Here is a 72,089-nt window from a genome sequence, read left to right on the forward strand (position 1 = left end):
CTTGATACTTAGATTCGTGCAAAGGGTATGGAAAGTATTTGTGAACTCTGGCACATCTTGGTCCCTTCGTTGTTCCACTTTTTGTATTTGTCTTCATAGCTCCTGTTAACACCCAGGTTGTTCCCTTTGACTCCCAAGGGAATACGGTCGGGGTAACCACTAACCAATCTTTGGATTACAACTTCTAGCCAAACTGTAATCAGAGAGGGCTCTCTCTTTATGATTTGTCTCTGTTTTGTTAATGTTTCAGGCTAGCTATTATGCTCAGGTTTTGATTTATGATTTGGGTTGGAGGACTTCTCTCATTGCTTTAAGATGTAATGTTTAAACAGTTATATTTCATTGGGCAATGGAGTCTAGAGGTTTGAAGTGCTTGAAATGCTTGAAAGAGAATGCTTAGCCTGCAGGGCCTATTGGGTATCCAACAAAACAATTTAAACTTAAGTGATGAAGTATGATTAGCCCATGGAAAGCAGTTAAGAATTCTCCATTAAGCTGGTGATGTGAAAGTGAAATATGTTACCCAGGAGCAAAGTTGAATTCCTGAAAACTATGATCACTGTGAAAGATATATCCTGAAAGTGCAGCAATTAAGAATTACACTTATACAGATTATAGCTGAAGAAAAACATTCATTAACAACATAGATTGAGCCCAGGGTATTCAATGAATAAATCCTGAAGGCTATTCTTTTTCTTTGCAGTTAAACATTTAGAAACTCAGAAACATATATGGATTGCTAAAGATTTAAACACATAACAAAGAGAGTTACAGAAAAACTTATTGTATTGTGAGATGCACAGGGATCCTGCAGTATTCAGCAAACACCAGAACGCATTCAAACAACTTCAGAACTCCAGAAATTCCATCACTTTCCTTTATTAAACTGTGAAAAGATTACAACAGAAGAAATTCTTCAAGAGAAATTAACATTGATCAACCAACCCCCCAAGCTTCTGCGAGGGGCAAATATATACAAACAGTATTACAAAATATCTAAGGCGTTGAGTCATCTGAGAAATAAATGTTTTACCAACTTTGTACAGAATGGTAGATAAGAAGTTATTGCAGCCTTTAATAGAACATAAATGATCTTTTAATCTGTCAGAAGATATTTTGGCTTTTGGAGGCCAACAAGTCGGTTGAAATGATCTGCGTTAATGCTGAAGAACGCGCTTTTGGGGCTGCTCGGCTGTAGCTTCTCGGTCGGGACATCTGTAGCTTTTCATCTTGCTTTGTTGGTTGTAGGTTCTGCTGAGTTGGCTCAGCTTTCATCTTTAATGCATGTTGATTTTATTAAACTGTGCTTTGCATGGCAATTCATATTTTTATAAACAAAATTTGGTGAATGGCTCACTGTTTACAAAATCTTTTGTATTGCTTTGGTCCACCAGTCCTGTGTAGGTAATTGATGCCTGAGGATTGCATCCATAGTCTCCTCCGCCTCTGTATACTTATAAAAATTTGAAGCTACTGCAAACAAGTGTTTGATTTCATTCATTATAAAAAATAAACTTTCCACTTTGTTGTAGAGAGTCTGTCCTGTAGCTGGCCCTGTTTCTTCTGAGGTGCTGGGCTTCTCATTGATCTGACTTGTGGCAAATGTATTCACCCTTTTGGCATACTGTTCATGTGTGAATAGTCTCCCTGAGCTGTTCAGTAAGCTAGGAAGCCCTCTGCTTTGTAGCACCTGAAACTTCTCCATGAACCTGTTCACCTCAGTCTGCATGTCTTGGGTTCTTCTCTCTAATGTCTGCACTAGATTTCTCAGAGTAAGAACCCTCTTGAATAATTGAATGGTCTCAGTCCTGTTGGGAATTCCCATGGTAGCTAACTGAGTACTTGTCTTATGATTAAGCACATTAATCATTCTGGTGGCAACTTCAGGCATATTGCTCAGGGCATTCCTTGATCTGTGAATCTCAGCCTGTGCCTTTGGAATGAGCTCTAGCTGCTCATGGATGGTTTCAATATACGGCCATTGGTCAGTAATAGACTGGCCAATATTAGCCCACAGCACTGTTCTAAGCTCAGCCACAATTTTATCTAACTTGAGCTCATTTTCCAGCTCTTTGATCTTATCTTTGAGGGCTTTTACTTCCCTGCCCTTTTCTGCCACAGCCTGCTTTGATTTGTCATATCTATCATTGACTTTGGCCAATTTCTCCCTGGTCTCATTTAATTCTGTCATTTGAGCTTCCAGGGCTTGAATCTCAGTCCTTAGCTTCTACATATCCAAGCTTTGGGCCTGTTCTGTTGTTGGTGGTGCTGAAGTAGAAGGTGTTGCTTGATCAGTCTGCTGAGGAGGAGGAGTAGTGATGGGAGCAGTTTCCTCAAGATTAATGATTTGAGGAGGAGGCTGAGAGGTCTGGCCTTCTTCTCTTTGTTTCAAGGTTGCCTGTAATGATGCCTGTGCAGCCTCTGATTCTCCCAGCTTTTCTTGTGTCTGGATAAGCTGCTTATAGAGAGTCACCAGCAGAGCTGTGGCATCTTTATCATGCCTTTGTTGAGCTACTTCATCTGTTTGAGGGTGAATTGTGGCTGGGAGTTTGATCTTTCTCCTTAGAGCTGCCATATCAGCATCCCTCAATTTCAATATTTCCTGTATTCCCTTGATATCTTTGGGATCATGCCCAATCTCAATAATTATATCCTCTAAGGACCTTATTCTGTTGTCCTTTGCCTGGGATGATGCCCTCTCCAAATCTAGTTGAGAGGCTGTATTATTAAGGCTACTTTGTAGCCTGTAGTTGTCCAATGTTTGGTTTGCCAGGGAAGCATACACCATCTCACCTGTCTGCTTATGCAATTCAATTTTGTCCATTGGGTGAATGTCCTTGGCAAGGACCTCAAGATTGGTCCTTAAGTAATCAGAATGGGACTGTGGCTGCAATGTAGTTGGCATGAAGTGGCTCATAATCATCTTGCCCTCACTAACATCAAATGCAGACATTAGGCGCTGCTGGTTGGTGGGAGCCATTTTCAACAGATGGTTATATAGCTGTATTTTTATTGGCTCACTCCTCTTCTTTATTTCAATGAACTGTTGCTTGATGCTCAGTTCACCCTCTCTCTGCTGGCTAGAGGAATTGACTTCTCCTCCCAATGTTCTATCTTGTTCCTGCTGAAAGGAACTGGCGGATGCTTCTCTGCTTGGTGGGCCCATGCCTAATGACTGCCTTATTGTCATATCCTCTTCAGAAAAATCATTCAATCTTTGCCTTTTTTCTCCCTGATTTATAGAAGATGTTAGGGGAGTCTCTCTGTCTCTCTTTCTGCTTACATCCTCCTTTTGTGGAGTTTGGAGGATTGATGCATCAACTGATGTTTCTTGCCTTGGAGGCACAGTTTGCTGTGGCTGTTGCTCAGTGGATTTTGGGGCTTCCACTGTTTGTTCTGGCTGCACAGGCTGTTCCTGCCTTTGTTCTTCCTGTTGTTGCTGCTGTTGTTGTTCTTCTTGCTGCTGCACTTCTCCCTGCTGCTCCATCTCTTTATCTGTTTGTTCTTGAGTCATAGGAGGTAGATGTTCCTCCTCCACGTGCTTTTCTTTGTCTTTGCTGGATGCTTGCTGAGTTTTCATGGCCGCTTGCTGATGTGTTGTTGAAGATGAGGCAGCTTCTCCAAGTTGCCTTTGGTATGAGAAAGAGACCTATCCACAAGTTTCCAAGTCAGCCTCCTTTTGTAGATTTCTAGCTTGATTCTCTAGCATCTGCTCTCTAGTAATTGGCTCTTCTAGAGTGCCTTATTCCCAGCTCAAGGCATTAGCATACTTCTCAATATGAGGCAACTTCACATGTGCATATGTGCCTAATTTGTGTTTTATTCTCCTGAGGGAAATAAAGTGATTACGGTCATAAGGTGACCATCTGAAGCTGGTTTGAAATCTGAGGCCCTCTAGGATTCTATCTGCCTCCTCCATCCCTCTTCTCTTTTGTTATATAAGAAAGGACCTAGCTGGCTCCTTACCTTCAATTGCACCTTCTTGTTTTTACTTTGGAAATGGATGTAGTCAGCATTTCCAAACTGTCTGAAGTATTCTAGGGCAAAGAGCCTCATGGGGACATACCTTGGAAGCCTAAAAGGGTCCAACTCACAGCCATAAATTCTGATCACTGTGTGGTGTTGGTAGAAGTACCAATCACCAATGTTGTAGGCTTTAGAGAGGTGGAGGACTCTTTGCATCTCATCAGTTAGCCTTGGAGGAGGTGCGCCATATAGCAAGGTCATTGCTGGGTAAATGAACAAGTCTATGAACTCACAGTATGTGTATAGTGAGAGAGAAGCACAATGAAAAACTGAAGACCAAAAGACAACTGATCTTGGAATTCCCTGGGCATTTAGTTTCTTGAGGGGAACAGGGAAGCTGTCTGGTTGATAGAACAAGAACATATGGTAGATGTATGAGGTGAATCTGAACACTCTTTCCCTTGGTAGATTCATTAGCTGCTCATGAATCTTTTCTGCAATATAGGTAGCATAGTCATAGTGTACAGCAGGAGGCATTCCCGGGGAAAATATGGACAGCATTGCCATTATGGTGTCATCAACATCTTCAATTCCTCTATACCCCAGGACATAACTGATCAAGTCCACTAGCATTCTGCCCAAGTCATTCAGGTACACATATCCAATAGGAGGAGTTCTTACAGTTTCAGAGCTTGGATCTACAAACAACTGGTTAATTTTGACAATCTGGGCATTTGACAAACTAGTTCCCTTCTTTACTAAATCCAGCATGGACAGGGGTGTCAATGGTCTTGCAGTGTGGAAGTGGAGCATCTCATTAATGGTTTCTGGAGTGATGTAGAACAACACTGAGCCTGTAGGAGTAAGAACAGCTCTTTGGCAAGGATCATAGCATTCCTGGCACTTGTGGATCAAGTCTGGAAGGGGATTGACTTGAGGGAGGTTGTAAATGGGCAAATTTGAATCCCAAATCCCTAAAATATCAGCCCCACTAAGGTGCTGGGCTTTCATTTGATTGATCATATGAATATTATACTTGGAGCCCATTGGAAACCAATCTAACATTTGATAATCCATGTCCCCCAGGGGTTTCCAATCTATCTCTTTTTGAGGGGCATTCAGAGGCTGGATGTTTAGAGCTATTGGTGTCTCCATGGCTTCTGAGGCTCTTGATTTGTATGTAAACCGGTTCCAATTGAACAGAACGACACAGAGGAGTGTTTCTTGGTAAGGGAGGTGAAATATAAGAAACAGAAGGCAAATTGAGTAAAACAGCAATTGAAATACTGTTTAAAGGACTGATAAAACAGTAACAGGACTGAGCAAAGTGTTTTCTGTGGTGAATTTGGTCAGTTAAGGTTCTTAGTTCGCGACTGCGCGAACTAGCTGTAAATTTCAACTCAATTTGTCAAATGCGGCCCTGCAGGAGTTTAATGGCTTCACTGGCTGGATATAAGTGCAGGTCACTGTGTGTTTGACGGTGAAAACAGAGTTTTACAGTCTTTTAACAGTTTACTTGAGGAATTATGGATAAAACCAGGCTTATGGGATGATTTTGAAGAATACCTGATGAATTCGTCGGCAATAGTTGCGAATGCAGGTGCAATGGAGGCTCTGGTGGTCTCGGAATCGACTTTAACAGGCTGGTGCTGGTTTGGACATGAGCAGCATGCAAAAATAGCAGTAGTGTCTTTTGCCAAAAGTGGAAAAAACACGAGATTTTGGCCTAAAAATGGATTTTTGGCAATATTGGCGCGTTTTTGGGATGACGTCAGCATGACGTCATCGGGTGGGGTCGGAGTCGGATGACGTCAGCATGACGTCACCGGGTGATGTGGCAGGTCATGGTTGGTCCACGGATATGCTGAAGTGGCAGACATGTCAGCGAAGGGACGGACGAATGAGGTGATGCGACGGCGGGGTGGCAGCGACGTGGCTCTGACGTGGGCATGACATGGGACCAGCAAAACCAGGTGGTAAGTGAAACAGCGGTAACGGTTTTCTCGGACCGCTTACAATACGGCCCCGGTTTTGTCAGAGGCCGACCCGAGAAGCTGTGAGGGCGACGCGTGGCGGAGGCCTGACGTCACCCTCTGATAGTTTCTCGGGTGCTAAACGTCGGACCTCGGGCCCAACCCGATATGGATAATAGCCGTCCGATCAATGTTGCCCGATCGGACGGTTGACGGGTTGACGATGTGATCGATCAATACGGACGCGGGCGGGGGATTAAATATTATTTGTTTTGGATTTTGCGCCCGGCGGAAAATATTAGGATATGGTGTTTTGTAAAGCTTTTCAATGTATTTTGAAAAATCAAACATATGCGCCGAAACTTTGGATAAGTGCCAAAAGGTGGGTTTTTGGGTTATTTCACAATTTCAAAGGGGGTTATGGGTAGGAGGGGTTTTTTGCAAGGTTTTTTGGGGATTTTTTGGGTTTTTCTGAGCAGAGGGAAGGTGAGAGCTTAGGGGAAAGGTTGTTGCTCATAACCAGAGGTTAGAGCAGCCCCAGGACAGGGTTGACCACAGTCCCAGGTGGACTAAAGTCTCCCTTTAGACAGACATATTTAGCTATAATGCTAAAAGGAGGATATTTATAGAATGCTTGGGGGTTTATACACCATGGTGTTAATAATACTAGGGAAAGGGGTAACATAAGGGAATTACATATTAGAGTTAGGGGTTAATATGGATGAAAAAGTGAATGAGGGGGAAACCACTAAGTTTATTTGAAACTTACTTAGTTTAGGGAGTAGATCAAAATGAAAAGAATTTTAGACAAGAAATGTGGCTTCTAAAAAGATTAAGAACCACCATGAAACCATAATTTCTTTCATGAATCTCAACTGATGAGGGAGTGTTAGTAATGGAATGGAGAGGGGAAAATTGGGAAGTTAGACATGCTTCTTTGCTTGCTGCAACCTGATGGAGAAGAAAGACTTCCCAATCCATTGACTTTGCTTTGTGAAATAGGTTAGCATACCTTCAATTGTAAGGAATGATACTTCTGCAACCCCAACTGCCTACCCATCTACTTGCCTAGCATTTTTTGTTTCTTCTTGGAGGGTGCACTTAGGCTTGCAGACCCTTATTTGCCTTTTCTTTTCTTTGGCTTTTTCTTTTGTTTCTCTATCTACTTCTACCCTTATTTCTTCCAAGGTCCCAGATTAAGCTGTTGGGAGCCCTTCTTCTCTACCTAAACTACTTGTCTGCCAAGATTAAACAGTTTGGACAGACTTCTTTCTCTATTCTAGAACTAAAATTTCAAAACATGGCATGATCCAGATTAGGCTGTTGGACCATCCATCAAAATTTGAGTCCACATCAAGCTATAAGCACAGATTATATTCTCTTGGAAATATGTGATCTTTGCATCATCAAAGCAGAGCATATTTGGTCCTTTTCCATGCCAATCATGAAATATGAAACCTATTGGTATAGGTAGCTAACAGCTCCCGACAGGTAATATTGTTCCTTGATGGCGTCTTGGAAATAATTCCAAGTGGGTGAGGTTGAAAATGAGGGTTCACTCTCTTCCTTTTGTTCAGAGTAGGTTTCCCACCAATCCTTGACATGTGGGGCGCTTTAAGAAGTGAAAAAGTAATATTTTCTCGATTGGAAAAGTCATGAAATGATAAATACCCTTCAAATAGATTTAACCATGTATATACATCATCTGCATCTATTAGGTCTTCAAGTATGGGAATATCGAAGTTCACTTGTACCTTAAAAGGAGTGGTACTTCCAAAGTGGATGCTAGATGAAGATGCATCGCCTGTGGGTAGCCGTCGAAGGATCTGGGCAAAGTTATCCATCATCGCGTCCCTCTGCCACTCGAGGGCTTCCTCAAGAAACATTATGAAAGGATCTCCTGCCCCCTCATCTTTCTTTTCTTTCGCCATAGGAGGTCGTCGAGTTTTGCGAGGCTGATCTTGCAATGGTTCAACAAGATCAAGCCCTAATTCCTTATACCGTGACCTTTTTGGGGACATGCAAAGAAAAACAGAGAAAGAGAAGACCACTCGGATACCACTGATTCGAACTTAAACAGGAATGCAACAACTTACAGATATCACAAACACAGATATGCAACAAAAAAACACTTCATTTCATTAATAGAAAAATACTGAACTATGCTTACAAACAGAATGGAAATAAGATAGCTCAGGTGATGGTAGCTTATCTATGAGAAGAGATGTGGTGGCTACATGCCTCTGAACTATGTTACAATGAGGCTCAAGGGCCTATTTATTATTGGAAAACATGATAAAACCCTAAACAACCAAAACCCTAACCCTAGGAGATGTAACACCAAGAGTTTGTGGGCCCTGTTGGGGTTAGTTGGGTAGCCAACTTCTCGAGGTCGTAACTTGGTCACATTATCTCCGTTTGGTGCACACGACACCTTGTTGAAAAGGTCTCTCTAAGTACTACAACTTTCACCCCAGGCCCCTACTAATGGTAACATGCCTACTGCGGACCCCAAAAAACATCGTTTAGCGGGTCAAGACTGCTCCGGAAGTTTAGGACCCAAAAAACTGCTAAAAATAGTAAATGCTGAAATGAACAAGGAAACAGATGAAACTAACTGGGGGTCTAGGTAGAATAGGCGGGTGGCCACCAATATCCACCTGGATCATTCCTCCCCCCTTGGGAAGCAATGGTCCCCATTGCATGTAGAGCCTCCATGAGGTGAGGAAATTTCTGTTTAACCGAGTCCCTGGTGAACCACTTGCCCTGGTGAAGGAGTTGGCCTGCTTTGACAACTCGATATAGTTTTATCCTCTATTGGGGAGTGTTCTTGATCTGCGTGTCCATGATATGATCAGTTGTGTCTTGTTCCATGCAGTCTGGGTTGATCTCTGTTGGTGTGAGATGTTCTGCAATGTTAGATGTGTCCAGCAATGGTGGAAAGTTTGGCTGAAGGCGATCTACATTGAACACTAGGTGTAGATCAAGTAACGGTGGGATGCTGAGCTTGAAGGCATTGTCACCGAAGGCCTTGGTGATGGTGTATGGACCATATCGGAGTGGGTGAACCTTGCAGTGGGGTCTAGCAAGCCGCTTCTACTACAAATGTAGCCAAACTTTGTAGCCCACCTAGAACTTGTGCGACACTCGATGTTGATCATGGCATTGCTTGTACTTAACATTGGTTCTGTGCAATATATCATGGACCTATTGGCGGATGTGTTGAATGCGCTCAATGAAGTTATTAGCCCTTTCAAATTCAGACTGCATGTGAGACGAATCTACCTGAGTGACTGCAAATGGTATGGCACATCAAAGGGGCATAATGGTTGAAATCCCAACCCTACCTGAAAGGGGATGTGTCTTGTTGAGTTTTGGAGAGATCTTTTGTAGTTGTGTTGGACATAGGGGATACTTTCATCCCATGTGCATGGATGCTTTGAGTTGTACATCTGCAGAATGTGTACGATCATCCTATTGAAAATCTTTGTTTGGCCATCAGTTTGGGGATGGAAAGCCATGGACTTAGTAAGTTTTGTATCCAACATTGACCAGAGACTTGACCAAAATGCACTAAGGAATTTGCTATCCCAATCTGAGATAATGGACTGTGGGATCCAAAAGTGTACCCACACTCGCTCAAAGAAGAGATTAGTAGTGGCCTCTACTGTGATACTCTTCTTGTAGGCTGCCATGATAGCCATATTAGAGAATCTGTCAACGCCCACAAAAATGCAATCATTGTCGTGCTTAGTAGAAGGAAGGCCCGACATGTAATCCATGGAGACAAATTCCCAAGTCCGACTAAGAGTAGGTAGAGGAGTATAGAGGTCTTGCTTCTTGATGGTTGGTTTTGCAATGGCGTAGGTGGTGCAGGATCTAATGTACTTCCCAACATCCTAATGAAGTTTCGACCAATAAAAATACTTTTGCAATACCGCCACTATTTTCTCTACTCTGAAATGTCCAGCGACCCGACTGTAGTGCACCTCCCAAATCATCTTGGCACACTCACTTGAAGGAACACATATGTGTCCCAGGTGGCATAACAGTGCATCCTGAAGGTGAAAATTTGGAACTTGCTTCCCTTCAGGAGTGTCTGGTAAATGCTGTCGAATTTTGGATCGCTCTTGTAAAGATGCAGTCACCCCGATGTCTCGTTCCCATAGGAGTCGAGCACAGTGATCAGCGCCATGACTAGTGGTCAACTGAGGCAAACAACAACATTATTGGTGTTGCCCTTCTTGTAATTAATGTTCAAATGGAACTATTGCAAATAGGTGGACCATTTCTGATGGTGATCGTTCTGCAACTTCCCTTGTGTCTGTATGAACTGTAGAGGTCGGTGATCTGTGTGGATGGTCCTTTCCTTCCCTAGAATGTAATGCTTCCATTGATGAAAGACCTACACAATGGAATACATTTCTTTGTCATAAGTGGGGTACTTTCGGACTATGTATGAAGGTGTCTCACTGTGGTAAGCCACTAGATGCCCATGCAAAGTAAAAACCACACCAATAGTATAGTCGGAGGCATTTGTCTCAATCTCAAATGGTTGTTGCAGGTCTGGTAATGTGAGCATTGGTGCAGAACAAAGGCGATTCTTCAACTCGAAGAATGCTTGTTGTTGGGTTTCCAACCAAAAAAACTTTGCTTTCACTTTGCCCTTGGTGACTTGACTTAAAGGCCAAGTGATATGAGAGAACCCCAACATGAACCTATGGTAGAAATTGGCAAGACCCAAAAAGCTGTGGAGCTCTGTTAGAGTGGTTGGGGTTGGCCAATCTCGAATGACTTGTATCTTGGATGGGTCCACATGTACACCCTGCTCATCAATTATGTACCCCAGATATTAAACTTGGGTCAGGCCAAAGGTGCATTTCTCCAAGTTAGCACACAAATTTTGTTGGAGCAAGGTTTGAAGGACCTGTTGAATATGGTGAAGGTGTTCTTCCCAACTCTGGTTGAAAATCAAGATGTCATCTAAATACACCACCACAAATGCATTGGTGAAGGGTCGCAAGATGTCGTCCATCAGTCTCATGAAGGTTGCAGGGGCGTTCGACAATCCACACGGCATGACCAACCATTCGAAAAGGACCTCCTTGGATTTGAAGGCAGTCTTCCACACATTAGAGGTTCGATAGGCACCTGGTGATAACCTAACTTCAAGTCAATATTGCTGAAATATTTGGCCCCCTTGATCTGGTCCAGAAGGTCATTAATCCACAAGATTGGGTACCTATTCTGGACAATGATCTTGTTTCGCGCCTGATAGTCAATACAAAGCCTCTAGGTCCCATCCTTCTTCTGTACCAATACAATTGGGCTCCCATAAGGTGATGAGCTTGGCCTGATGTGCTCTTTCTACAATAGCTCCTGAATATACCTCTTGATCTCATCGTTCTGCAGAACAGAGCGTCGGTAGATCGGTCCATTGGGCAACGACGTGCCCAAGGTTAGGTTGATGGAGTGCTTGACCTGACAGTGTAGAGGTACCCCTGTGGGTGAGGCGAAAATTTTCATGTACTCCCCCACAACCTTGTCCATCTAATGTTGTTGTGAAAAGGAGACCTGCCTGGAAGTCGTGACCACAACCTTCTTCTTTCCATGGGGAAAAATTATAAGGAAAACAAATTTCCTGGTCTAGGAAATGATCTTATTGCATTGCTTTGCAGTGGTCAAAGAGATGGTGGTAGGCGGGGTTACCTCCAGTATTCGGCACAACTTATTAGCCAAAGTAATAATCACAAAGCGAGGTCTAGACTCATATAGAACATGTCGCTTCCACAAGTATGGTTGTCCTAACAATACATCACAAACTTCAAGAGGAGCAACATCACACAGTACCTCATCTGTGAATGGCTTGATGTTGTAGGGAAGGCGACATTGCTGGCTAACACGAAGATCTTGTCCTTGGTGAAGCCAACCGATTGTGTACGGGTGTGGATGTGCTATAATTTTAGGCCCAGCTGCTTCACGACCTCTACTTAAATGAGGTTATTTTGGCTCCCGCTATCGACAATGAACTGCAGCAGAGAACCCTTCACCCACATCTGTGAGTGGAAGAGGCGTTCCCCCTCCTTTGGATCTTTAGGCTCAATCTTCTCGATCTTGGTGGTGGCTGTTAACACCCAGGTTGTTCCCTTTGACTCTTGAGGGAATACGGCCGGGGTAACCACTAACCAAGCTTTGGATTGCAGGTTCTAGCCCACCTGCAATCAGAGAGGGCTCTCTCTTTTAGTTTTAGCTTTATTTTTTTGTGATCTTAGGCTAGTTATGAGGTGAGGATTTTGTTTACAATTTTGGTTGAATGATGTCTTCCAGTAGCTGAGATGAGGTCTTCAGAAGGTTCAGTCCATTGGGCAATGGAGTCTGTGATTATGGGCTGTTTGAGATATTGGGTGAGATTTGCTAAAACTGCAGGGCCTTATAGATATATCATGAAACAAACTTAAAATTGTGAAGATGAAACATGTCCAGCCAGTGAAAGGCAACTAAGAGTTTTTCACTAAGCTGGTGATGTGAGAAAGAGATATATCACTCAGGAGCAGATTTGAATTCCTGAATAATACTCACTGTGAAGTTTTAGTCTGAAGGTGAAGCAATTAAGAATTACACTTTCATAACTAATACTAGAGGAAAACATTCATAACAGCATAGATTGAGTTCAGGGTATTCAATGAACAAATCCTGAAACTATTCTTTTTCTGTGCTATTAAACTGTGAAATATAGAGCATGAACGGATTATGAAAGAACGAAATACATAACAAGAAGGTTCAAGAAACTTATTGTGCCATGAAATATGCAGGAATCCTGTAGCAGTAAGCAATCACACCACAACACATCAAAACGACTCAGAACTTTGGAAATTCCATCAGCTCCCTGTATTAAAAGTCTGAAATTTACAGCATGGGTTCTCTGGAAGAGAAAATCAACAACCCCAGCAAGCTTATGCGAGGGGATATATATACAATCGGTTTTTACAAAATATCTGAACGCTGAGTCATTTGCTCAATAAATGCGTTCACCAACTTTCAGAATAGCAGATAAGAGAGTTATTGCTATTCTAAATATACAATGAATACCCTTCAGTTCTGTCAGAAGCCTTTTTGACTTTTGGAGGCCACTGAGTCGGTTGAGTGCTCTGCATTTATTCTGAATGATATGCCTTTAATGTTCTGTCGTGCTGTAGCTTTCTCGGCCCTGTCATATGTACCTGTCGAGGTTGCTTTAGTGGCCGAATTGGTTTGCTGAGTTGGCTCAGTCCACTCTTTTACAATCATAGTGGATGTATCACCTGTCTGAACATGATGATTTGTATTTTGATGTAAAAATTTGATGAAAACCTGTTTGTTCACAGCAATGTCTGTATCATGCTGGTCCACCATTCCTGTGTAGGCAACTGATGTCTCAAAATTGTGCCTAGTGTTTCATCTGCCTCAGTATATTTGTAGTAATTAGGAGGCACTTCAAACAGATGTCTGATTTCATTCATGATAAAAAATAAATTTTCTATTTTCTCATAGAGGCTCTGCCCAGATGCAGGCCCTGTTTCCTCTGGGATACTTGATCCTGCAGTGATCTGATTTGTGGCAAATGTATTTACCCTTTTGGCATAATTTTCATGGGACAACAACCTACCTGCACTGTTTAGTAGGCTGGGAAGGCCTCTGTTATGCAATGCTGTGAACTTCTCTGTGAACTTGTTTACCTCTGTTTGCATTTCCTGGCACCTTCTATCCAATGTTTGCACCAAATTTCTCAAAGTGAGCACCCTCTTTCTCAGTAAGATGGTGTCAGTTCTATTGGGGATTCCTATTGCTGCCAGCTGAGGGCCTGTGCAGTTGTTCAGGACATTGATCATCCTATTAGCTATCTCAGGCATAGTGCCTAGAGATGCCCTTGCTCTTTGACTCTCCTTGTGTGCCCTGCCTATGAGGTCCATGTGCTCATGAATGGTTTCTATGTATTGCCATTGGTCTGTTATAGATTGACCAATATTGGTCCATAGGACTTTCTTGATTTCTGCCACTATTTTGTCAAGAGAGAGCTCTTTCTCCAGCTCTTTTATCTTTTTCTCAAGAGCTCTTACTTCCCTTGTTCTTTCAGCTACAGTTTGCTTTGATTTGTCATATTTTTCATTAATTGTGGCCAATTTCTCCTTGGCTTCATTTAGCTCTGCCATCTGGGCCTCTAGAACTTGAATCTCCTTCATCATCTTCTGCATATCAAGGCTTGGAGCCTGTTCTGATGTTGTTGCTGGTGCTGATATTGATGGACCTATTTCAGCTGTCTGTCCTGTGGGAAGAGTGATAATTTGAGGTGGCTCCTCAAGGTTGATCACTGGCTGAGGGGGCTGAGATGTCTGGCCTCCTTCTTTCTGCTGCAGGGCTGCCTGTAATGGAGCCTCTGTTTCTACCAATTTCCCTTCTATTTGTACCAGCTGTTTGTGTAGTGTTAGCAGCATGGCTACTACATCCTGGTCCTTCCTCTGCTGAGCAACCTCTTTTGTTTGAGGGTGAAGGGTTTCTGGAATTTTTACCATTTTCCTCAAAGCCGCTATATCTGCATCTCTTTCCTTTAGTAGTGCTTGTACAGCTTTGGGATCCTTTGGGTCATGCCCAAGCTGTATAATAATATCTTCCAAAGACCTGATCCTGTTGTCTTTGGCCTGAGAGGATGTCTTCTCCAACTCAAGTTGGGCAGTTGTATTATGAAGACTGTTTTGCAATTTGTGTGCCAGGAAGGTCTTGTCTGCAAGAGTTGAATAGACCATCTCACCCGTTTGCTTGTGAAGCTCTATCTGGTCCATTGGGTGGATGTCTTTTGCAAGTACCTCAAGGTTGGTCCTTATGTAATCTGCAGCTGACTGTGGCTGCAGCATAGTAGGCATGAAATGACTCATAGTCATCTTTCCCTCTGTTATGTCATATGCTGACATAAGCCTCTGCTGGTTTGTGGGAGCCATTTTGAGCAAGTGATTGTACAGCTGGAGTCTAACTGGCTCATTCCTCTTCTTGATATCAATGAATTGCTGCTTTATGCCAGATTCTGCCCTCCTTTGCTGGCTTGAGGAGCTGACCTCTCCTCCAAGGGTTCTTTCTTGTTCCTGCTGAAAGGAACTGGCAGATGCTTCCATGCTAGGGGGGCCCATACCCAAGGATTGCCCAATAGGCATCTCTTCTTCAGAAAGAGGATTTAGTCTTTGCCTTTTCTCCCCTTGTTGATTTGTTGATGTGGTGAGGGGAGTTTCCTGCTCTCTATCCTTCTTCCTGGTTCTCTCTTCATTTAGTGGAGTTTGGAGCACCGAGGCCTCCATTGTTGTTTCTTGCCTTGGAGGCACACTTTCTTGAGCCTGCTGCTCTGTAGATATGGGAGCTTCAGCCATTTCTTCTTGCTGTTTGGGCTGCTCCTTCTGTTGTTCTGCTATAGGGGGTGGCAGTTCCTGTTCCATCTATTTTTCTTTACCTTTGCTGGCTGCCTGAGGAGTAGTTTTAGCTGCCTGCTGGGGGGCTGTAGAAGATGATGCAGCTGCTCCAAGCTGATTTTGATAAGGAGAGGAAACCTGCCCACAATTTTCTAAGTCAGCTTCCTTTTCAAGATTCTTTGCTTCTTTTTGTAGAATTTCCTCTTTAGTACTTGCTTCCTCTAATGTGCCCTATTTCCATCTTAACAAATTGGCATATTTTTCAATGTGGGGCAGCCTGACATGATCATAGCTAGCCAATTTATACTTAACCCTTCTAAGGCTAATGAAGTGATTTGGGTCATAGGGTATCGAGAGGAAACTAGTTTGCAATCCAAGGCGTTGCAGGATCTTGTCTGCTTCTTGCCATGCCTCTTCTCTTTAATTATAAATGAATGGGCCTAGCTGATTTCTTACTTTCAGTTGCACCTTCTTGTTTTTGCTGTGGAAATGGACCATGTCTGCATTTCCAAACTGCCTGAAATAATCTAAGGCAAAGAGTCTCATAGGGACATATCTTGGTAGCCTATATGGGGCTAACTCACAGCCATATATTCTGATCACTGTATGGTGTTGGTAGAAATACCAATCCCCAATGTTGTAGGCCTTTGAGAGCTGGAGGATCCTTTGCATCTCATCTGTTAATCTTGGAGGAGGGGCACTCAGTAGCAAGGACATGGCTGGATGGATAAACAGGTCTATGAATTCACAATAATTGTATGGTGAAAAAGATATATGATGGAAAACTGAAGACCAAAACACTACAGACCTTGGGTTCCCTTGGGCATCAAGCTTTTTGAGAGTAATAGGGAAGCTATCAGGCTGATAGAATAGAAACAGGTGATAGATATAAGAAGTATACCTAAATATCCTTTCCCTCTCTAGATTCATCAATTGCTCATGAATCTTATTGGCAATGTAGGCAGCATAATCATAGTGAACAGCAGGAGGCTTCCCAGGGGAGAAGATGGACAACATGGCCATAATAGTTTCATCAGCATCCTCAGATGTCCTATAACCCAGGACATAACTGATCATATCCACAAGCATCCTGCCCAACTCATTGAAATATACATTTCCTATGGGAGGAGTCCTCACAGTTTCAGAGCCTGGTTGAACGAATAACTGATTGATCTTTAAAATTTGGGCACTAGACAGCTTGCCTCCTTTCTTTAGCAAGTCCATCATGGAGAGAGGAGTCAATGGCTTTGCAGTATGAAAGTGTAGCATCTCATTTATGGCCTCAGGGGTAACATGGAACAAAACTGAGCCTGAGGAATTGAGGACAGCTCTCTGACATGGGTCATAGTTGGCACTGCATCTATGTATCAAGTCTGGGAGGATATTGACTTGAGGGAGATTGAAAATAGGCAAGTTGGAGTCCCAAATCCCCAGGATATCATTCCCACTGAGATGTTTGGCTTTAAGGTCATTGAGTACATGAATGTGGTACTTACTATATTCTGGGATTCCCTCTGCCATTTGGTAGTCTCTGTCAGCCAAGGGCAGCCACTCTAGCTCTCTTTGTGGGGCATTTAGAGGTGTCACATTCAATGCAACTGGTGTCTCCATGGTTTTGGTACTTTGAATTGTATTAGAACCTGTTTTTCTGGGCACAATGATACAAAGCAACGAATTCTGCAGAAGCAAGGCAATTTGCAGGGGAAACAGGGTGAATTATAGTGAAAACAAGTTGGAATACTCCTGAGAAGGTATAATGATCAAATACTGAGACTGGAGAGTTGTTTTCCCGGTGAACTTGTGCAGCAGAGGTTTCAGTTTGCAAATGCGCAAACAGAATGTAAATTGGTGGAAATTAGGCTAAATGCGGACAGTCTGTAGGTAAATTCGGCCTTGTAGTTAGAGATAAAGGTGGTCACCGAGAATTTGCTGGAAATTACAATGTTTTTCTCTCTTTTTTCGCTTGTTTTGGTGAATTATGCACAAAACCAGGTGCGGAGGGGAGATTTTGGTAAATACCTGGTAAACTCTGGCAATGGCGGCAATGCAGGCGAATTGAGGGCGCCCACAGTCCTTAAGTCAATTGTTGCAGGTTGGCTGCGAGGACGTCGTAAAATACATGCAGAGAGCACAGTAGACTTTTGGTGAAAAATGAGAAAAAACGCAAATTTTGGCGAAAATATGGACATTTTGGGCCTTTGGCGCATTTTTTGGATGACGTCATCGGGTGGGGTCGGGTACGGAAGGGTGACGTGGCGGCCTGTGAGTGGTCCGCATGGATGGGGGACGTGGCGGACAGCTCAGGGCGATGGCGGGTCGGGCGCTGATGTGGCGGTGACGTGGGCATGACATGGACGTGACGTGGGCAGGCGGTATACGGAGGGCGGTAAGCGGTTCCATCGGACCGCTTACAGTACGGGAGTGGTTTTGGCAGGCGGCCTCCTGATACGATTTGGGAGCGACGCGTGGCACTGCCCTGACGTCATGGTCTGACATTTTTCGGGAGGTAAAGTACCGCCATCGGGGGCGGTCCGATATCAATGTGGGCCGTCGGATGGGAAAGCCCAGATCCGACGGTTGACGGGTTGCAAACATGGTAGGACAATACGGCGGCATTATTTTAATAATTTCTCTTGTTTTTTGTGAAATGCGCATTGTAACCCAAAACTTTAGATAGGCGGCAAAAGTGGGTTTTAACATTGTTTTTGCTGGCGGAAATGGGTTTTTGATATTTTTGCAAAAGTGGGGTTAGGGTTATAAACCAAGCGGATCTTGATTTAATCCCAAGACACTATATTAGCGCAGTCTTGCCTTAGCGCTTTGGTTTCTTTGTATTTCAACCCTTTAGGACTATTAGGCTATATTGCCTAGGGGAAGCGAATATACTTATTTTTTGGGGTTTTTATACACAATGATGCTATAGTAATAGGGAAGGGGGAACATACGGAATTAAGTATAGATAGAGTTAGTAGTTAGTATTGGAGGGGAATAGGAATAGGAGGAGGCAAAGACTAAGTTGTTAGGGAACAAACTTAGTTAGGAGAGTGGATCAAAATGAAAAGATTTTTTACACAAGAAATGTGGCTCTTTATGCTACAAGGATCAGTGAATGAGTTTGATTTCTCTCATAAACCAAGGTGATAGAGGGATGTTAGCAAGGAATTTGATGGGGATGATTGGGAAGTTAGACATGCTCCACTTTGTTGCTCCAAAATTTCTTAATAGGAATATCTGCACTGGCCATGTATTACCTTTGCTTAGGGTAGTGATATGAAAGAAATCATGCTTCTGCAACCCCATCTACCTACCCATTCTATTGCCTAGCATTTTTTGTTACTTCAAGGAGGGTGCATTTAGACTTGCAAACCCTCATGTGCCTTTTCTTTTCCTTTGGCATTTTCCTTTTGATTTTCTATCTAAGGCTAGCCTTATTACTTCCAAGGCCCCAGATTAAACAGTTGGGAACCTTCATTCTCTACCTAACTACTTTATCTGCCAAGATTGAACAGTTTGGACAGATTTCTTTCTCTAATCTACAACAAAAATTGAAACATGGCATGACCCAGCTTAGACTATTGGATCACCCATTCAGAAGTAGGACAGCATCAACCAACTGTAGATATGTGTCTTCCACAAGAATATGAGATCTTTGCATCACCAAAGTAGATCATATTGGCACTTCCCCTGCCAATCATGAAAAATGAAACCTATTGGTATAGGTAGCTAACAGTGGCTCCACTTGGGGATGGTTTTTCTACTTGAAAGACCAAGAACAGCAGGTCAGAATGCCTTGGCTTTTGACTTCTTCTCAAAACTTGAAAACTTCCTCTTTGGACTTCAAAACTGGAATCTGTCACCATTGTGGAACTTGTGAAATAAAAGCCTTTTGCTGCTTATTTACAAAACTTCTTGAACTGGACTATTCATATGCTGGAAGAAAAACTATATACAACTGATAATGTACAGGGCAGAGCCATGCTATATACATGGAAAGTAGTCAAAATAATGCTTTAACATCCGGCCATTTACAGGGCCCTCTTCAGCTTCAGTGCCATCCAAATTTTTCAAGAAATAAGTGTTATTTCCTTGTACTGCTTGAATAACAAAAGGTCCTCTCCAAAGGGAGTCAAATTTTGCCATGCTTTCCCTTATCTTCTCTTCTTGAATCCCATTTAAGCACTTTATCTCCAATGAAGAAATCTTCAGCCTTGGTTCTTCTATCAAAGGCTTTCTTCAGCTTCTCTTGTAGGATTTGAACTCTGCTATACACTTGATCTCTAGTTTGCTATAAACAGATAATCTGATTGATTCTTCTTTGCATGTCATTTGGTTCAGCTTGACTTTCTTGAAGTAGCTTCATGACAGGGACCCCCAATGATGAAGGGAATTTGGCTTCCATTCCATAAACCAACTCATATGGGCTGACCCCAATAGATCTTTTGGTTGTTAGCCTGTCTGCCCACAAGGCATTTACAAGCTTCTTGTGCCAATTTTTCTTATTTTCTTCTAGTATCTTCTTAATGATGTTGATAAGACTTTTGTTGGATGATTCAGCTAAACCATTGCCTTGAGGGTAATAGGCAGTAGAATGGCCCAAAGTAATGTGGAATTTGTGACAAAAGTTCACCATCTTCTTGGATCTGAAAGCAGCAGCATTGTCTGTTATTATCTTGTCAGGACAACCAAATCTGGAAAGAATGTTGGTTTCAAGGAACTGAATAATAGTAGAATCATTTGCTTGTCTGCATGGAACAGCCTCAATCCATTTAGTAAAGTAATCTGTGGCTGTTAGAATCCATCTATGTTGGCCTGAGGATGAAGGATGAATTTCCCCAATGAAGTCCAAGCCCCATTGCTGAAAGGGCCTTTCTGTTGCAATAGGCTTTAAGGGAAGTGGTAGTAACTTTCTTTTTCCCTCAAATACTTGACACTTATGACATGTAGTGGTGAAATTTTTAACATCAGAGAATAGAGTGGGCCAATAGTAACCTGACCTTAATATCTTATCCACAGTGGAATTCCAGTACAAATGTCCACCACAATCACCTGCATGAAATTCTTTTATAACATTGTTAGTCTCATCCATATTCAAACAGTTCAGCAGTATACCTTCATGATTTTTCCATAGTAAATTACCATTTATAACACAAAATCTTGAAGCTTTCATTTTTAAAAATCTAGATTTGGTTCTAGACAATCCTGGGGGAGCACACAGATTTTGCAATATATAACAGATATCAGAATACCACAGGGATTGTTCAAAGGCTGCATTGATCTTTGGAGTCGCCAGCTCCGATTCATTGTCTAGTTGGTTAATATCCAAGGCTTGGAAGTTTGCTTCTGACATCAATTTAGCCAAACCTTGCCCTTTTATCAGTTTTGTGGGTCTTATCTCAATGTCAAATTCCAATATGTTGGCAATCCATTTTCCTCTTCTGCCTTCTAAGTTTTCTTGAGTTAGTATGTCTTTCACAATGGGATTTGGTACATAAGCAATAACATGGGAGTATAGGATGTAGATCCTAAAGTCTTTGATGGCTTTGACCAAAGCATAAGCTTGCTTTTCCATGATCTGATATTTCAGAGGTGCATCTCTAAGGGCTCTACTAAAGAAAGCAATAGGTTTTTCATTCCCTTGATCATCTTTCTGCAATAAGACAGCAGCAATGGTGTGCTAGGAGGCAAAAGAGAAAATGATAAATTCTCTGTCAAATTGAGGATTTGTTAAGACTGGGGTTTGGGTAAGGGCCAATTTAATACCTTCAAAAGCTTGATTTGCTTCTACTGTCCACTTCACTTTTGAATCCTTCTTTAGCATGTTGTTTAGTAATCTGATCAATTCTGCTAAGTTTGGGATAAATCTCCTTAAAATGTTGATCTTTCCCAAGAAGGCTTGTAATTCTTTAATGTTTCTTGGATGGGGCATTTGCAAGATGGCCTTTATTCTGTTTGGGTCAATTCTAATGCCATCCTTTGAAATGATATGACCTAATAGCTTACCTTCTTCCAAACCAAATAGAGACTTCTTGGGATTTAAGGAAATTCCATATTTCCTACATGTTATGAATATTTGTCTCAAGTGTTTTAAATGTTCTTGGTCAGATTTTGAGAAAGGTGTGAGGTCATCTAAGTAAATAACCAGGAAGTCATGAATCTCTTTAGCAAAAGCAATATCCATTGCTCTCTGAAATGTAGCTCCTGCATTTTTTAACCCAAAAGGCATTTTGACATACTTGAAAGTCCCCCATGGGGTTGTGAATGTTGTTTTATCTTGATCATCATGGTGGACTAGGATCTGATTAAAGCCTGAGAATCCATCAAGTAATGAGATTCTTGAAGCCCCCACCACTCTTTGGAGAATATGATCCATTTTTGGTAAGGGATAATTATCTTTAAGGGATACTTGATTCAAATTCCTTAGGTCAACACAAAGCCTAATCTCACCAGTCTTCTTTCTTGTGGGGACCAAGTTTGAAATCCAATCTGAAAACCTGATTGGTGCTATGATACCAGCTTTAAACATTTTTTGTACCTCTTTCTCAATTGAAGGGAGAAGCATAGGATTGATTCTTCTCAATTTTTGTTTGAATGGCTTTTGATTGGGCTTGAGAGGGATAGTGTGTTGAATAACAGAGGTGCCATAGGATTTCAAATCCTCATAACTCCATGCAAACACATCTTGGAACTCTTTAAAGAGGTCAATGTATTTAGGCTTCTGATCAGGAGGTAAAGAGGCGGACAATTTTATTATCTTGGGTTTTTCAATAGTTCCAATGTTGCATTCTTCAATGGCAGCATTAAGGGGTTGCATTTTTGGTTTTCTAGGAACATCATTTGAGTCAAAAATGTCCTCCAATGGAGTTAGGCCTGTTGGTAGAAAGTTGTCTTTTAGCTCTATGATTTCAGCCTCTGTACCAGCTACTTCATCAAAATGCAATTGTTCAAGTTCTTGTATTTTTTCCTTGTCAAAGTTTGTTGGACAAAGTATTTGATTTGTTGTTTTGGGTGATATTGTTGTTTGGTCCTGTTCACTCAATGGCTGTGTGTCTTTCACAGAATCAACATCAATGTTCAAGCCTGAAAATTCATGCTGCAAGGTTAAGAATTCATTTATCTGTGCATCGTCCTCAAACACTTGCCAATCTTTGACATTGTTTGGGACAAAAGGTCTGTGTTTTATCTCAGCTGTAAAGCAGTGGTTGGGTTCAAAAGGCAATTTGCATGTATTGGCAAATGTAGCTAAATTGTGTGCATGAATGTTGTGAGTTCTAGGTATTTTGGTCATTTGAAATTCAGTGAAAGCCTTAAGTATTTCAATAGTAGCAGATCTGTATGATCTTAGTCTTTTGTCATTTGTGACAAAATTGCCTTTCACTTGTTGGATAATAAGGTCTGAATCTCCCATGATTGAAACTTTTGTGGCCTGAAATGATTTTACCAGTTTGAGGCCTAGCAGAAGAGCCTCATATTCTGCCATATTATTAGTACATCTGAAATTAAGCCTATAGGCTCGACCTTGTGCATGATTGCTTTGTTTGTTATGAATCCACACTCCAGCTCCTGCCCCTAATTTGTTGACTGATCCATCAAACTCAAGAAACCATAGGATCTCTTGATTTAGGGGATTTTCAACATTTTCTCTATGACTTGGGATTATAAGTTGGAGTTCTTGTCTTTCATCTGGTTTGTCTTCTAGAACTACCTCATCAATTGATTTCTCAATCTTGATTTCTTGGGAACTTGATTGCTCACTTATATACAGATCTTGTTCAAGTATGACAGATTTGTTATCACTCATTGGACTTATATCATCATTGAACAGAATGAAGGAATCCATATCAGAATGGACTGCATAAATAGGGAAATTTTGAGGTTTTTCTTCACTGCTCACCATGTATTTCATGAGTGACTCCCTGTATAGCCTCTTTGGCTACCCAAAGACAGAGATGGTGGCATATGACATGTCTAATTGCAGGGAACCTTGGAGTTTAACCCCCCATGATCTTGATAACAACATTCCATATTTGGGTGGGATATCAGCAACTACAACGTCCATTAAGATTGTTTTATTTGGGTACTGGACTAGGGACACACATAGATCTTTTATCAAGCCTAAACACTTAACTTGGCTAGAGTAAAATGAAAATAGGTCTTTATATGGTCTTGTAATGTCTAGATTTAACCTCTCCATCACTGATTTAGGCATAAGGTTATGAGAAGCGCCTGAATCAAACATTGCATTGTGTAATATCTTATCATGAACATGCAAGCTGACATAAAAAGGTAAGATTCCAGTGGTTGCTGTTTTTCCATCAACCTCTGGACCGAAAAGCAATTCTGGGGTATCATCCAACACATTGACATCATCTTTGTTGTGGGTCAGCTGAAGGGACTTCTTGATTTGTTGTTTGTAAATGTCATGCTTGGCTAGCTCTGAAAGAGGAATGGCTATCTTTAATTTACCAATTTCAGCTTCTAGGTCAAAAGGTTTTTCAGATTGGATCTTGGTGTTCTGGTTAACAACCCTTTTCTTTCTCATTTGAGTTCTTAGAGATTTCTTCTTGACTCTCAATTTGATCTTGAGGCTTGTCCTTTTTGCTCATCTTTTGGAAAGTGCTGCTTGGATTGTGCTGTAAAGGAGGTGTAACCCTTGGTTCTTGATTTGAGGGAAATGGTTCTGTTACCTCTTCAACTATTACTTCATTTGTAATTGAATCAGTTTTGTTAGTAGGCTCTGTGACAATAGCTTTCCTAGGTTGTAGGCTATCCTTTGTTTTCTCAGGCTGTGGCACATTTACAGTTCTGCTTCTTAATTTGTATTGTTTATGAACTTCAAAAACAGCTGTGTCATAGCCTTGTTTGAAATCAAATGATTCACCTGATCTAGTTTGGAACTGGCTTATGTCTTCCTCTTCATGATCTTCTTGACTCAGAAAAACTTGCTGATCATCGTTCAGGCCCATCAAATTGATGTGGGTATCATCTATCTGCTCACTAGAAGTAGATGCTTCAGCATAGTTTTCTTGGAACGGAGGCCTTATCTCTGGTTCAGGGCTGGCCTTGCCAACATTAGGATTTTGATTTCTTCTAAAATTGGGATTCCTGATAGGATTATTCTGTGGTGCTTCCCATGATGATTTCCTCTCAACTGATTCTACTCTATCACCTAATCTATGCATACCAGTGATTATTGCATCTAATTTTTGATCCCAGCCTGAAGGCTCTTCTTTGAAGGTAGTCTTTCTTTCAGTTCTGGTCCTATTTCTCCTAGCTATCAGGTTGGCTTCTACACTCACTGCTATGTGTTGCATTTTAGCTAAAGTTCGGGGAGCTCTTTCTCTTAATTGGTATGCCATATCTGAATCAAACCCATCAGGAAAGGTGTATATAGCTAAATCAGGTGGGGGTCTGAGATTTTGGGGAATAGCATTGTAGACATTGTTGAACCGAGCACAATAATCCAAGACAGTTTCTTGGGGACCTCTTTTGATAGTATTGTATTCAGATAAAATATGAAGTGGATCCTTTTTCTTCTCCCATCTGTTGATAAAGGTTTGATACAGGGCTTCAGGGTCAGCTATGGAGTTTGCTGGGAGTGACCTAAACCATGATATTACATCTCCTGTTAGGCTTTGCACAAAAATTTTCATTCTAACCCCATCATCATCTATCTCATAATTTTCAAAGTAGTCCTGCATTTTCTTGGTATGTTGAAGGGCTGGATAGGAGCCAGTACCATCAAAATATGAAATCTTGCTTTGGTAATCTTGAGGCATAGGCCCTGGATTGGCAGGTAGCTGCAGTGGAGCATATCTATTAGCCATGTTTGGTGGGACGATAGGGATAACAGGAATGAATGGGACAAGTGGAGGAAAGGGGATGAGAGGGGTATGTGTAGTTGATGGAGTGGCTGAAAGGACACCTTGTGAAGTAGATGAAGAACTAGGAGGTTGTGGCACAGTAGTGTGAGGATGTAGAGAAACCTTAGCAGGGGTTGGGATGTCAGTTTGAAGACCTGCTTTAGAACTTGAATCTAATAGAGTCCCTTCTGATTTGTGTCTCTTAAGGATTCTTGAAATCAAGTTTGGATTTTGGAACTCAGGTGATGGATCAGGATCTGGGTTTGACCTTGTATAGCGAGTTTTCTTCTTCGGAGCCAGTTTCTGTGATTTTCTTTAGGAGAATTTTCTAAGAGATAGTGATATTTGACAAGGACTGATCAGGCATAGCACAACTGTATGGAACTTAAGACTGAATAAAGATTGACTGAGGCAGCTTTTATATACTCCTGCAAATGCAAAGCAGAGGCAGTTTCTAAAGCTATCTGGCTGTCACTCAGGCTTTATCTACAGTATTAAGAATCAGACAGGGGGTTACAAAGTTCATTCAGGTCCCCAGTGGAGTCGCCATTTATGTTAACACCCAGGTTGTTCCCTTTGACTCCTGAGGGAATACGGCCGGGGTAACCACTAACCAAGCTTTGGATTGCAGGTTCTAGCCCACCTGCAATCAGAGAGGGCTCTCTCTTTCAGTTTTAGCTTTATTTTTTGTGATCTTAGGCTAGTTATGAGGTGAGGATTTTGTTTACAATTTTGGTTGAATGATGTCTTCCAGTAGCTGAGATGAGGTCTTCAGAAGGTTCAGTCCATTGGGCAATGGAGTCTGTGATTATGGGTTGTTTGAGATATTGGGTGAGATTTGCTAAAACTGCAGGGCCTTATAGATATATCATGAAACAAACTTAAAATTGTGAAGATGAAACATGTCCAGCCAGTGAAAGGCAACTAAGAGTTTTTCACTAAGCTGGTGATGTGAGAAAGAGATATATCACTCAGGAGCAGATTTGAATTCCTGAATAATACTCACTGTGAAGTTTTAGTTTGAAGGTGAAGCAATTAAGAATTACACTTTCATAACTAATACTAGAGGAAAACATTCATAACAACATAGATTGAGTTCAGGGTATTCAATGAACAAATCCTGAAACTATTCTTTTTCTGTGCTATTAAACTGTGAAATATAGAGCATGAACGGATTATGAAAGAACGAAATACATAACAAGAAGGTTCAAGAAACTTATTGTGCCATGAAATATGCAGGAATCCTGTAGTAGCAAGCAATCACACCATAACACATCAAAACGACTCAGAACTTTGGAAATTCCATCAGCTCCCTGTATTAAAAGTCTGAAATTTACAGCATGGGTTCTCTGGAAGAGAAAATCAACAACCCCAGCAAGCTTATGCGAGGGGATATATATACAATCGGTTTTTACAAAATATCTGAACGCTGAGTCATTTGCTCAATAAATGCGTTCACCAACTTTCAGAATAGCAGATAAGAGAGTTATTACTATTCTAAATATACAATGAATACCCTTCAGTTTTGTCAGAAGCCTTTTTGACTTTTGGAGGCCACTGAGTCGGTTGAGCGCTCTGCATTTATTCTGAATGATATGCCTTTAATGTTCTGTCGTGCTGTAGCTTTCTCGGCCCTGTCATCTGTATCTGTCGAGGTTGCTTTAGTGGCCGAATTGGTTTGCTGAGTTGGCTCAGTCCACTCTTTTACAGTCATAGTGGATGTATCACCTGTCTGAACATGATGATTTGTATTTTGATGTAAAAATTTGATGAAAACCTGTTTGTTCACAGCAATGTCTGTATCATGCTGGTCCACCATTCCTGTGTAGGCAACTGATGTCTCAAAATTGTGCCTAGTGTTTCATCTGCCTCAGTATATTTATAGTAATTAGGAGGCACTTCAAATAGATGTTTGATTTCATTCATGATAAAAAATAAATTTTATATTTTCTCATAGAGGCTCTACCCAGATGCAGGCCCTATTTCCTCTGGGATACTTGATCCTGCAGTGATCTGATTTGTGGCAAATGTATTTACCCTTTTGGCATAATTTTCATGGGACAGCAACCTACCTGCACTGTTTAGTAGGCTGGGAAGGCCTCTGTTATGCAATGCTGTGAACTTCTCTGTGAACTTGTTCACCTCTGTTTGCATTTCCTGGCACCTTCTATCCAATGTTTGCACCAAATTTCTCAAAGTGAGGACCCTCTTTATCAGTAAGATGGTGTCAGTTCTATTGGGGATTCCTATTGCTGCCAGCTGAGGGCCTGTGCGGTTGTTCAGGACATTGATCATCCTATTAGCTATCTCAGGCATAGTGCCTAGAGATGCCCTTGCTCTTTGACTCTCCTTGTGTGCCCTGCCTATGAGGTCCATGTGCTCATGAATGGTTTCTATGTATTGCCATTGGTCTGTTATAGATTGACCAATATTGGCCCATAGGACTTTCTTGATTTCTGCCACTATTTTGTCAAGAGAGAGCTCTTTCTCCAGCTCTTTTATCTTTTTCTCAAGAGCTCTTACTTCCCTTGTTCTTTCAGCTACAGTTTTCTTTGATTTGTCATATTTTTCATTAACTGTGGCAAATTTCTCCTTGGCTTCATTTAGCTCTGCCATCTGGGCCTCTAGAACTTGAATCTCCTTCATCATCTTCTGCATATCAAGGCTTGGAGCCTATTCTGATGTTGTTGCTAGTGCTGATGTTGATGGACCTATTTCAGCTGTCTGTCCTGTGGGAGGAGTGATAATTTGAGGTGGCTCCTCAAGGTTGATCACTGGCTGAGGGGGCCGAGATGTCTGGCCTCCTTCTTTCTGCTGCAGGGCTGCCTGTAATGGAGCCTCTGTTTCTACCAATTTCCCTTCTGTTTGTACCAACTGTTTGTGTAGTGTTAGCAGCATGGCTGCTACATCCTGGTCCTTCTTCTGCTGAGCAACCTCTTCTGTTTGAGGGTGAAGGGTTGCTGGAATTTTTACCATTTTCCTCAAAGCCGCTATATCTGCATCTCTTTCCTTTAGTAGTGCTTGTACAGCTTTGGGATCCTTTGGGTCATGCCCAAGCTCTATAATAATATCTTCCAAAGACCTGATCCTATTGTCTTTGGCCTGAGAGGATGCCTTCTCCAACTCAAGTTGGGCAGTTGTATTATGAATATTGTTTTGCAATTTGTGTGCCAGGAAGGTCTTGTATGCAAGAGTTGAATAGACCATCTCACCCGTTTGCTTGTGAAGCTCTATCTGGTCCATTGGGTGGATGTCTTTTGCAAGTACCTCAAGGTTGGTCCTTATGTAATCTGCAGCTGACTATGGTTGCAGCATAGTAGGCATGAAATGACTCATAGTCATCTTTCCCTCTGTTATGTCATATGCTGACATAAGCCTCTGCTGGTTTGTGGGAGCCATTTTGAGCAAGTGATTGTACAGTTGGAGTGTAACTGGCTCATTCCTCTTCTTGATATCAATGAATTGCTTCTTTATGCCAGATTCTGCCCTCCTTTGCTGGCTTGAGGAGCTGACCTCTCCTCCAAGGGTTCTTTCTTGTTCCTGCTGAAAGGACCTGGCAGATGCTTCCATGCTAGGGGGGCCCATACCCAAGGATTGCCCAATAGGCATCTCTTCTTCAGAAAGAGGATTTAGTCTTTGCCTTTTCCCCCCTTGTTGATTTGTTGATGTGGTGAGGGGAGTTTCCTGCTCTCTATCCCTCTTCCTGGTTCTCTCTTCATTTAGTGGAGTTTGGAGCACCGAGGCCTCCAATGTTGTTTCTTGCCTTGGAGGCACACTTTCTTGAGCCTGCTGCTCTGTAGATATGGGAGCTTCAGCCATTTCTTCTTGCTGTTTGGGCTGCTCCTTCTACTGTTCTGCTGTAGGGGGTGGCAGTTCCTGTTCCATCTATTTTTCTTTACCTTTGCTGGCTGCCTGAGGAGTAGTTTTAGCTGCCTGCTGGGGGGCTGTAGAAGATGATGCAGCTGCTCCAAGCTTATTTTGATAAGGAGAGGAAACCTGCCCACAATTTTCTAAGTCAGCTTCCTTTTCAAGATTCTTTGCTTCTTTTTGTAGAATTTCCTCTTTAGTACTTGCTTCCTCTAATGTGCCCTCTTTCCATCTTAACAAATTGGCATATTTTTCAATGTGGGGCAGCCTGACATGATCATAGCTAGCCAATTTATACTTAACCCTTCTAAGGCTAATGAAGTGATTTGGGTCATAGGGTATCGAGAGGAAACTAGTTTGCAATCCAAGGCGTTGCAGGATCTTGTCTGCTTCTTGCCATGCCTCTTCTCTTTTATTATAAATGAATGGGCCTAGCTGATTTCTGACTTTAAGTTGCACCTTCTTGTTTTTGCTGTGGAAATGGACCATGTCTGCATTTCCAAACTGCCTGAAATACTCTAAGGCAAAGAGTCTCATAGGGACATATTTTGGTAGCCTATATGGGGCTAACTCACAACCATATATTCTGATCACTGTATGGTGTTGGTAGAAATACCAATCCCCAATGCTGTAGGCCTTTGAGAGCTGGAGGATCCTTTGCATCTCATCTGTAAATCTTGGAGGAGGGGCACTCAGCAACAAGGACATGGCTGGATGGATAAACAGGTCTATGAATTCACAATAATTGTATGGTGAAAAAGATATATGATGGAAAACTGAAGACCAAAACACTACAGACCTTGGGTTCCCTTGGGCATCAAGCTTTTTGAGAGTAATAGGGAAGCTATCAGGCTGATAGAATAGAAACAGGTGATAGATATAAGAAGTATACCTAAATATCCTTTCCCTCTCTAGATTCATCAATTGCTCATGAATCTTATTGGCAATGTAGGCAGCATAATCATAGTGAACAGCAGGAGACTTCCCAGGGGAGAAGATGGACATCATGGCCATAATAGTTTCATCAGCATCCTCAGATGTCCTATAACGCAGGACATAACTGATCATATCCACAAGCATCCTGCCCAACTCATTGAAATATACATTTCCTATGGGAGGAGTCCTCACAGTTTCAGAGCCTGGTTGAACGAATAACTGATTGATCTTTAAAATTTGGGCACTAGATAGCTTGCCTCCTTTCTTTAGCAAGTCCATCATGGAGAGAGGAGTCAATGGCTTTGCAGTATGAAAGTGTAGCATCTCATTTATGGCCTCAGGGCTAACATGGAACAAAACTGAGCCTGAGGAATTGAGGACAGCTCTCTGACATGGGTCATAGTTGGCACTGCATCTATGTATCAAGTCTGGGAGGATATTGACTTGAGGGAGATTGAAAATAGGCAAGTTGGAGTCCCAAATCCCCAGGATATCATTCCCACTGAGATGTTTGGCTTTAAGGTCATTGAGTACATGAATGTGGTACTTACTATATTCTGGGATTCCCTTTGCCATTTGGTAGTCTCTGTCAGCCAAGGGCAGCCACTCTAGCTCTCTTTGTGGGGCATTTAGAGGTGTCACATTCAATGCAACTGGTGTCTCCATGGTTTTGGTACTTTGAATTGTATTAGAACCTGTTTTTCTGGGCACAATGATACAGAGCAACGAATTCTGCAGAAGCAAGGCAATTTGCAGGGGAAACAGGGTGAATTATAGTGAAAACAAGTTGGAATACTCCTGAGAAGGTATAATGATCAAATACTGAGACTGAAGAGTTGTTTTCCCGGTGAACTTGTGCAGCAGAGGTTTCAGTTTGCGAATGCGCAAACAGAATGTAAATTGGTGGAAATTAGGCTAAATGCGGACAGTCTGTAGGTAAATTCGGCCTTGTAGTTAGAGATAAAGGTGGTCACCGAGAATTTTCTGGAAATTACAGTGTTTTTCTCTCTTTTTTCGCTTGTTTTGGTGAATTATGCACAAAACCAGGTGCGGAGGGGAGATTTTGGTAAATACCTGGTAAACTCTGGCAATGGCGGCAATGCAGGCGAATTGAGGGCGCCCACGGTCCTTAAGTCAATTTGTTGCAGGTTGGCGGCGAGGACGTCGTAAAATACATGCAGAGAGCACAGTAGACTTTTGGTGAAAAATGAGAAAAAACGCGAATTTTGGCGAAAATATGGACATTTTGGGCCTTTGGCGCGTTTTTTGGATGACGTCAGCATGACGTCATCGGGTGGGGTCGGGTACGGAAGGGTGACGTGGCAGCCTGTGAGTGGTCCGCGTGGATGGGGGACGTGGCAGACAGCTCAGGGCGATGGCGGGTCGGGCGCTGATGTGGCGGTGACGTGGGCATGACATGGACGTGACATGGGCAGGCGGTATACGGAGGGCGGTAAGCGGTTCCATCGGACCGCTTACAGTACAGGAGTGGTTTTGGCAGGCGGCCTCCCGATATGATTTGGGAGCGACGCGTGGCACTGCCCTGACGTCATGGTCTGACATTTTTTGGGAGGTAAAGTACCGCCATCGGGGGCGGTCCGATATCAATGTGGGCCGTCGGATGGGAAAGCCCAGATCCGACGGTTGACGGGTTGCAAACATGGTAGGACAATACGGCGGCATTATTTTAATAATTTCTCTTGTTTTTTGTGAAATGCGCATTGTAACCCAAAACTTTAGATAGGCGGCAAAAGTGGGTTTTAACAATGTTTTTGCTGGCGGAAATGGGTTTTTGATATTTTTGCAAAAGTGGGGTTAGGGTTATAAACCAAGCGGATCTTGATTTAATCCCAAGACACTATATTAGCGCAGTCTTGCCTTAGCGCTTTGATTTCTTTGTATTTCAACCCTTTAGGACTATTAGGCTATATTGCCTAGGGGAAGGGAATATACTTATTTTTTGGGGTTTTTATACACAATGATGCTATAGTAATAGGGAAAGGGGAACATAGGGAGTTAAGTATAGATAGAGTTAGTAGTTAGTATTGGAGGGGAATAGGAATAGGAGGAGGCAAAGACTAAGTTGTTAGGGAACAAACTTAGTTAGGAGAGTAGATCAAAATGAAAAGATTTTTTACACAAGAAATGTGGCTCTTTATGCTACAAGGATCAATGAATGAGTTTGATTTCTCTCATAAACCAAGGTGATAGAGGGATGTTAGCAAGGAATTTGATGGGGGATGATTGGGAAGTTAGACATGCTCCACTTTGTTGCTCCAAAATTGCTTAATAGGAATATCTGCACTGGCCATGTATTACCTTTGCTTAGGGCAGTGATATGAAAGAAATCATGCTTCTGCAACCCCATCTACCTACCCATTCTATTGCCTAGCATTTTTTGTTACTTCAAGGAGGGTGCATTTATACTTGCAAACCCTCATGTGCCTTTTCTTTTCCTTTGGCATTTTCCTTTTGATTTTCTATCTAAGGCTAGCCTTATTACTTCCAAGGCCCCAGATTGAACAGTTGGGAACCTTCATTCTCTACCTAACTACTTTATCTGCCAAGATTGAACAGTTTGGACATATTTCTTTCTTTAATCTACAACAAAAATTGAAACATGGCATGACCCAACTTAGACTGTTGGATCACCCATTCAGAAGTAGGACAGCATCAACCAACTGTAGATATGTGTCTTCCACAAGAATATGAGATCTTTGCATCACCAAAGTAGATCATATTGGCACTTCCCCTGCCAATCATGAAAAATGAAACCTATTGGTATAGGTAGCTAACAGTGGCCATGGTAGGATTGGGCTCTGCATCAATGATCTGCTTTCCTTTGCCAGTTCCCTTATCAGGTTCTGATTCAGAGTCAGAACCTGCATCTGATTCGAAAGCCTTCAGCTCGGCCACTAGTGACTGCTTGGCCTGACCCTCACTTGTATTATGAGTGGAGCTGTTATGGAGCACAGACCATTTTACGTTGTCCTTCTTCATCTTCAGGGTGTTGTTCTTTGCTTGCGGCTTCAACGAGCTACCCTGGGTAGCACCGACTTGGCTTGGTCCTTTCTTCTGTGGTTTGGGGGTGCCTTTTCCTTTCTTTGGATTCACAGATCCAAAGTCCCTCTTCTTATATTTAAATTTCTACTCAATCTTGACAGTGTAATGATACGCAATGTCGAGCGAGGAAATGTCTAGGAACTCCATCTCATCCTGGATGTACTTGTGTAGACAGGTGCGGTACTTGAGCACCAAATTCCGCTCAGCATCCTTGATACCCAACATCATGCGAAGGGTATGGAAAGTATTTGTGAACTCTAGCACATCCTGGTCCCTTCCCTGTCATAGCATGGTCCACTTTATGTATTTGTCTTCATAGTTCCCAAGAGGGTAATATTGTTCCTTGATGGCCTCTCGGAAATAATTCCAAGTGGGTGCAGCTGAAAAAGTGAGGGTTCACTCTTGAACTTTTGTTCACAATAGGTTTCCCACCAATCCTTGATGTGTGTTGTGGCTTTAAGAAGTGCAAAAAGTAATCTTTTCCTGATTGGAAAATTCATGAACTGAAAAATATCCTTCCAATAGATTTAACCATTTATCTACGATGTCTACACCTATCAGGCCTTCAAATATGGGAATATCGAAGTTAACTTGTACCCTAAAAGGAGTGGTGCCTCCAGAGTGGCTGTTGGATGAAGATGAATCGCCTGTGGGTAGCCATCGAAGGATCTGGGCAAAGTTACCCATCATTGCATCCCTATGTCACTTGAGGGCTTCCTCGAGCAACATTTTGAAAGGATCTCCTACCCCCTCGTCTTTCTTTTCTTCTGCCATGGGAGTTCGTCAGGTTTTGCAAGGCTGATCTTGCAATGGTTCAACTAGATCAAGCCCTAACTCCTTATACCCTGACCTCATTAGGGACATGCAAAGAAAAACAGAGAAAGAGCAGACCGCTTTGATACCACTGGTCCGAACTTAAACAAGAACGCAAAAACTTACAGATATAATCACAAACACAGAGATGCAACAGAAAAACACTTCATTTCATTAATAGAAAAATATTGAACTATGCTTACAAACATAATGGAAATAAGATAGCTCGCGCGATGGTAGCATATCTCTGAGAATAGATGTGACAGCTACATGCCTCTGAATTGTGTTACAATGAGGCTCAAGGGCCTATTTATTATTGGAAAACATGAGAAAACTCTAAACAACCAAAACCCTAACCCTAGGAGATGTAACACCAAGAGTTTGTGGGCCCCGTTGGGGTTAGTTGGGCAACCAACTTCCTAGGGTCGTAACTTGGTCATATTATCTCCATTTGGCGCGTACGATACCTTGTTGGAAAGGTCTCTCTGAGTACTACACATTTCACTGCAAGCCCTTGCCTATGGCCATGGGCTTGTTGCGGACCCCATAAAAACGTCTTTTAGGGGGTCAAAACTGCTCCGGAAGTTCAGGACCCGAAAAATGCTAAAAATAGTAAATGTTGAAATGAATAAGGAAACAAATGAAACTGACTACGGGGTCTAGTTGGAATAGGCGGGTGGCCACGAATATCCACTTGGATCAAAGATTCAACATCATAAGGGAAGGACATATCTTATTGCTGGCCATTTTGGTGTAGGCAAGATGGTGGCACAATTACAAAGGTATTGTTATTGGCCTCGTATGAATGAAAGTGTTTCACGATATGTAGGAGGATGTTCTTTGTGTTTTACTAGTAAGCCTAGCAATAGAAATTTAGGATTGTATACTCCACTTCCAGTTCCTTCTTGTCCTTAGGAAAGTGTTTCTCTGGACTTTGTAGGAGGGTTACCTATGTCTAGGAAAAATCATGATTATCTTTATGTTGTGGTGGATTGTTTAAGCAAAATGTGTATTTTGATGCCTTGTAAGAAGCAGGTTACAACTGAACAACTGGACAAATGTTCTTTCAAAACGTATGGGTACATTTTGGGTTGCCCACATATATTATTTTTGATCGAGATTCTTGACCTATTGGAAAATTTTGGTCAAGCTTATGGGGACTCATGGACACCAAGTTCAATAAGATCACAACATTCCATCCACAAACCGATGGTCAGACAGAAGTGGTGAACATAAAGTAGTACATCTTCTTCGTGGTTATTGCAGCAAACATCCTAAGCTTTGGGATGAACACTTACACTACATTCATCATGCTTACAACTAGGCCAAGCATTCATTGACTCAAACATGTCCATTTGAATCATGCTTTGGATACTTACCAAAATCTCCTTTAGATTTTATCTTTGGGAAAGATGTTGCTATTGATGGACATAGTGGCATTGATAAGGCCAAGCAATTCATTGAACAAGTTCAATTGGTGCATCAAATGGTTCAAGAACAGTTGGAAAAGAGTCAAGCCAAGTACAATACAAGGCATGATGAGCATTGTGTTGACCACAATTTTCAGGTTGGAGATGAAGTTTGGATTTACATTAGCAAGGAGAGGTTTCAAGGTGAAGGTAAAAAACTGAAATCAATCAGGTATGGACCTTCTAAGATTTTAGAAAAGACTGGTAATAATGCCTTTCGGTTGGATTTTCCTCCATATATGCAACTTTATGCAGTTGTTAATGTTGATAATTTGAGATTATATGAGCCTCCTTTGATTGAAGATCAAGGAGAGAATGTTCAGATTCCTTCAATAAAAGATTTATCCCCTGAATTTCTTGAATAATTGTAGCAATATACTATCCTTGACAGAAAAGCAAGAACTTCGAGAAGACAGAACGTGGAGTACCTTCATGTGGGGCTCAAAGGTACAAATCCAAGCAAAGCCAAATGGATTGAGATTGAAAGGGGTGAGGGAAATGTACCCTCATCTGTTTGTTGACTGAAAATAGACTTTTGGAGGTCCAAAAGCTTCTAGTGGGGAGGAGTGATCCAAGGGATCAGTAAAGTGCTCAAAAGTGCTCTAAATTGGTACCAAAACATAGATCTCGTTGACCTAAATGCAACTCAACTTGAATCGCTCAAAATTGATATCGTATGCTCTCGATATTACGTTTTGATCATTTTCCCAAAAAGGTAAAATTTTTGCAAGTTAGGTGCAAGGCTGCTGACTGGGCAGTCCGTACGATGACTCAATAGGTTGAATGTGTACCTCAGGCCAATGGTAGGATTCCAAGTGGATTCATAGGATTCATTTAGGGTTGATGGATTTTGATTGGTTGTTGGAATTGTTATGTGGACCAATGGTTGGGTGCCACTTGGCACCCAAATATTGTGTAAATTTTTGGTAATGGTCCAAACAGACCTCTAGAGGTTCAAACACATGACCTCATGCACACAAGTCAAGCACCTTACCAATAGGTCATGTGACAGTTCTTGATAACCATAGAATTGAAACCATACTTAAAGTTTGTTTCAGCTCCATTTGGGAGGAGGGGTTGGGTTGCCAGCCTTGACTCCCAGTCATGTTTGCATCTATATGCGCTCGGTGAAGTTTGAAAGGCTCTGTGGAAGAGGGGCTTGGGAATGGTCGTTGGCCCTTGGTCACTACACACCCACGAGACTGCAAACTAAGTGACCAAGGGCTCGGGGCTGAGCCCCAACCCAGGGTCTAACCATATGACATATGACCAGAGACGGAGGCAGGGCAAAGCGCTTGGCGGACAGGTGCAAGGATTTGGGGGCCAACCTCTGGATTTATGAACCCGTGGAACCGTGGCTCGACTGACTAGGGGGCTTTGCCGAAAAGGGCAGGCAGTTAGCCCCAACCCCCAAGCACATGACCCCATGTAGCCCTAATTTTCCGCCAAAGGGGTCATTGCGCATTTAAACGATCCAACAAATTACACCCGAACCAACGGGAATCTCATCAGCACTGGGCAAAAATGACGCTCAACAGTCCCTGAAATTACAGAATTCGTAAAACAGTTGGCAGCGGAGTCCAGTTTGTAGAGTAGTTAGCAATAAAACTTCTCTAGAGCATAACTTCTTCAATTTTTGGCCAAATTGAGCGTACCAAGAGCCCAACTTGGGGTTTTTTATTGTTCTGGAGCCATTGGAGACATCATTTTTACATTTTGAGCACTATAAATCTATGTAAACACAAATTTGAGCACTTAATGAAAGAGGCTCAACATTGGAAGCTGGGCCACGAGATGTAGCCTAGGAGGGGTGAACTCCTTTATCATTTTGTTGTCTTGTGTTACTGTATATGATATATTTGTCCATGTTTTTATGTTTTAAAGTGAGTTTTAAAATCATTATTTTATGTGCTTTTACAAAGTGATCCATTATCTAAAAGACATAAAATTTTACTTGCATATTTTCTATCACCTTCAAATTTGTATAACAAATCAATATTAGAGAAAACATAATAAATTTTTTCTAATATTCCTTCTTCCCTACCATTATATATTGAGAAAAAATAATGATCAATCTAATAATATAATACTAAAAATGTAATAGCTCAAAATTTATATATATATATATATATATAATATTATTAAATATATATTTTTCTAAATTTTACATTTTAATTATTTTATTTTATAATTAAATAAAAAAATATCAAATAAAATAAAAGAACCATTGAAGCCAACTCAACAAATTGTTATTTATTAGAACTTATTAATATGTAAGGTATGATGATTTCACTATGTTTTATTTTTCTCTTATATTTTGTTATTTATTTATTTATAAATAAGGTACTATGTTTTATTTTTCTGTTTTATTTTATAAATTGAGATTTACAATTTTATTTAGGCATATTCATAAATGGCCGTCGAGTGGTCACATGAGAGATTTTAGTGGGCATAATGATAGTGCAGAGAGTCCAGGATACACTAGTAAGCATGTGGTTAGAAAGAATTCATAAAATGCATTTTTCTTAAATTATACAAGAAGACATGTTTATATAAAAACACACAAATTACAGTTGATGTTCTATTTTATAGAAACAACATATTCAACTATGAATTATATTCATATGGGGTATGTGATGATGTTTTTGTTTTTTGGAGTTATATTTAGTAAATTGAATTTTACAAATTTTCATTTGGTATACTTATAAATGATTTTTTAGTGGTTATAATGATATTACGGGAGAGGGAGAGAAACACTAGTAAACATATGGTTAGGAAGATAATATATATATATATATATATATATATTTATATATTTATTTTAAATTATATAAAAAGATAAGTTTACAGAAACCACATAATTTATAGTTTAATGTGTGTTTTATATCAATATACATTTAATTATAAATTTTAATTTTGATAGAATATAATAATTTTATACCAACAACAAATATAATTCACATTTCATAAATTGTCATAATATACTTATTTATTGCATTCACCCATAAACATACTAAATTACAACATAAGAATATACCTATGAGTACCACAAATATTAGATCTTCATGATTTGCATCCGAAATTCTGGATTGGTGTTTGATTAACTCACTTAGACATTGATGATAGCATGTGTGGATGGACTATGTGTGTCTTAACCTTTGAGCTTGATATAAATTCACCTCACAATAATTGTGACATCGAGTGTGTGACATGCTTAGCTTGTTCATTAACCTTAAAACCATATGTTGAAAAGTCTAATGCCCTATTTTTTAATCTGAGAGAGTGCCACATTCTGATCTACTTGCCTTGTTAGAAAATGATTTGCTCGCTGATTGTGTACCCTCGGGCCATGAAAGAACTGAACACTCTCAAATCTTGCTACATCTTCCTTGATTCGTAAAAACAGTCTTGAAAAAGCACTATTGTTTGAACAAAAGGTTTTACTCATTGATTTAATAACCAATTCCAAGTCCCTAATAACAATTGACCTATTGTAACACCTTTCATCGACAATACTCATACCTTGATATAGAGCAAGGGATTTAAACTAATTATTGTGGTTTTGCCAAATACGTATTCAACGATTTTCTCCTCATTTCTCTCGTGATTAACAATTATCCTCCTTGTTCATCCCAACTTTCAAAACTAAACATAAGTAACATGATTAAAAAACAATTACACAAACACTTGTACATTTTAATAATCACACAATTATGATAAAATAATAATCTAATTTTAAAGTTTTGTTGTTGTTCAAAGCTCGAAATTTCATTAATCAGAAGAAGCATTACATGTGAGATTTTCTTTATGCTACTGGTATGTCCAATGAGAAACTAGACTGGTAGCACAAATTTATGATCTTGAGTTTACAAAGACCTCTCTTAACCAGTTTATTAGACAAAAAATAGAGATTCCCAAATGATCAGGAGCTCAAAATTTTCCAAAAATTCAAAGTTGTCAAAATGGTGTGGAACCTAAACGACCACGTAGATCTCGTCATCTTGATTCCAGCACGACTCATTTTGCGTAAAACCGATATCATATGCTCAAGATATTGTGTTTTGACCGTTTTTCCAAACAAGTGAATTTTAAAAAAAAGGACAACCTAGTCAGCAGTTTGTACTACTGACGTGGCGCTGACTAGGTAGGTGAGATGGAAGTTTGACTTGGTCAAAACATTCCCTCGGTGAATTGGGTTGTGCCAAGTGGCACCTTGTTAGTGGTACAAGTGGCAAGTATTGTGTGGTCCATGTGTTTTTGTGGTGGCCCAGTCGGAGGCCACCACATGGCAGCTCGAGAGGCCACAAAAATTTTGTTATCGACTAGGGGAGGCAGCGGGGGTCGAACACTGCAACCTCCCAACACACAACAAGAGTCGTTACCATTGCACCACACAAGCAGTTCTTAACCCTTTACATTGCGGATTATATTTCGCGCAGTTTAGGAAGAGGGCCAGTCCGTGTGGGGCCATCCCACGCGGTTTATAGATCGCCCATGTGAACTCCTAACATTAAACTACCAACATCTATACCTTTAACCGTCGGGGAAAATCGCCAGCCCACACGGTCATGTAACTGGCTGCAATGTGACCGCTTTAAGCCTAAACCGCTAGCGTTTTATGCAATCGCCAAAGGTAAGGGGCCAGCACTGGGGCTAGCCCCTGGGCGCATGACCCCCCATATGACCATTCTTTTAGTTTTTAGGCCTTGATGACTAAATTAACTGTCCGACAAATCCGCCCAGATTTTGGCAGATTTGCTGGCCCATTAGTGGAAAATGGGGTGAAATTGTAGGATGATGCCGAATTTTGGGCAATTTGTGGAGCGAATAGTGGAGAAATTAGGAGAGGTAATAACTTCTCCAATTTTCGACCAAATTGGATGCAAAAAGAGGCTAGGTAGCCATTTTTGGACATTATGGACTCATTAGATCAGGTCTCAGAATCAAAGGAGCACTTCTAGATAGGCTTTTTGTAGGTTGAAGTCTATGGGTGCCATGGTCAACCAGAGCGTTGAATCAGTTTATGGAGGAGTTTGAAGATGGAGATGACCTTGCAGGGGTTTTCCAGCCTCCATGTGCTTTCTGAAATAGCTATTACATCAATGTTGTAGCTTTTATTCCTCTTTTCTCTATGTGTTTTGGAGGAGAGACTAGTTTATGTACTTCAAGTGGATTATGGTATTGTTAATGCTCTTTGAAGTTGGAGTATGGGGTCTTGGTGCAAGATTCCTTTGTTTGCTGAAAGTTTACATGTTTGACTATAGGTTAACATGTATATGGAGTGATAACTCTTGCAAAAGTTTGTTTCTTTGAAGGAGAAACTAACCATTCCACTTAGCACTTTATGTACTCTTCTTTTTTCTAAACATTGAGCATAATAAGAAGGGGTCATACCATTAGAGCTGATCCAAGGAGATGTAGCCCAGGAGGGGTGAACTCCTTTAACAATGGCTGGTGTATTACTTATTGATTCATGCTTCCATTCAGTGTTTTGAATTCATGTTTTAAAAGTTTTCATGAAATTAACATAAGAAAACACACATAACAACTCATGTTTTTACTTGTTATTTTGGAGTACAAACCTCAAGCATATTTTTGTATTCTGATGAGGATCTTAGCATAGAACAACTAATATTCTTAATCGGATCACCAAAAAGAACAAAATTTGCTGAATGGCAATGAACACAGATGTCTATAGAATCCCACAAACTAAGACCGAGAGGAATCATAGACTATGAAAAAGGAGGGAGCTTCTACTGAACTAAACTTAACTAATAGTTCCACCACTTGATGACCTAGTGGAGCATATCCCTAATATGGTAGAGAATTGTCGTGAGGAAGGACATCGAAATGCTGGATGTGAAGGACAATCCTCCCCATGCCACAAGTGTTGGAGCCACCCTCCCTCAAGTGATAGACCATGTGACCACAGTTACTCCGGAGCTTGTTTCTGAAGCCACGAAGAACCATGACATTGCTAGCTAAGTCTTTGTAATTACGCCTAAAATAAAGTACTTTATAATGCATGCTTCTACTTGTTATTGCTCCTTGCATGAGGGAACACTTGAGTGAGAACCTTTGCAAAGCCACATTGCCACAATTAGAGATTTCCACCCACAAGCGATAAAATACCTCCATGAGGTCGACAAATAGAATTGGGCCTCATACCATACAATGAGTTATGGCATTAAATAAAGTGAAAGAAGTCAAAGAACTATTGGAGAAAAATGAAGCATAAGGGAGAACTTGAACGACCAACTTGAGCCCCATAGAAATCAAGTAGATGCGGGAGGATGAAGAGGTCAGAATAAAGGATGGAATGTTACACTGAATCACCACCTTTAAAAAGGCCAGATTACACCCAGAGATGGACCAACCAAATTATGCGTGGCGATGACAAAAGATGGTTGACATGGCGAGAAAAAGAAGGCATTGTCAGAGACTCAGAAAGGTAAGCAATATTGCTCCAGGGAAACTCAAACATATCTAAAGATGGAAGTTGCCTTACAATGACCCTGTCCTTTGCCATCGGTTCAAGGAGCCTTCCCAAGCAATAATTTAAAGCCATCATTTGTGTGCAGGGTGAGGTAGAACGAGTGTACTACCATACTAGATTCATAAATATAGTTCTTGCGTGGGAATTTATTAGTGTGTACTAGCGCTCGCGAGGGAGCACTTCAAAGGCGAGGTGACCATCTAAACCATACAACACATAATAATCACGATGTTTGGCTTGCATGAGCACCTACTATGAGGGAATCTAATTTTAAAATTATGGTCAACCCAAATACAAAATTAGTGTGTGAGAGGCCTCTTATCTGTGGAATTAAAAACCCATCTCCACACAAAAATTTGATTAAAATTTACACATATACATACTCTAACTTCTTTGAATTTAAAAATATGACCAAAACTATAACATGGAAAAGAAACACATCTTCTTAACCACATCACACATTTATTAATTTAATAAAAAAATGTAAAATAATCCTCACAAAAAGTTCAATACGTTTCTATAAGTGACTAGCACAAATCTCGAAAAGGCCCATTTCATAAGTCAAGTGGAATAAACACAACCACAGTTTAGGTAATGAACCATGGAACCACGCAAAATGGCATACCCATTGTTCAACCGTTAAACCATGGATGGCAAACAGAAAAAACAATTAAACCATGGGACCACACCCATTGTTTAACGTTTAAACCACGTAACCATGCTAACACAACACTGAAAGTAAAATTCTCCTTCAAAACCTTCTGGAAGAAAATTGGTTTACTTGGACGGCTGGGCCAACGACCTTACGCAAATTCACTTTTAACAGCATATTCAAACTCACCAAAATAATATTCCTCGGATCTTAAACCAAATTTCAGCGCTGATTAATAAAGGTTCGCCCCCTCCAATAATAAATACATTAAATATATTTAAAAGGACAATAAATCGCGGAAAATATTCATATCTACGGTCAATGGTGCCCAATAACGAACCGCCAAACTCAGTTTGGATCGACGGATAGCAAAGCAGCGCGTGGGATTTACTCACAATACCTGCCCGATGGTTAAGCCCCTGGTTTGCTGTACTGGGCGTGGAGCCTTGCATACCCTCCACAAGGGTTTTGTTTGGCAGAGCCAATATAAAGGAGTCGAAGAAGGTTTGGTGTTAAAGATTGCAAGGGATACCTACTCGCCTATTCATTGTTCGGGTAGTTGCAACTGTGGTTCGAACCTAGAACGGCAGCTAGAGGCAAGCCGTCTGTATTAGGCCGGGAATTATTGAAAAGTTCGGCCTTGAACGACTCTCTGGAGCTGCGGATCCATCACTTGGTGAGGATCAGAGTTGATTGTCCTCGTCTAATCTTTTTCCGAATCCGAGCTGCTGTAGATTCATCTTAGGTTTTGTAATGGCCAACATCGACATTGAGGGTATTTTGAAGGAAATTCCCAACGATGGGAGGGTACCAAAGACCAAGATTGTGTGTACACTGGGCCCTGCCTCTAGGAGTGTTGAGATGATCGAGAAGCTGCTGAGGGCTGGGATGAATGTTGCACGATTCAACTTCTCTCACGGTTCACATGAGTATCACCAAGAGACGCTTGATAATCTCAGGACAGCGATGTATAATACGCAGATAATGTGTGCTGTTATGCTTGATACCAAGGTACATGCTGGCTAATCCTTGTTTATTTTATATGTGTAACAAGCTATCTATGTCTGTTTGGTGTTCTGTCTACGTTTGACTTGGGTTTTTGATGATCTGATTGGCTCAAGTAGGTAATTATGTTAAAAATCACAAGTCCCCGCAAGGGCATTCGTTTTGTCAAAATCACTTGGGATTTGCACCTGGTCTTGATGATAAGCTTTCGATCATTACCAAATGTAACTGGTAAAAAGCCTTTAGTCATCCTCTGAGTGCTCCGAAGTGGAGGGTTTGGCCTACCTGTACGAACCAAATTGCAGCCAGTGACTCTGGCAAACTAGGAGTCAAACGAAGACCTACAACCTTTTGGTGGGCTACTCTACCACCGATCTAATGCCTTTTTAATTGAAAAAAGGTCTGATTTTGCAGATCCACGGGTATATTGGTGTGATGGATGACAATTCTTGAAGGTCTATGTTTAAGCCAGTTCATTAGGTATGGTAAAGACATCCTCTGCCTTAGAGGGTCAGTTGACGTTTCTCTATAAACTTAATTCCTGTTGTGGTGTTTCTGCGAATATGTGGTAATGATATTCTTTGGCTCAGAGAGTCAATGTACAGTTTTCTATGAGCTTAATTCCTGCTGTGGCGTTTCTGCTTGTTGCTTCAGTTACAGACTTGCTTTCTTAGAGCAAACGAAGTGGAGTAGTAGGTATGCTTACTGTAGTTATTATTTTTGGTCACATCTGGAACCTTAAGGACTTGCCAAACTGGTCTGGAACAAATCTTCAAACCTTTATGACTGGCCAAACTGGTCCAGAACAAACCTCCAAACCTTCAGTATCCCGGGCAAACTTTTAAGTACAAACCTCCAAACCTTTCACAAAAATGCAACTTTAATTTAATCAATAGAAAATAAAGTTTTAATCAATGGATATAATCTCACAAAGTTGACTGTTGTCATACTGTTATGCTTGCAATAACAAAAGTTTCCTCGTCGTGTGATCTTTTCAGAGATTTATCATAACTAGTTTTCATAGGCATAAATCTGATATTTTGCTTCTTATAGTCCAACAAACTTCTTTAGCCTTTACTGAGTTCTAAATTTTGGAGGATGTTACTATATTATTGAGACTTAGGCATGTCTCTTTAGGGTGATCTAATATTCTGTTAATATTGTTTTTAATCAAGAAAATATATCTTGTATTTAATAAATACGACTCTTTAGAGAGAGCTTCCAACATACGCAAGAGTTTTCAACTGACCTAAATCTGGCATAAGAGTTTGGACTCTGGAGTTACAGTAAAACCATGGTTTGGCATGATTAAGCTAAAAGCTCTGACATTCATCTACATACATTATATTTCTAACAATTAGCATAACTCTCTGGAGTCCCAATGTGCCTATTGATTGATATGATATAGCCTATGCTCTGGTATCCGGCTACATACGTTGTACCAGAAAAGGTTGACACACTTCAGACAACAAATACAAAGCATAAGTAAGACAACATAGTCCAGCCTTGATGTTTCTACTAAGCCCTTGAAGTTTCTGCCAAGCTTTGGCAGAGCTTGAGCATAGATTCTCCTCAATGATGATGGCTTGGTTGGTCTCCAAAAATCCTCTGTGCAGATGCTTTTTAACATTTCAGCCCCCTCTGTTAATTTGGCCCTCAGATGAATTCACTTCTCCACCCTTTCTGTGTACAACTTGACGAAATTAGTCAGAAACATGATGAAGTGTCTCCACTGTGATCTTATTAGATTTCTGTTTCTTCCTCTATGAGCTTTATGGCAGTTATTGGACTGTAGATTGCAGTCCATGCCAAGCCACAAAGTTCTCCGTCTGATAGAGGGTATCAAAATGGTTGGGGAGCATCTCCCTTGCCTTCATTATAGGGCATACCCTTGCTCTTCTTTGTTGGTTTTGCCATATGCCTGTAAATGAGTTTTCAAGCCAATTTTTGTGTGCCAAATGTTCTGGAAACGAGGTGGGACCAATTATATGCTTCCTTGTTTCATGCATGGGTGAAATAAAAGGGCAGTAAGAAAGGGTTGTGGTATTTACTATTTGCCCCCTACTGTTTGCCGTGAGGCCAGTATGGCAATCTCATTTCGTCACCTGAGAGAATGAGTTTGGAGATGTGCTATCATTAAATGTGGAATAGGTTTTCAAGTTTTAACCACCCCAATTAATGGTCTATGGTTGGATCAGAAGGGGGTTCTCCTTCTTTAGTCTCCATAGTTAACAAATCTATCTAGTGTCCACTCATCTGCCTTCCTAATGGGGTAGATGGTGATGAGTTTAGATATGTGCTTGCTGAATATAGCCATTGGGCAAGCCAGTATGTCACCTTGTTCATAGATCTTGTAACATGCTGAAATCCAAATTCTTCAAACACATACCAACAACTGCTTAATCCATTCGTTCTTGTTCATCATATTGTAGGATGGGTTATTGGTCCTCCTATTCATAAGGTTGATGATCACCTGTGAATTATCTTCAAAGATGTATTTTTTGAAGCTGTGCTTAAGAGTTCCTTTGATTCTCAGGAGTCAGAACCAAGGTTTCAATTTTTTGCTTACTTATTAGTCTTTCAGTCTGAAAAATTGGTCAGGTTTCAATTTTTGCCTATCTATTGTCTTCTCTGAAGAGATCTCTTGCTCCTGCATCCTTGAATTTCTTCCTATTCTGATATGTATGTGGTGCAAGCTTCAACGGAATTTTATACATGTCTCCCTACTTGCTAACTTTCTTTGTTTTCATAGGCAGAGGAATACATTCATACTAATTGATTACTCAACAGAATTCAAAAAACATACATTCAAACAATGTAGTGCCCTTTAAGAGGATCTATTTTAGCTTTTGTGTTTGCAGTTAGGACTGAGTGAGACCCAAAAACCTTGTGTCCCTTTGCTTAAACTATGTTTAACTTTTGAACCATCTCTACACTGACCATATTCTCTGTGCTACTACTATCAATAATGTTTTACAACACTTACCTTTCACTTAAATCTTTTTTTGAAGATGTTCTTCCACAGCCAACATTCTTCCTCCCAATATTGTTTTTGCATCTCACAAAGACAAGTTAAACTGTTTCATCCCTACCACAATGTGGTCATGCCATGATCTGTAACAGTGAGTTTTTCAGGCCTGGTATTGATAGCCAAACTTTGGTGGAGCATGGGCCTCTCCCCTACTTTGTGTTTGACCTTTGAAAGAAGATTGAAATGTTGAAATTGATTGGCACCCCCTTTGCCAATATGCTCCCAGATTGTTCACCTCCTTTTTGTTTAATTGTGGTACTACTGGAGATGTGTCTTACCAGGTCTTCCTTTGCTACATGGTTGTAGAAGGGCTTACTGCCAGTGTTACGAACATCTCGATAACATCCCGATTTTATCTCGAAATGACAATTTTTGGCCTAACCGAGGTTTGCTGATTTTTACTGATATTTTGATGGTATCTTGATTTTGCTGATGTTTGTCGATTTTTACTGATATTTTCCTGACTTTTACGATTTTTTGGTTTTCCAGACCCTTGTCGATTTTATCCCAATGCCGATGTTCGCAACATTGCTTACTGGCACCTCTTCTCCAGTCCCTTTATATACAACCTGATCCATGGAATAGTATTTGAAAAGGACAGTTTTCAGGAATCATTCTAAACATGTGTTCATTAAGCAGGTTTGTTTGATTGCTTCGAGTCTTTCCCTGGGAAAAATATCATAGTTCCGAAATCCCTTCTACAGAAAAGACCTTTTCTGGCCAATCTCGTAGCATCAAACATAGTCAAGAAACCAAACTGACATATTGGACACTGAGGCATCCAAATAGGTCTTGATATCATATTCCAGGTGTCCTATGGTTGGCATATTGGATACTGAAACATCCAAATAGGTTTTTATGTCATATCCCAGGCATCCCTTTGTCTTTCAAATTGGCATTTGAGAAAGCCAGAAACTATCTGCAATACACCCCACAGCCTTTGAATCGGAGCTTGTGATTATAGTGGTGGGTTGGGACTTTAAAGTTACTATATATTTGTCCAAGAGGTGAAGAGAACCAGACTTTGCTAGGTAATGAATTCTGCAAGGCTAAATTCACCTTGTCCTTTCCCAAAACTGGTTCAACAGTGGAAGCACAACCACTTTTTATGTTTTTCAAGCCTTGAACTGCCAATTCTATGAGATATCGGTGGAAAAATGCTATTTGGTTCACATACAGATGGAACTCTGGTTAGAGTTCTTGTTAAAAATAAAATAGAAGGATTAATGGTATATTAAAGTATTGTTATTATCAATCTAACAAAAAAGCTGTGCCTTGAAGTGCCCAAGGAGGATTTTGAGAATTACTACTTCAGACGTACTGATGAATAGAGATAAAAGTTACTGATGTGGCAGGGAGTTCTGAATTTTTTTTTTTTGATTTTGTTTGAAAGTTGAGTTGTAAAGACGTATTTTTGACATTGTTATTATGGTAGTCAAATAAGCTAATAAATTTCATCTTAATAGGAGACTTACTAATAAGTAGCTTGTATAAATTTAATGGTTGGCAGTGGCACTGCTTTATATGAGGAATTCTGGTATCATGGTCATACATGTCTTGTAAACTTAAGCATATCTGTTTTTATAGGGCACTGCAGTTCGATGTGTTAGTTCAGTGCAGATTAAGAAAGAACAATAATGGTTATAATCGAGTTAGTTTGAAACAAAGTTAATTTTATTTTAGAAAGGAATATCCCTTTCACGATTTTTTGATGTCTTTATCCTTCTATGCGAAGAGTTTTGTTATAGCTGGACCATTGTGCAACTCTGTATGGTACCTGGCCATGTTTGTGGTTGCTCTTTTCACAAAAAAATATTAATCTTAGTATCTGCCAGGTGCATGAGCATTGAGTTTGTTTGAAACAAGGTTAATTTTATTATAGAAAGGAATATCCCTTTCCCAAATTTTTGATGTCTTTATCCTTCTATGCTAAGCCTCAGTTTGGTTATAGCTGGTCCATTGTGCAACTCTGTATGGTACCTGGCCATGTTTGTGGTTGCCCTTTTCACAAAAAATTATTGATCTTCTCGTGGAGATTTACCTTGACAATTTTTAAAATCTAAAGGATTAATTGGTGTGTAGTGTTTTAGGAGCCGAAGATAACATTCTTTAAGTTAGTATCTGCCAGGTGCATGAGCATTGAGTTTGTTTGAAACAAGGTTAATTTTATTATAGAAAGGAATATCCCTTTCCTGAATTTTTGATGTCTTTATCCTTCTATATTAAGTCTCAGTTTGGTTATAGCTGGACCATTGTGCAACTCTGTATGGTACCTGGTCATGTTTGTGGTTGCCCTTTTCACAAAAAAGGATCGATCTTCCCGTGGAGATTTACCTTGACAATTTTTAAAATCTAAAGGATTAATTGGTGTGTAGTGTTTTAGGAGCTGAAGATAACATTCTTTTAAGTTAAGCCTAGTGTATTAATAAGAAGTGTTGAATTCCTTGGATTTGCCCTTTTGTTTTATTTCTTCATATGTTTGTCAAATTTTATTTCCCGTTTTTTGCTTTGTGGGTATGTTCTTTGTGAGTTTCAAATATACACGTTCATCTATAACTATTAGAGTTTTAGTATACTTTAGAGACATGATGATAGAATTTCATTTTTTTTGCAGGGACCTGAGATTCGAACTGGATTTTTGAAGGATGCAAAAGCAATCCAACTGAAGGAAGGTCAGGAAATCACAATAACTACAGATTACACTATTAAGGGTGATACTAACATGATCTCCATGAGCTATAAAAAACTGGCAGAAGATTTAAGTCCTGGTAATACAATCTTGTGTGCTGATGGGACAATCACACTTACTGTGTTGTCAACTGATAAAAAGGCAGCCACAGTGAGGTGTCGCTGTGAAAATACGGCTGTCCTTGGCGAGAGAAAAAATGTTAATTTGCCTGGAGTTGTGGTTGATCTGCCGACTCTTACAGAAAAAGACAAGGAGGATATTTTGGTGTGGGGTGTTCCTAACAAAATAGACATGATTGCTCTTTCTTTTGTTCGAAAGGGCTCAGATCTTGTTAATGTTAGGCAAGTATTGGGGAAGCATTCAAAGAACATTATGCTGATGTCAAAGGTATGTTGTTTACTGCTACTTTGGTTGCTGAAATCTTTGGGTTGACCTTTATGCATGTATAGTGCTTTTAGAATCTGCATTCAAAATTTTCTTTTTTTGATTTTGTTTTCCCCATGCTCAAGGTGATTATGATAAGAAATCTGCTTACAGGAATGATCCTATGGTTTCCCCATGCTCAAGGTTTATGTAGAGTTGTCTGAAGATGTGTATGTAGGGTTTTGGATATCACTGTGCTGTTATTTAGATATACACATGTTTCACCACTCATTGTCAGGGGAAACAAAAACAGCTAAAGAGGGTTAGAGAACATGACTGCCTGGGAGGACAGTGCAAAAACCTGCATACATGGCATAATGTGTAAACCTGCATTCTTGGATGTTGTCTATACATGACATACTGTGTAAACCTGCATACTTTGTAAACCTGCTATGGTCATTCTCAGAAATGTTTCCTGGATGGTCACTTATTTTGCTTGACCAACTTGGCTGATTGTCATTCTGAATTGATTGCTAAAAAGCTTTTTGGATTAGATTGTACCATGTTATGGAGCACTAAAGTAGAAGAGAAGATGTTTTCTTGATTTCTAGTGTATTTTGAAGAGTGTACTTGTTTATAAAGAACTGCAATGGCTTATTTCTTATGTTGTTCCTTCTAGGTTGAGAATCAGGAAGGCGTGGTCAACTTTGATGAAATTTTGCGCGAGTCTGATGCATTTATGGTTGCTCGTGGAGATCTTGGTATGGAGATTCCAGTTGAAAAAATATTCTTGGCTCAGAAAATGATGATATACAAGTGCAATCTCGTTGGAAAGCCTGTTGTCACTGCTACTCAAATGTTAGAATCGATGATTAAGTCTCCTCGCCCTACCCGTGCTGAAGCTACAGATGTGGCTAATGCTGTTCTAGATGGGACTGATTGTGTTATGCTTAGTGGTGAAAGTGCAGCAGGGGCATATCCTGAGGTGGCAGTGAAGACCATGGCTCACATATGTATAGAAGCTGAATCTTCGCTGGACTATTCAGCTATCTTTAAAGATTTAATAAGATCTACTCCCTTACCTATGAGCCCCCTAGAGAGTCTTGCATCTTCAGCTGTTCGAACTGCAAATAAAGCAAAGGCAACACTCATTGTAGTTCTAACTCGTGGTGGCACCACTGCTAAATTGGTAGCAAAGTACAGACCAGCTGTACCTATTCTCTCTGTTGTGGTTCCTGTCCTGACAACAGATTCATTTGATTGGACATGTAGTGATGAAACTCCTGCCAGGCACAGTCTTATATACAGAGGATTGGTCCCACTTCTGGCAGAAGGATCAGCAAAGGCAACTGATTCTGAATCTACTGAAGTGATTCTGGATGCTGCTCTTAAAACAGCAATGGCGAAAGGCTTATGTAAGAAGGGTGATGCAATTGTTGCGTTACACCGCATAGGAGTGGCCTCTGTTATCAAGATATGTGATGTGAAGTGAGGTAATTTATTGCAACGAAATAACATGTGCCAAGTCTTGGGTCGTGCTCTTCTGCTACTATTCAGTGCATGTTTGGAGACTTTGGCCAACCAGAAGATCATTTTGCAAGTTTAGATATGCTTAGTTGAAAACACTGCAGTTCTCAGTTTTGTCAAGTTTTGGAATTAGAATTTCTCTTCATATTTTGGTATTATTAATTTTCAATTGTTAAAGATATTGAAGCAATGTTCTAATCTAGTTTTTACCCCCAGGAAATAAATGTTTGCAAAATAGCCCAAAAAAGTAAATATACGACTGGATATCTTTGAATAAGAAACCTCACATTATGGCTGGTTTTTTATTAACAAGAGTTTACGTATGCATTAATACGGTTTTTCTTTCACTGTTTGGCCTGGAATATCTTCTATGTTATGAAACGACATTATACCTTTAATATGTCAGATGCTGCAATCCATGAATTTCTGCGATATTTGTAAATTTGTAAAATGAAGTCCCTTTTCACTAAGCTTTCCGCTTGAGTGTTTTCTGTCTACTAGTGGATGTGATATTATTTGTTCACATTAGATAATATTTACATTGTTTATGATTTTTTCAAAGTTTGATAAATAAACTTCTGATGCCGAAAACACATCAGTGGTTTGGAGACTGTCGTAAACTTCAGAGCCTTTACGTGAGAATTTCATCTTGTTTTTGGTAACAGTTTCCCTGCATTCTGCCATTTCCCGTGGTTTCCTAAGAAATCTGCACAAAGTTTCCAGCTCTATTGGGACCCTTGCCATAACCGTTTCCAGAAACCTATTGCCTTCTTTCCGTTTTACCAATTTTGATACCTGGGGACGCTTAGCGTCAAATCAAACCAGACAGATGAGCTGTACTCCGGCATTTTCTGCAGAGTTGTTTAGATACTTTCGGTATCTGTTGTCCGCGATCTGTTGTTTAGATACTTTAGAATCTCGAAATGGAAATAGTCCGTGATCTGATAGTGGTATCACTTTGAATTTTATTTGATGGCTAGTAATTCTGCACCAAATTGGGGTTTCAAATGGTGTAACGACTGTTTTCCCTGTCACTTGCAGCAAGAGTTGAAAACACAATGTATCAAGGGAACCATTTTTCTATCTTAATATCTACAGGTATATGTTGGAGTATCTATGGATATAGGTTGGCGTTATAAATACTCGTGGGTTTTAAAATGCACTTTTAAATGTCAAATTACCGACATATCTTATTATATTCTGACCATTAGCTACTTTATAACACGTGTGTACAAACTAATTTCAAATAAGCTCGCTTTTGCTAGGAGGCCATAATAATTCGAATCCTTGGTTTCACATCGAGGCCTATTTAATAGCCTTTGCAAGCCTTCTGGTTTCACTGTAAGGTTTCCCATGGAAAAAATAGTCCATTAGAGTGGCATGCACAGACTGCTGTTAGTTTCCTTTGGGTTTCTGGTTTTGGAATGTCCGGTACCAAAATGCTCCACTATGGAGAATAGTTGGGTCAGTGTAAGAAAAGTATTTGCAATGTTTACTGCCAATTTGACTGTGTTTGACTTTCGCTTGAGATCAGCACCTTAAAATTTGCAAAATTTCTAATACCACTTTTTCTTTAATTGCTTTGCTTATCCCCTAACTCCTTTGCTCAAGAAAACTCAAAAATTTCAAAGCCTTCAAAGTGCTTTCACCTACTTTTCCATTCCATTTTCACCTACTTTTCCATTCCATTATGTGACCTACTTTTCCATTCCATTATGTATTGGAGACTTTAGAAAGGAGTTGTCCCTAGTGTGACTTTTTGGAAGCTTTTCTGGTGGATTTTTCTGATCTAATTTCTCTAAAATCTGGCAGGAATTCATTGAAATCACAAGATTGATGGGTAAACCCTGCACAATAGAAGTGCCTTAGGAGTTTTTCATGGTGCTGAATCCATATATACAGTCAAAAAACTAGTTTAAACAACACAAATCAATATTTCATCTCAAAATTTTCCACCAGATTCTGTCACCGGAAACTCCAAAAAGTGGACTATAGACAACTCCCTTTAGAAACTTTAATTGGCAACAAAAGTTCACCTTTAATATTGATAAAAAGTTCAAAAACTCGTCAATGACATTTTCACGATATTTGCCAATTGAGCTGCCCCTTGGGGTTACTTGGTCTTGAAACTTACCAAAGCATCAAAATAGAAATTGGTTGTTGATAGAAAATTCAAACAATTTGTTGATAATCGTTGTTCATGCCATATTGCCATTAATTTGTAGCTTTGGTTGATGGAGTATTAACTTGCCATAAATTTCTCATGATTTTTAAAACCCATCAAGTTTGAATATGATTTGGCAATGATGATGCATGGTTTGCTTAGGTTCTTGTTTTCTTATAATATGCATGAAGGTCAAGGATTAGTTGAAAAGTTAAGAGGGGTTAACCTTGATAGCCTTTCTTATACAACATTGTTGTTAGTTCAACTTATAGGGATGTTTAAAACCAATTTGAGGAATTGAAAAATGTATGCTCGGTTTTTGAAAGGAAAACTCAAGATATTCCCTTTTTGTCAAGTTCCTTTCTAGTCATCATGAATGTTATCTCTAGTCATCTTGATGCTTAGGCATGAGCCAGAACTAGTGAGACCTACTTTCAAAGATGTCTATGTCAATACAAGTTCCCAACTCTTCCTATGATGGGGAGAATTATATAGAAGATTTCATACGTAAGACTACCCTAACTTATTACCCTTTGATGATCTAGAGATGAGGGTGAAGTGATTTGGGCTTCAACAATATATAAGAAAATCTTTTATAAAGGGCTTTGATTGGATAAGCTCTCACAATGACAGAGTAGCGCTGTTTTGAATGAGAAGGGTAGATGCAAAGGATCCTACTTGCCATATGAGATAGTTAAACATTGCAAGTTGTCACTATTAGAGGTATACATGATCAAAGGTTTTGTTGAGCAATTTAACAAAGAATATGGTGTCAAGAAGATCATCTGTAGGTGGTGGGTAGAGGGAAAAATATTTTTTTGGGAAACTAGTTGGTGTTTATTCATTCAATAATTTGATAGAGCTTTATTTATATACCATGGCTTTAATAGCCAAGTTGTATGGTAAACAATGATTGTACACACATTTAAAAAATGTATGGTTACCACTGGCCTACACAGTTCTTACCATCGGTTGTGTGTTCAATTAGGCAACCATTCTTTCTCATTCTTTAAACATAATGATAGAGAGATTGTAAAGCTAAGTGAGGGGTGGTGCCCAAATTTTATATGGTCTCTTGCCCCATGGATGTGGTTTGTGCTACCAACATTTTATCTGGTATCAACTTGAGTTGGCATATCTCAGAGCACTCGATGCATGTGAATTAGCATGTTGGAATAATAAATACAATAGACATTATCCAGTCATCTCAATTTTTGGCTCATCTTTTGCAAGGAATGTTCAAGATTGTCCATAGATGCTACAAGGCTTATAAGATGCATAAGGAATTCATGTATACAAGAAGGGTACACTTAGCTAAGAATGAAATTAATAGAGATAGTAGCAAGAAGAGGAATAAAAAGAAAAGAAGCATAGATAAGACGAGAAAAGGCACACGAATTACAAGTTGAAAAATTGAAAAGAAACCGAGATTAAAAGAAAGAACAATAATGGGAATAAAGATATAAAGAAGAATGGGAAAGAAAGGGAAAGGTGAAAAGAAGAGGTTGATAGATAAGGAAAAAAGAAAACTAGATGAGGAAAAGAAGCAAGAGGAACTAGAAAGGTTCCAACAAGAGGCAACTCAAGTAGAAAATGATAATGAACATGAAATTGAGACACAACAAAGGATAGAACAAACTCTTAAACAATAACCACTTTATTGAACACCATCACTCCCCAATATGTTACTCCCAAAGTAGGAGATAAAGGTAAGGGACTTTTGTTACAACGAGTGCACACTCTAGGAAGTTGAAAGAATGTTTTAACTTTGGGGTGATCAACCATTTCTAGAGCCTTAGGAATAAGTTGCTAACCTAATTGTTAATTTATAATAGTTGAGAGTGGGGAATAGTGAAACAAACTTCGAAGAGAGAAAGTGACTTGAATATCTCTATCTTATTTATCATCGAAGGCGTAGGACCAATTGAATTATATCAAGTAGATACATAAAAGAAGAGGTCAAAAGGATCATGATATTAAACCATTGAATAAGATTGAATTGTATGGGGTAGAATACACATCAATTATTGGGATAGAGTATCAAATGAGTCACACAAATAGGTTGATTGTGAGTGGTTGCCTTGCATTAAAATTTGGGATCTAATAGAAGATAATATTCTATGGTGCAAGTTTCCTAGCTTTGGTTCACTTGAACAATTTCTGCTAGTGTGAGAAGTGTTCAAGTAGTTTGAAAATGATGCAAAGAAGCATGGAGCAAGGGTTAGGGGCATTTCCTTTTTGGAACATGACTATCTTCACAAACTTCCGACCACTGAAATTAGTGATTCAGTGGGAGTCTATTTTTCCTAAAATATAAAATATGTAAATATATTGGAACATGTTTTTCCCATTTTGAAATTACCTAGGAGCAATATGTGCTTCCCCATCTAAGTTTATGTGATGATTTATTTACTCAATGAGGAAAATGTAAAAGATCCACCTCCTAGTTCTCTTGAAGTTCAATTTGAGAAACAATCCGCGTGGCTATTTTTGCATGAACAATGTTATTCTATATAAATATATAAACATAATACTTGGAGATTTTTGCCTTGAGGGGATGATGAAGCTTTTAACTTTGTATTATTTTAAAATTAATTTAGAAGGTTTTTCTTGAAGCCAAGGACATTTTGCTAGAGATACATTGTGGATTGATTTTATCCATGGATGATTCTACATAAATCTAATGAAATCATAGACATGAAAAGGAATACTAGAGAAGGGACTTCCAATCAGATGCCATATAGACCTTTTTATAGAAGGCCTACAACTTTAGATTATTGAACACCCACGCGTAAATTTGAGTCTTGATTTAGAAGGGGCGGCTATGAATAATTCTTGCAATTATTGTCAAGCCAATCATTTCAGAAAGGGTTGTCCTCAATGGATAAAAGCTATGGACATGGTAGCAAAAATGTTTTCAAATGGTTGCATATATGGAGAGTAATCTAGGGAGCAATTAGAGGGAGAAATAGAAGAAGAAACTCAGGAAAACCCTAGTGAAACAACTATGTTCCTATTAGACATGTTTTTTGGTTTCAACTAGGTTGAAGAGAAAGAAGTATTTGAAGAGGGATTGCTAGTTCAAACTAATTATCACACCAAGATTCATGGACCCATACCACAACAACAACCAACTACATCTTAAGCTTGAAACACTAAGAAAACCTAGACTATGGCATATCACTAGGATCCCATCTGTCGTCCTTGATACCAATAAACATTCAACTAGTCACTTAGATTCCATGGAGTATAACATCGTTAAGGATTTAAAAAGGATAAAGCAAATATTTCAATACTTGATGTATGTAAAATACACATCGATGTAAGTCATCGCTGAATGCTTTGAAATACATAGATGCACAAATGATGATAGTCATTAGAAGTGCCAATAAAATGACAGGTAATGATTTGTTGACTGCCACATGCCAACATTGCTTTCTTTAACTCCATTCGTATTAGTGTTCAAAATATTCAATCAGGGTGTGCATAATTGTTTGATAGACTTGGGAGCATCTTCTAAAATCATGCCTTATGTTTGTCGAAAGTTGAGCGCAATACCAATGAATGCTGACTCAAATAAGTCAGTGTGATAGATCAAAAGTTGAAATAGTTGGTGAACTAAAGGATCTAATTTGAGTAGCTTCCACCCTGAAAGTTCACTAGGTGGTAGACATTGTAGTAGACATTCCTAAAGTGTGTAGCTTGTTACTTAATAGGGACTAATCCTAGAAACTTCAAAGTTATTCACATTGCATTGGTTATACCCATGACTTCCATGGAATGGATAGTCAAATAATATCAAGATTGATAGAGAAAAATATGTGGAACACACAATGATTAATCTTGAGGCAACAAATGATCTAGTAGTAAAAATTGTAAAATTCCAATTCTTAGAAATTATGCTCTAGATTCTTACTTTGATAATTTTCTCACAAAAATTTAACATACCTAAAAATATATGATTGGAATTGTCTATATAGGAAGACAACCATGGAAGAATGGGTTTTAACACTAGCTTTGTAAATATGTAAATTCTAATCCCTTAAGTAAATTCTAATCCCTTAAATAATCTAAATTTTGTAGATGAAAATACAATAGGTCTTAGAGATGCCCTTAACATTTGGACCTTATTTTTTGACACTTTTAAATTCCAAGAGGGAGTGGACATTAATTGTTTTTTGATAGATCTCTAAGGCTAAACATAGGTTTTTCATGTAGGTTAGAGTTTGATTGTATTAACAATATTGCTGAAAATGAAGCACTTGTATAAGGTCTAAAAAAGACCATAGATTTAAAAATAAAAAAGATGAAAGTCTTTGAGGATTTATAAATAATTGCTAGAAAAATAAAAAATACGATACATTGTAGCTCTATTTAAATAATTATTAATAAGAAGTATTATGATTAATTAACAACTTTGATGAATTACAACATTTTTACTGTTCCATGTTTTGGAAATCTAGTAATTGATTAAGTTGCTAATGTTTCCTCTGGTTTGTATTTATTGGAATACTTGGAGGGGCCCAATAGATTTGCAATTACGTTTCTTTATAGGCCTTCTCTTCCAAATAACATCACAAATTGGTGTGTGTGAGTGTGATGAGTACAACATTGAATTTCTTAGTAATGCAAAGAATTTAAAAGATTTTGTTATTAATGATGAAGAGTAAGCATGGAATGTGACAAAGAACAATGAAATGAAATAGAGGCACATACCATGCTTGGGTCATAGATAATTTAGAGATTTTTTTTTGATTTGCAAAGTAGATTTAAAATATCATTAAACATGAAATCGACATTTCCACTTTAGATCATGATATTATCAATTTAGGAATCTATGAAAACCCAAAAATCACAAATCTTGCTAAAATATGTTTTGAACAAGAGAAATAAGTTTCAATGAAGAAGGTTGTGAAACCCTTTCAAAAAAACCTCCATAAGATGCATCATTCTCTCAAGCTCCAAGTGAAAGTGGATTTGAAAAAACGTTTGGATGCTAAAGTCATCTTTCAAGTTCGATATTTTGTATGTTTAACTAACTTATTACCAATAATAAAGAAAACTTGGGAGATTTGTTTGTGTTGACTTTCAAACTTGAATAAAGCTTTTGAGAATGACAACTGCTCGGTTCCTCACCTGGAACATACCCTGCAACTCGCATAAGAATTTGAGATGTTTTCATTACTTGATGGTTTCTTGAGATATAATTAAGTCTTGGTCACTAAAGAGGATAGATTGAAAACCACATTTTAAACCAAATGGGGCACATTTTCTATAAGAGAATGAATTTTGGTCTTGTTAATTTCAAAGCCACTTTTCAAAGAGCAATGGACATTGCTTTCCAATCTTATCAAGTGTAGTTTCATTGTATACTTGGATGACATAATTATTTACTAAAAAATAGAGCAGATCATATTACACATCTTACTTAGATTTGTGAGAAATGTAGGAAATATGAGATTTCTTTATATCTGAAAAATAATATTTTCATAGTCATCAAAGCTAAATAGTTTGAGCATATTATTTCCGAAGAAGGCATAACTATAGAGATTGAGCAAGTGAAATTTATTTCTCAGTTAGCTTTACCACACAATAAGAAAGCCATGTATTTTTTTTTGGGAAGATCAATTTTGTGTGGAAATCCTAGATTTTATAGAAACTATTAAATTTCCACAAAAAATGATTAAGAAGGATGAAGAGTTCAAATGGAACAAGGAAGAAAATGATTTGTTTGAAAGTAATCAAAATTGCTATGTCCAACGCTCCAGTTTACACAATACTAGTTTCAACTTGATTTCTTCTTTACATATTCACTTTTAATTGTTCTCTTGTAGTTTTTTAACACAGAGTGATCCTAAAGGAAATGAAGCACCTATTTTTTCATGAGTACTAACCTACAAGGAGAAGAGCTCAATTATCCCACTGTAGACAAGTAAGCATATGATGTTTATAAGGATGCTAAGCACTTTAGGCCCACATTTTGAAAGACCATACTAAAATGATAGTTCCTCACCCTGCTGTTTGATCATTATTTATTCAATATGGATTAGGGGAATGGAGAGGGAATTAGATGACATACATACAAGAATATGATCTTGGATTCGAGCATGCTTATATTGTGCATCAGTAAGGACCATACAAATTGGTAGTAATATTGCAAGATATTACAACAAAGGAAGAAGAGGGATGGGGGAATGTATTCTTAGTTCACACCAATGAAATACCTTTTATTACAGCTAACATAGACTCATGGCATGTTGATCTGACATATTTTTTAAACCATGGGATCTATCCAAGTCATATAAAATTGAAATCAAAAAGGGATTTACGATTAAAGTTCACCTAATACAAGCTTATTAATGGCAACAGTTTTCAAAGAACTTTGACGGAGTATTCTTTAGATGTTTGAAAAATGATGACGCTGCAAAGTCGTGAAATGTCTTTATGATGGGCCAAGAGGAGGTCAATTCATTGGCGAAACCACATCTCAAAATATTTTGAGAATTGAATATTCATGGCCTAGTCTCTTTTGAGATGCTTATGATTTTGCGTGGAAGTGTAAAACCAGTGAATTAAGCACATCAAGAGAGAGAAGAAAGAATCAATACCCTTGCAACTTGTCTCAATCATTTGACCTTTTGAGTAGTGGAGGATTTATATCACATGAAAGATAAACACACATTCGTTGAAAGATATCACTTAAAGATATCCAAAATCTATTAACAATGGAAGTGTGATCCAAGTCAGTCTCTTTACCAAGGATTAACATTATTAATCAAAAGGACTTATCATATAACTTAGCTAAATAACTAAGTTTTAAGTATAACATGAAGATTATTTCGAAGTTAAATATAAGAAAATTTATGAATTTTTTATTCCGAGTTTGCTTTTAGCTTCCTCTCCACCTAAAATTGATGTTTATTATTTGAAGATATGTACGTAGATATTTTGGATACATCCATTGAATCACCATTTTGTTAGAAATGTAGATCACTACTGGGGGAGGGGGTGAATCAGTAGTGATGGCAATTATAAAATTTTTAAAACTTTTTGCCAATATATTAAACGATCAACAACTAAAAATTTAAATGGTAATCTAAACATGCAACTACATCAATACTCAACACATAAAAGCCATAACACATAAAACAATCATGCATAAAGAGACAAGATATTTCTGGTGGAAACCCTGAAGGGAAAAAAACCACTCTGCTGTGGTTGCACTACTTTGAATATTTTATTATCTGTCAAGAAAATATTTACATAGATTAGCTGGCCACCACCAACTAGGAGATACGACTCCAACTACAGTTTGATGGCCACTACTAGCAAGAAGTCATACTCCAATCTGAGCAAGCCACTACTTGCCAAAGGCCCCAACCTCCTTAACCTCTATGCATAACTCATTTCAAAATTTCCACACTGGGCTCAATATGATCTCCTCAACATGCACGCAACAACAACATCTCCATTCTGCAACCAAAATCTATCTCAAAACAATCCACACATCCAAATCCTAAATACAAACAATATCAACATGCAATAATATGATCCATGTGTGGCTCCTGCAATAAAAACAATGTCAACATGCAATATTTTGATCTATGTGTTCTCTCTTTTGCTACTACTCTCACAATGATCTGCTACCAATGTACATTCCGTCTCTTAATTCTTAGCACTGTAAACTCTAATTTACTGCTGATCTCTGAAGAATTCTAAAATTCTGGACAATCTGCTACAACCACTGAAAACCATTCATTCTCTCCTTCGCATGCCATTCGCACCCTCTCTCTCATACTCCAAAAGAGACAACCAAATTAACTCATAGCTTTCTCCTATTTGTATTTTTCTGAGATAGTTAACTTGGAAAATGCATCGGATGATGGAGGACTCAACAACTCTTTTCACACCATAGAATTTGTTTGGATCAATATCCTTGAATTAATCTTGGCACCTACTTCACTTAATGAGAATATTCTTCACTAAATGCCTTCTAGAACTTACTTAAACTTTCCCGACCTTTTTATCAAAAGTCCCGAACAAATACCATCAGAAAAAATCATAAAAACACCTGAGATGTGTGCATAATCCGGAGAAAATAATCAAAATAGAGTAACACTCCCTTTGCTCTACTTTCCTGCGTTATATCTCAGGTTCCTAAGCCATTTATTGTGTTACTAATGCTCTATGTTCCACATGTAGCCCGCGTTACTCCTCTTAAGGCCCCCTTCCTCAAGGACTTTGGCAACTCTACTTTAGGAGGATGTTTGGGACGATAGATAGCCTTCCCCAAGTAGTTTGATACCTTAACACATCACGAAACTTCCATAAATAATACTTATGACTTAGTAAAGGGCATAGACTTCATGATTATAGGGCATGCATCAAATGACATCAAACTTGTAGCTCAACTTCAGGAGTGATCTTGATACATCATGAAAACTTCCTATCGACCCTTTCACACTGTGACAAATCTTTGCAACATCATGAAAATCTTATGAATACTTACATATGACTCAATACAATACACAAAGGCTCTTGAATAAATGACATACATCAAGTACACCAATGGCAACACTAACATGCCAATAAGCTCCTCCTTTGCTAATGATGTCAACCTAAAAATTCCCTTTCTAAAGTGAACTCCTGAAGTAGAGCACACACAAAACTCTCTCCCCCTTTGACATCAATGGCAAGGGGAAAAACATACCAAGGATAGTACACCATACCTTCTCCACGCTGAAAATACTCCCTTTGCACATGTAATGAGTTGCAACCGTCTTCTCCACACTGTTGACATCCTTCTCCTACACAAAGAAAAGTTATTATCCTTTGAAACAAGCATGCCAAAATTTGCTTACAAATATCTCATCCATACCGTCGTAAATCAACATTCACTGCTACCTATGCCTGCTTATGCCTCCTGCAATAGGACACATCATTGAATCAAGAAGCCCACTATAATGACAATGTGATAAACATTGGGATGCATTGCTAAAAAAGATGAAATTAGGGTGAATGATGGCAACAATCATATAGCTAGTAAAGATGTGGAATAAAATTTCCTTGAACACAAACTAGATCTGATCAATCAACACACCAAAGCAATAATACACTTGTCCTTTCAACAACAACATCAAACTTGATCAACTCTACTGTTCTTTCTAGATCATAGTAGTAGAAAATTCATCATCACAACATCATTCTCTGTATGTTAATCTCTAGCAGCAACAACAAACCATCAATCCTATGACATAATAAATCTACCCAACATCTGTGCAAATAGGAACATTCCCCTTGAATAGGTATTAGGGAAAAAAACATATCCATGTATGTTATACAATGAATTCTATCTCTTTGCTATATGAAAGGGGCCGTAAATTGACCCAACAAATCCGGACCAAGTGATGTACATGAAATGCAATACTTCATCATGAATTACAAGATGATGCCAAAACTTATGCATAGTTGCAACAAGACTCTAGACTCTCTCTCCAATGGATGTCCAACACTAGAGCATTCCCTCATCACCCAAACAATAAAAGAAACACTATTACATGGCTTTAATACATGCTTACATGGAAAATTCATATGACTCATCATAATGCATGCCTAGATTGCTCATCAAAAAAGATGCTAAGACTTGTGAAAATTACTCTCATGACCCTACATAGACCCAATAATAAGAGCATCAAAGTTACAAGGCTTTATCTTTCACTCTAAGGTGCAAACATGGCTAAAACATAATGAACGACAACAATACATTCCAACCACCATGAATCTCCTCTATGCATGACCAATACAAAACTAAGACAATGGTTGTCAGAAGTGCTACTTAGTGCATGGGAGTCCTCTAATACAATAATATAGTGCATGTACATGGAATTTATGACCAACAATATGGATCTACATAGCAACGATATTCACAATACATATCGCATGATAGCATGTGTCCAACTCTCAAAATATCACCCATAGTTCATGATCTCAACAACATCAAACAACAATACATGGCAAAGCTTGGTGACCTAGTAGTAGCAAATATCAACAACATAATGAAAGCTATTTTCAACATGAAAACCCTCATAGCAACAACAACAATAGTTAACAACATAACACACCAATCAACACTAGATATCAACCCTCTGTAACAAAAACATGGTAGCAAAAACAACCACCATATGGAGCATAAACCTCTACAAAATGATCTGAACTAGTAGCAACAACATGAATAAAATGATGCATTGATAGCAACAATACATATCACTTCAACAATCCTCCTCATCAATATAGAAATCATGCACGACAACATGAATCCATGCTCTTGCAAAAGTGCAAGCTAGAGCACTAGACAATAGATCAAGAAGCATCTTCATAGAAACCCTTAGTGGATCAGAATCCTCAACAACAATGGTAAGTGTCCAAGAAAATAATGTGTCAAATGAGTAGGAAACCACCACCATTATACCACCATCATCCTGTTCTTTATGGAAACAACACAAGCATAACAGTCTCATTATCACTAGTAGCATATAATAATGGCAATGGAAAATTATGAGCTCTAACAACCATCAATCTGAATACAAACAATTGCATGTTAACTGATACAAAACTATGAAGAACCATATAATCCGTGCAAACCCAAAACACATGCTCCTAAATCTTTGATAACTCCTGTAATAGATCAATGTCAGATAATAATGTAGCACGAATAATATAGTAAATTCCTCCAAACGATGCCTTTTTCCTTTTCTGCTAGTAGGGTACCATAAGGCCATCAATAAATCACTGAAATATTGGAAGCATATATGATGCTCCCCTTTAATTGCGCCATCTCCATATAAAATCCACACTTTGTCAAGCTCTCTCATTCACACATCACAAAGTTCCTATTAATGCCCAGATCATAATAAATTCAACAGATGCAACATTAGTAGAATAAATTCTTGCAACATATAGTCAATATAAAAAAGAATATGCATCAAAAAAACCTAGCAATAACATACAACTTCACACAGCTCCCCCTGAGCTCAACCATATCCTTAATAAGAAAATCTGTTCACATGCACTACTCTTGCTATGGAAACATCTTCAATGATCCCTTATGCAATATCATGATGTGCCATATGCTCCCCCTGAGGCCATGCGAGCCTCAATTTCTTCTTGCAAGATCTTGCTGCTCCTTCCTCCAAACTTTGAGGGGTTGATCCTTGACATGCACATCCTTCTCTAGCTTCTTCACTGATTGGCTTTGTAGGATCCTTCTCTTTTGTCTGGATGACCTTAAGAACTTTGGTAGCTTGTGATCTTTTTCCCTAAGATTATCACATATGTAACATCTTATGTGACCAAGGAAGGGAGGAAACGGCTCAAATCTTTTGCTAATCGAACTTTTGCTTCTATTCCTTGTTGCATGAAACTTGCAATCAACAACCTTGTGACCAAAACCATTACATGAGTAGAAATAACCATAAAAAGGGCTGTTATACATGATTATTTCCGAACTTCGTGAAGGGGGAAGTCCTCTTTATTTAATTGCTTGATAGGGCCTTCTATCTAAATGCTTCTTCTGCTGCATGCTTCTACAATTTGATGCAATATGTCCAAGCTTCTAACAATTGAAGCATATTACATCCCCTAAATATGAAAATGATCTTCTAGGTGCTTTTATTTTCTTGACCTTTGGCTCCTTCTTCATTTGTTGGATTTCTTTCTTGCTGCTCCTAGTACCACTATCATCTTCTTTGATTGTAGCTAAGCTAGTTTCTCCTTTGTAAACTGAGATCTGATTTGACAAAGATAGACTTTGGGCTACTCTTTAACTAAATGATTTTCTTCTCTATATCTCTTCTTAATGAAACCACTTCAGCTTCTAATTTATCACATTTATCCTCCTTTTCTCTATACAACTTCCTCACCCCTATTCAAATCACCTACCTTCTTCCAACAAAGTTTTTAATGTAATGATTTCTTCTTTGAAGGTACATTCCTTCTCATTGAATTTTTTTAGAAGCCTTTTAAAATCTCTATTTTCTGTTGAGAGTTGCTCTATTTTTGTCAATAATGCACTAAGTTGGGCTTGATCTTCAACCGATTCCTCCTTCTCTTCATTGTTTCTTCATATTTCTATTCCATGCAATGCATGCAACCTATCCCAGATATCTCTTGCAAAATTGAGATCCGTGATTTTCTCAATGTCTGGTCATGAAGATTATCATACATTACACATCTAGGTTGTGCATCCAATAATTGAGCTTGTTTTGAAAGGGTTTAACATCATTACCATTTACCACCATTTTCCAAACTTCAGATCCTCGAGTATATATTTATGCTTTTAACCTTCTCTCTCCATGCTCAAAAATGTGAGGCAATGAGTTGTAGAGCATCTTGATAACCCATGATTTGCCCAGATACACCTTTCAACGATTAAGCTACAACAAGGAACCTGATTTGGTACCAATTGTTAGAAATGTAGATCACTACTGAGGGCGGGGGGTGGCGTAAACTAGTAGTGATGGAAATCCTAAACTTTTTAATTTTTTTTGCCAATATATTATGATCAACAACTCAAGATATAAATAATAATATGAACATGCAACTACATCAATACTCAACACATAAAATCCATAACACATAAAACAATCATGCACAAAGAGACACAAGATATTTCTAGTGGAAACCCTCAAGGGAAAAAACCACCTGGATGATACTGCGTTGCTCTGAATATTTTATTATCTTTCAAACAAATCTTTACATAGATTAGCTGGCCACCACTATCTAGGAGATACGACTCCAAACTACACTTTGTTGAACGCCACTAGCTAGAAAGCCCCAACACTCTGTCAACAGTTTGTTGGCCACTACCAGCAAGAAGTCATACTGCAACCTTAGCAAGACACTACTTGACGGAGGCCCAAACCTCCTCAACCTCTATGTTGACCTCGTTTCAAAATTTTTTGACTGGGCCCAATATGATCTCTTCAACATGCATTCAACAACAACATTTCCATTTTGCAACCAAAATTTGTCTCAAAACAATCCACACATCCAACTCCTACAATACAAACAATATTAACATACAATAATATGATCCATGTGTTTCTCCTGCAATACAAACAATATCAACATGCAATATTCTAATCCATGTGCTCTCTCTTCTACTACTTCTCTCACAATTATATGCTACCAATGTACATTCTATCTCTTAATTCTCTGCACTGCAAACTCTAATTTACTACTGAACTCTAATCTCCAAAGAATTTTGAAATTATGCACAATCTGCTACAACCAATGAAAACTGTTCATTCCGTCCTTGGCATGCCATGCACACCCTTTCTCTCAGAGCTTCCTCATATTTGTAATTTTCGGAGACAGTTAACTCAGTAAATGCATCAAATGATGGGGGTATCAACAATTTTTTCACACCATAGAATTGATTCGAATCAATATCCTTGACTTAATTTCACCACTAACTTCACTTAACGAGAAGGATTCTTCACTTTAACCACCTTCTAGAACTTAGTTAAAATTTCTCGATGTTTTTATCAAAATTCCCGAACAAATACCATCATAAAAACTCATAAAAACACCTGAGGTGCGAGCATAATCTGGAGAAAATAATCAAAACAGAGTAACGCTCCTTTTTCTATGCTGTCCCACATTATAACTCAAGTTTGTAAACCATTTCCTGCGTTACTAATGCTCTGTGTTCCACATGTATCCTGTGTTACTCCTCTTAATGCCTCCTTCCTTAAGGACTTTGGCAGCTCTACTTCAGGAGGATGTTTGGGACAATATGATAGCCTTCCCCAAGCAGTTTGACACCTTAACACATCATGAAAACCTCTAGAAATCACACTTATGACTCAGTACAAGGCATAGATTTCATGATTATAGGGCATGCATCAAATGACATCAAACTTGTAGTTTAGCTACACTGTGATAACTCTCTACAACGTCATGAAAACCTTCTGAAGACTTACATAGGACTCAATACAATATATAAAGGCTCTTGAATACTTTCCATACATCAGGTGACATTAATAGCAACACCAACATGGAAACACATTTGTTGAGTCCACAATGAACCCTAACATTTTCATGAATTTTGGATCTACTCTTTCTTTATTTGCTTTGCTTATCCTAAAATTAGTTTTTCCTTTTAGGTTTTTATTGATTTTCATATGAATAAGTCATTCTTCACTTAACTCCTTAACAAAACTCTTTTTTCTTAAAGTCTTTAAAGTGCGTTCACCTAGTTTTTTATTGTATATCGTGGATTTTGAAACTTTCATCCACAAAAAAGGTTCACTTTTGGTGTTAATGGAAAGTTTAAAATCTCATCAATGAAAAGTTCAAAATTCTCTTATAAAGAGAACAAATGTGAAATTTTTATGCACATTAATAATAGATAATATTTTTGACCTTGCATTGATAAAGTTTTTGCAAGCAATGATCAAAAGTTTTAAACTTCACCAATAACAATGTAGTACAAAAGTATTTACAAGTGTTGATTATTGGTGAATTTTGAAACTTTATAATAAATGAAAGTTTTTAGGAGCATTGATAGGAAGTTGGAAAATACAACCACCACGAAAATCAAAAGTCTCATTGACAAGTTCTTATTAAGGTTGGAAACCAACTTTGGATTGAATGAAATTTTTTATACTATAGTGATCAAAAGTTTAAAACACAGTGAATATACTTTGTTGTTATGATTTTAGTATTTCATCTTCCAGTCTTGAGGCTGATCTATCGATGCATTTTGCATATAGTTCAAAAAATAGTACAATTGCTCATCCACGAAACTTTACATAATATTCATTTTGGAAATGGTCGCCAATAGATCAATTTTCTTTTACACAAAGCTTGGCCTCAAAACTTTACCAAAGAACCAACGTGGAGATTAGTTTTTGATAAGAAAATCAAGCAATCTATTGATAACTATTATTCGCACCTCATTCCCATTTGTTCACAACTTTAATTTATGGAGTATCAAGTTACCATAAATTTCTTATTATTTTCAAAATATAAATGGGTTTGAACTTGATTTGGAAATGATGGTGCAAGATTATGTTTAATTTTCCATAAGTAATCATTTTTCTACCATTGGGATTGTTGAGTTGTGAATTTTAAGCTCCGAGTTGAGGATTTCAAACTGTGAATGTAGTGTCTCTTTTTGGTTAGTTAGTTTTGGTGACATCTAGAGAGGGTAATTTTGGTGGAGTGATATAAAGATTATGTATGTTAGACTTATGTATATGCTTGTATGCTATAGACCTAATTTGGGTCACATGGTTACTCCATGCTTATGATAATATCTATGGTTGTGTATAAGACTGACTTTGGTTAAGTGCATATTATCAATGTTTCTCTTTTGGTATCCTAGTTTTGACTTTTGTGCATGACATGAATGATGATCTATGATTATGAATAAATAGATCTATGGATTATCATCGTTATGTAGAACATATGGTTGATTATAATTCTATTGATGATGCATAATTTGTATTATTATGTATGCTTAACGTTGTAATGAGAAGGATGTGGCAGGGAACTTGGTCACTTTCCAACAAGGATGCTCAAATCAAAGATGATTATGGAAGTCATTTCTTCAAATCAAAATGGCTATGGAAGTCATGTACACCTTTGAGTAAAATGTGATTATGTTAATTTAATTATGAAATTAATTAGATGCTTTTAATATATGAAAATTGTGATGTGTGCAGGCCTTAGGATAAGACCTTGCCAATGAACCATCAGATGGGTATGAGATCACAACCAATACCTTGAGGTGAAGCATGGAGTTTCAAATAGAATAAATGATAAACCATGAAGGCTAGGAAATTGAGTCCTAAATCCATGGAAGATCATGACATGGAGTCAGAGTCCTAAACCTTTGAAAGACCAAGGTGTGGAATCTTAGATCTATTGAATAGCTCAGGGCATGGAGTCCTGTTGTGGTCACCAACAACCCCCCTCTTTGTTTGATATTAGTAATAACATCAAGCAAAGGGGGACCCTTAACCAAAAACCCAAAAAATATTTTTGTTTGAAAAATATTTTGTATTAACTCCCTAAGAGCTATATCGCGTCGCAAAGGAAAAAGAGGTGCTCTCCCAAAGCGCATAAATACACTGAAAGGGAGCGACGCGAGAACTCATCGCACCGCGTGCATTAAAAGCGCTCAAAAAGGGAAAACCTAAAGAATCGCCGACGGCCGATATGCGACGTCGCACGTCGCAATGTCACATAAGCAGCACAAAGTGACAAAGCGAAAACCTTGCGACCTTGCGATCTTGCGATATGCGATTTGAGACCATGCAAAGCTGCGACCTGCGATCTATGGTTTGCGACGAATGAGACCATCAATTGCTGTGATACCACTATTTACATCGCAATCTTCGACGCTGCGATGCAAATCGCAGAAGCCATTCGTCGCAGGCATTCCCCGGCATGATCTGTGATCCCAATATTAGGCGCGCACCTTACGGGAAATTAATGATTGTACGCCTGTGTATCCAAAGATGATTATGTTGCGTTTTTCGAAGAGTCAATTCATAATGGGTGACATGATTATGCATTCATTAGAACTTAATTGCTTTCATGTCAATCTTTTCTTCCGTCTCTTTTCATTTACGTGAACTATAAGTCAGCAACTGATATAAATCTATATGCAGGAAACATCTAAGGAAAAGCGCCAGAGCTAGAAGAACAGAGAGGAGATGACTTCGCAGATGGATACTGCATACAGCAGGGCCGCGGATTCCAGAGTATCACTCAAATGCTGATGGAAATAGGCTATCCAGGACTCAGAGTCAAAGGCGCACAAAAGCAAAGCGTTTATGAAAGATCCTGAGTCCCAAATTGGGTAAAGCAAAAAGAAAAACGCTTAAGGGGAAAGACGTCTAAGAAAAGCCTGGAACAAAGAATGGAAACCAGTTTCAATTGAGAAAATCGTTCAGGCAACAAAATCTCCAGCTCATTGAGTCATTCGCACGGCCAGAAACCGAAATAGCAACAACACAATCAGTTTGAAAGAAATCTGAGTTGTACTAAGTATACACGCCGTGAAGACACTCCTCCAGAAGAAAATTTTCAAAAATATCTTCTAGTTTGTCAGAAAGAGGTGCCAGCTCTTGTTATTTCTAATTTTCAAGCTCGAACAAAAGGAAAGGACAAACAACCGACTCTTTCACGGCGAACAGTGCATCGCTTACAACACTAAGGAGCAGATACAGAAATGGTTAGAAATTAGATTCAGTTTTTAGAAATAAATTTGTTTTAGTAAAAGGGCGGTCATTTGAAGCCGTTCCCTAAATTTGTGTAATTAAAATTAGCCGGTTAGTAGTATTTAACCCTTCTCATTGCATTAGAGAAGGGTCCGGAAATTTGTCAAAAAACTTGTCCTCAGAACATGCACTTTTGCACCCTCGGAGGGGGTTTTTGATGAATGGACGGATCGAGATTTATTTATGTTTGCATTTTAATACCTGCTACTGATGTTGCACTTCTGTACTCTTAGTAGGCATTAGAAGTAAGTAGAAATAGATCGTTATTGCTTAAGGTCTGTGAGTATAAAATCAGTCATAAATGGTACTTTTATCTCTTGACGAATTTCTGCTTGCATTCTTAGAGTAATATACAGCTGATGTTGTTTATATGTTAATGTATGAATGAGTGGACTACCATTTGGCACTTTTGTACGGTGGAGTCATTGATTTGTGCTTAATACATGAATAACTGATTATGCGATATGCTGTTCACAACCGTTTTGCTTAACTTTTTATGCAGGATGGTTCATCTTAATTGATTTATATTCTCATAATAGCTGAATAATCTTCATTACCAGTTATTGTGTGAAATCTTTCTAGATCGCATAATGGAAAAAGTTCTATCCCGGGTTAGCGTAGATTAGATGTGTTGTTCTTGATAGATTAAAGTAGTATAAAATTCAGTCTTAGAGTTTAGAATTAAATTAGCTTAGAAATAATTCCAGATTTTCATTATCATATTCTACACACACACATCACCAAACTCTACACAAACACACCCCTTAGATCGGGAAGCTGGTCCCGTTATCCCCAATCGGACCCGCTACACCAAACGGGCACGGAGCCGCCAACCAGGTTCTCGACCGGGTGGGTATCCCCTTGTTGTTGACCCGATTTCAGGGCCCTCAACATATTTGGCGCTAGAAGGAGGGCACGAACTATGAATGGCACCTAAAGCAATATCTAAATACCATTCTGAGAGTAATACACCCTCATCAACTCCCTCGACTTCTTCAACACGGTTAAACCCGGAATTTGAAGTCGCTCGAGTATCTACCATTGCTACATATTCGAATATATCAGACCAATCTATCATTGAACCCCCTGAAATTCAAACTTTGATTCGTAAACTCCAGGGATTCTCTATTTTTAACCAGAAGTCTGATAAATCTAAAAGCAGCGTGACTTCGCAGTACAACCCTGCTCATCCCCTTACCAGATTAAAGAGTGAAAAATTTGGCATACAACCAAGTGAACTCCCTCTTCCTACCAGGAAAAGAGCAAGGAAAACACCACCAGAGTCTGACAGTAAGACTCCTTCATCCACTTCGTCCATATCAACTCTCTCACCGCGAAGTCAACCACCCACTCTTTCATTCCAACTCACTCACCCGTCTTCTACAAACCTTCCTCTTCAAACATCAAAGATATTAGTATCTTCATCTTCTCAGCATCAGGGATCATCTTCTGCACTTCCATTAGCCAGCAGCTCAACGATGGCCCAGTCTCCA

At 39.1% G+C, this 72,089-nt stretch overlaps 1 protein-coding gene across 1 annotated transcript; it reads left to right on the top strand.

The window, feature by feature from the left end:
* The first annotated feature begins 42,975 nt into the window (after nt 1-42,975).
* LOC149208919 (pyruvate kinase, cytosolic isozyme) lies at nt 42,976-51,488 on the top strand. The gene is made up of 3 exons (XM_089396211.1): nt 42,976-43,537; nt 49,177-49,638; nt 50,294-51,488. The coding sequence occupies exons 1-3, from the start codon at nt 43,280-43,282 to the stop codon at nt 51,104-51,106; spliced, it is 1,533 nt and encodes a 510-aa protein (XP_089252337.1). The 5' UTR covers nt 42,976-43,279; the 3' UTR covers nt 51,107-51,488.
* The last annotated feature ends 20,601 nt before the right edge of the window (nt 51,489-72,089 follow it).

The sequence above is a fragment of the Pinus tabuliformis genome, chromosome 1_2 (assembly GCF_031772625.1).
Source record: "Pinus tabuliformis cultivar Carrire ecotype Pingquan chromosome 1_2, CPIR1, whole genome shotgun sequence".
Taxonomy (NCBI): Eukaryota; Viridiplantae; Streptophyta; class Pinopsida; order Pinales; family Pinaceae; genus Pinus; species Pinus tabuliformis.

Excerpts from the sequence above, each read along its gene's own strand:
- LOC149208919 (XM_089396211.1), top strand. The coding sequence starts at position 43,280 with ATGGCCAACATCGACATTGAGGGTATTTTGAAGGAAATTCCCAACGAT. Across the intron at positions 43,538-49,176 it reads CTGTTATGCTTGATACCAAG|GGACCTGAGATTCGAACTGG; the intron begins GTACATGCTGGC and ends TTTTTTTTGCAG. Across the intron at positions 49,639-50,293 it reads ACATTATGCTGATGTCAAAG|GTTGAGAATCAGGAAGGCGT; the intron begins GTATGTTGTTTA and ends TGTTCCTTCTAG.